A 58,082-nucleotide genomic window follows, 5' to 3' on the forward strand; every position below is an offset into this window, starting at 1 on the left:
GTGGTTGGCCCAAATCACAGGGTTAGTGATAACCAATATCTACCACATACTGAACCTTCACTGTGTGCCTGGCACTGTGGTAAGCATTTTACATGAACTGACTCAATTTAATCCTCTCAACAATCCTCTGTCATTGGCTTTATTTATTTATGTATTTTTAATATTTATTTATTTATTTGGCTGCATCAGGTCTTAATCGCGGGATCTTCCGTTGCGGCGTACAGGCTCTTTGTTGCGGCACTGCAGTGCGCGGGCTTCTCTCTAGTTGTGGCACGTGGGCTCCAGAGCGTTGTAGACTTAGTTGCCCCACAGCATGTGGGATCTTAGTTCCCCAACTAGGGATCGAACCCACGTCCCCTTCATTGGAAGGCAGATTCTCAACCACTGGACCACCAGGGAAATCCCTGTCATTGGCTTTATAGTCTCATCTTGTTTTCAAATCAGGAAACTAAGGCCCCAAATGGTGAAGGGACTTGCCTTTGATGAATCATTTGGTACTTCATCTCAGGAGATACTAGAGGACAGAGAAATGGGGGGGAAAAAAAAACTGTGTTTTTTCTTGCTCTGGTAAATATAGACATAAACAAAGTGATCAGAACCACGGAGGAAAAAAAGAGAGAAAGAGAAGAAAAAAGGTGAATTCCTTGGTGGTTCAGTGGTTAAAACTCGGCACTTTCACTGCTTTGGGCCCAGGTTCAATCCCTGGTTGGGGAACTAAGATCCCTCAAGCCATGCAGCTGCAGCCAAAAAAAAAGAACCATAGAGTCATGGAAGTCTCCCCAGAGGAAGCATCACTGGACATGGGCCTTTAAGCATGTGTAGGAGTTTGCTGTGGGGAATAAAGGTAGAGGAATGAGTCCACCATATGAATAAGGCCTGAGGTGTGATTTGGGCTGTGGCCAAAGACTCCATTCCTCACCATGGACATATGCTCACAAATGTCTGCCCTCAGCAAGAAGGAAGAGAGAGAGGGTATGGCTTGGCCCATCACACACTGAGAGTATGCAGACATTATTACAGAGTGAGGAGCACAAAAAGCACTGGACTAGGAATCTGGCAGTGAGTGTTCACTGGGCTATGAGGCCCGGATGCTGTTCCCAGGCATGGTGCCCTGCCCTCAAAGGCCTAAGAAAAGCTGATGGAGATAGACCTGGGGGTCATTAGCTCCTACCCCAGAAAGGAGAAAGGCCAGCCTTGTCCTCACCTCCAGCTGCAAGGTTCTGACTGGAGGGATCCCCCCTCAGATACCTGGACTATTCAGTGAAAAGAACTTCCAGCAAATTCTAGTTCGAAGTGTCCCTTGTAATATATATGTATTTGCTTCTATGTGCATAGAATATCTCTGGAAGGTTCCAGAAGAAAAAAGTTTACAGATCATGCTTTCTTTAATATACAAAGAACACCTAGAAATCAGTAAGAAAAAGACCAACAATATAACGTAAAAATGACTAAGAATATGAAGAGACTGTTCACTGAAAAGGAAATACAAAGATTTCTGAAACTCAGTAACGATGGCAGCTTCAGGACTTCCCTGGTGGCACAGTAGTTAAGAATCCGCCTGCCAATGCAGGGGACACGGGTTCGAGCCCTGGTCCGGGAAGATCCCACATGCCGCGGAGCAACTAAGCCCGTGGGCCACAGCTACTGAGCCTGCACTCTAGAGCCTGTGAGCCACAACTACTGAACCCACGTGCCACAACTACTGAAGCCCACATGCCTAGAGCCCGTGCTCCGCAACAAGAGAAGCCACCACAATGAGAAGCCCGCGCACCGCAACGAAGAGTAGCCCCCACTCGACACAACTAGAGAAAAGCCCGCGTGCAGCAATGAAGACCCAACGCAGCCAAATATAAATAAATAAATAAATAAATAAATATTAAAAAGAAAAAAAGATGGCAGCCTCATTCAAACTAAGAAAAATGCAAATTACAGCTACACCAAGATTCCACTCTCACCCATCAGCTTGGGAAAGATACAAAATTTGGGTAACACACTGATGGCAAGGCTCTGGGGAAACAGGCCCTTTCATCCCAGGGAGAGTAAATGTGTACAGCCCCGGAGGAGAGCAATGACGATACCCATCAAAATGACAACTGCACGTTTCCTTTGACCTCAGTCCAAATCCAGGTATTTATCTTACAGGTATCAATGCACAGGAGGGAACTGGCTTATGAAAAGGGTTGTTCATAGCAGCGTGTGTGTATGTGTTGGAAACATGTCCATCAATAAGGAGCTGATAAAATAGAACATTCACCCAATGGGCCTTAATGAAGTCGTATAAATGAATGAGGAAGCACTTTATGTACAAATGGGGAAAGATCTACATGAAGTATTGCTCAGTGAAAAAAAAAACAAGTTTCAGAGAAGAGTATAGTTTGTGACTATTTATGTAAAAATACATAAAGGAGAAAGAGCATGCATCCGTCTTTTCTATCTATCCATCATCTATCTATCTATCTATCTATCTATCTATCTATCTATCTATCTATCTATCTACCTATCTATCTTTTTTGACCACGTCAAGTCACGCGGCATGCAGGATCTTAGTTTCCCGACCAGGGATCGAACCTGTGCACCCTGCATTGGGAGCGTGGAGTCTTAACCACTGGACCACCAGGGAAGTCCCTCTATCTATATTATGAGTATCTCTGACCGGCAATATAAGAGGCTGATGATCTGGGGGGGCTTCTCCAGGAGAGGAAATGGGTGGCTGAGGGAAAGTCATGGGAGGGAGACTTTTACTGTACCATCTTTGGTAACTTTTGAATTTTGATCCACGTGAAAATATTTTCCATTCCAAAAACTACATTAAATTAAAAGTTTAAGAGTCCATCTTACAGAAAGGGAAACTCGTGGGTCAACAGAGTTTGCAGGTTCCTCTCCTACAACACCCTGGGTAAAGGAGGGCACGAGGGAAGGAGGGTGTCCTCTCCTTGCTTTCCTGTTTTAATTCTCGCAGCCACCTCCCCATTTTTCAGATGTTGATACTGAGGCTCAGAGCTGTAGAATGACTCCCTGAGGGCACAAGGCTGGGGTGCAGGGGGCAGCCAACATCCAGTTCACATCCATGGCTCCTGGCCCTCCCATTGGCCATCACCACATGATGCCACCCCAGCTGGCCAGCAGGCGTGATGGATTTCTCAGTTAACTCTTCATCCTGAACTTTCTGGTTATTTGACCAAAGTGGACTATTGTTTGCCTGAATTACACTTTATTAAAAAAAAAAAAAAAGGATAAGCTGATTGAATGAGCAGTCATAGGACTGGAATGGCTCAGGCTAGATTTATCAGGGACTTGACTGGACTGGCCCGTTCATTAAATTATTTGGGAGTTTACTTTAAATTTAGCAGCATTTGGATTCATTGGCTTTTTGAACAGGCCTGGGTTTGGAAAGAAATTCAATTAAGTGGTTCTTTGACTAAATTAATGGGATTATTTTTATGATTGAATTACGGCAGTTTCTTTCAAGACTTAATTTGCCTCCTCTCTGAGGCTTTTCGAGACCTTACCAGGGAGTTCTGGGGGAGATGGAGACTCTGACCACTTCCAGTTCACTCTATGCAGCAGCTGCCTCCTCTGGGAACCCCTCTAGGACCCCCCAGCTCCCCCACTTCACAGCAGTCACGCTTCCTTGTTTGGCTCCCTGATTCACGCTGTTGATGGTAAAGGGTTTCCAGAACTGTTTCCCCATCAGGCTCTCAGCTCTTTGGGGACAGAGACCGTGGATTCACCTGGTCCCGGTTCTTGGCACAGGTCTTGGCCCAAAGCAGGAGCTCAGGCCAGGCAGGAATGAATTCAACTGAACTGATCCCAAGTCTTCTGACTCCAAGGCCATGGGAAACAAGCCTCCTCCCACTTAGTTCTTCTGAGAGAAGGGAGGGGGTTTCTAACCAACCCATGTTGGGATTATATCCTGAAGCTCCCACCACTCCACTCCCATTCCAGCCTGCATCTAGCACCCACTAATACAGATCTCTAAAGTGCACCAACCTTTACAGTTTACAAAGAGTTCCCCACCTCCTCTCTTTAATCTCAGAGCAATGCACTGAGAAGTGGGTTCTTCTCCTCCCTTTACAGCTGACATCCCTGGGGCTCAGAGAGGGGCAGGGCCTTGCTTAATATCACACAGCCAGTGGGTAGGGGAATGTCAGGACTCCAGGCTCCTGGAAGGCAGGACTGAGGCCAGGAGTTGTGCAGGGCAGTGGAGAGATTGTAGGGACAGCCCCCTCCTGTACTTGAAGAGTGGAGGGATGAGGGCTGGGGAGGACCACAGAGTCCGTGGCCTGAGCTGTGAGATGGGGCAGCAGAAGGTCAGGGAAGGTTCCACAAAGTCCTGGGGGGTGAGGAGGTGGCTGGCAGCAGTGGGAGGAGGAAATGGATGTGGATTCACCCATTCAATCATCAGCAGACCTGCCGAGGCTGGCCCTGGGCTGGGCCTCAGATGCAGCGAGGGGCTGGCAGGACACTCAGGCCCACCGCTCTCAGGAGGGGCACGGGCTGCCATGAGGAGGCGCAGGGGGGGTCACTGGCCCCCACCTCGCAGGATGAGAAAAGCTCCCGAGGAGGGAGGGCAGCTGGGCCTGGGAGGGTAGTCAGGAAGGTAGTCAGGAGGAGGAGTTTGCCCGGCAGGGAAATGTTAATCATGCTGCCCGAGGCTTAAGCAACGCCCACGTTCTACCTGCTCTCCACAGGCTGACCCGGCCCTCAGGCCAACCTGGGAGCAGGTGCTATTAGCATCCCCAGTTAACAGCTGGAGACCTGTGGTGTTCAGGGCAGTGACTTGCTCAAGGTCACGTGGCAGGTAAGAGGCAGAGCTGGCTTTGAACCCCGGCAGGAAGGCTCCCAAGCCTGGCTCCTGACTGCACCGCACAGCGTCACAGCGCACGGGGTCACCAGGCAGAGGGATGAGCAAACTGAAGGTGAGATGACTTGGGTTTAATCCCCCCTCGTGCACCCACAACTGTGCAACCTTGACTTCTCTGAGCCGCTGCTTCAGATGGGGAAAAAATCCTGCCTTGCAGTTTATGGAGAATAGAGCCCTGTGCCTGGCACACACCAGGTGCTCAGTAAAGTGGGGTCCCTTCCCTCCCTTGCACTCCTGAGAAGGTCAGGGACAGAATCACAGGGGCTTCCCCCCAGACCCTCCCAGGGGCCTAGAAAGACCTTCTTGTCCAGCCCACTGTGTGTACAGAGAGCAGGCCAGAGGTGGGCCCTCTAGAGAAGAAAATTCTTTGAACTTCTTGATGACGATGGAGATGAGAATGATGGCGGTGATATAGAGCCTGATGGCGGTAGTGGCGGTGGTGATGGAACTCTGGCCCCTCCCTGGCATTCCAGCAGGCCAGGGCCAGTTCAGGTAAGTGCTGGTCATAGTTCTGGTGGTGTGTGAGTGTGAGCATCCGGGAAACTCCACTGTGGGCTGATGGCCTTGGCCCTGTCAATGAGGGTGCCCTGCCCTCAGGTCATGGCCCTTGATGACTCCCTCTGCCCCACCTTTACTGCTCTCTGACAGAGCACGTCCCTTGGCATTGACTTCCCAGGAGGCCATGTTTCCTAGAAGGTTGTAACCAAAGTCCAGAGAGGGGAGACCCTTGCCTGAGGTCACACAGCAAATCTCAACAGGGCAGGAACCCAGGGCTCCTGACACCTGACTCTCTACCAGCCCCACTTGCTGAGTTAAGAGGGTGGACGGGAAAGTTGCTTTAAACCAGTCCTTCAGCAGATTCCGCCTGAGCCCCTACTGTGCGCTGCCACCGGGAAGGACCTGGAGTTTGTGGAGGCGGGACCTACAGGAGGCACTCAGAAGAGGAAGCAAGGTCAACCCCGGAGGACACGGAGAAGGCATTCGCAGAGGAAGGGAGAGGGAAGGCACGGGCTGAGGGAGGGAGCGGGCAGGGCCAGGACCTCCAGGAGCAGAGGCTCCTATGGGGCCACTCCTTGAGGTGGGCGCTGGTGCCCACAGGGCGGGTGCAGGGTCTGGTGCAACCCCCGAGGAGTGATGGCAGAGGTCACCTGGGGCCAGGAGCCTTGAGTGCCAGGCCAAAGCCTCTGGATCCTATCCTGTAGACTGTGGGGGTCCGAGGAGGTTTTCAGCAGAGGACAGACCCGAGGGTCTTCTCAGAGGGCTGGGTTGTGTGTGACAGCTGGGGTAGGGGCGGGAGGACCACAGGACACTAAGACTCCCTGAGTTATGATGACCAAGAGGTCTTGGGAGCCTGGAATGTCTCGTTCAGTGTGAGTCTGTGTGGGGAAGGTTGGGGTCCCAGGCCGGGGCGGGAGGTATGGGGATGATGCACAACTGCGAGAAGGGAGTCAGGCGTGTGCAGACTGTGCCCTGCCTGCCTTCCCCCCGCCCCCAGCACTGCCCCACCTCCTTCCTCTTTTTCATTCTGTGCTCCTACTTCAGTGCCTTTGCCTTTTGAGGACACACTCTCCTTCCTCTTCTACAGCTTTGCAGGACTCCCCTTTCCCCTGCTCTGCTTTCCCAATTCCAGCTCAGTTCTTGTTTTTTAAATAAAAATGTAAATTTCATTTTTTTTCTTGGAAGTTTTTTTCAATCAAAAAATTTTTTTCAGTGAAAAATTTTAAGGAATTACCTGGTGGTCCAGTGGTTAGGACTCCACGCTTCCATTGCAGGGGAACCAGTTCGATCCCTGGTCAGGGAACTAAGATCCTGCAAGACGCGTGGCCAAAAAAAAAAAAAAAAAAAGAAAATATTTTTAATGAAAATTGTGTGTGTTTTAAATTGTGGTAAAATCTATATGACTTAAAGTTACCATTTTAGCCATTTTTAAGCGTACAGTTCTGTGCTATTAAGTACATTCACATTGCTGCGTAACCATCACCACCATCGGGGGCAACCACCAGTCTACTTTCTGTCTCTGTGAACCTGACTCCTTCAGGTACCGCATACGAATGGAGCCGTAAACCTGTTTCTTAAAGCTCAGAGGACAGGCCACCTCCTCTGAGAAGTCTCCCGGACTCCCGGGCAGAGAATTCATGTGATAGGCTTCAAGCCTCTGCCCGCCTTCCCCACCCCAGCAGGGGAGGCCTCCAGAGGGGCTTCTCACCCAGCCTCCTGCTTCCATGGAGTGGGCTTCACTCGGATCAGGAGGAAATTCTTTGAACTTCTTTGGAGTCGTTGATGACGGTAATGGTGGTGATGTTGATGACGATGATGGTGGTGATGTTGATGACGATGATGGTGGTGATGTTGACAGTGACAGCCACGATGAAGAGGGCGGGCAATCTTTGGCCCTTCTGCTGACATACTTCTCTGACCAGGGCAGTCCCGGAGGCCAAGAGTGTGTCTATTACCATCCTGTGCCAAGGCTGGGCACTGCCTGGACCTGAGTACTGGGTGGCAGGGGAGGACCGCAACTCTGTCACCCTCGTGACATCAGCCCCTCATCCTCTGGCCCTGCCACTCCCACCATGGCCCATGGTGCTGATCCTGGTTGTCCTTGGCTGTGCCTTTCCCTCTCTCCTTAACCTGGGCGGGGGTGTCCTGGAAGCCTGGCCCATGATGCTCTCCCCCACCACTGGCACTGATTGGAACACGCTAGCCCAGTCGGCTGGAAGGCTCTTCTTAGTACATTTTTTTCTTTCTTCTTTTTTTTGGCCACACCGCGCAGCTTGTGGTATCTTAGTTCCCTGACCAGGGATTAAACCCGTGCCCCCTGCAATGGAAGCACGGAGTCCTAACCACTGGACTGCCAGGGAATTCCCATCCTTAGTACTTTTTTGTGTTATGAGTGGGTAGGGCTGGGGAAACGAAGGCACAGGGAGGTGCCCTGACTTGCCCAGGCCACCCTAGAAACCTACTCCCCTTGCTGGTCTCTGGGCTCTGGGACCACACGGAGAAGCAGCCTGCAGGGCCCCTGTGCAGGAGATAGGTCAGACCCTAGGCTCTGTGCCAGGTGTGGGAGCCACCGGACCTGGCTTCAAATCCCAGTCTGCTCACTCCTTTTGGTGGCCATGGCTCAATCCTCATCTGTAAGTGGAATGTATGATGGGCTGCTTCTCAGAGCAGCTGGGGCACTCCGTGAGGCAAGCATGCCAGGTCCAGGCCAGGCTCGAGGCAGAGTCTCAGCAAATATCCCCTCTGCCCTCCTTTCCTGTTCTGAGGTATGTAGTGGGCAGCTCAGTGGTATAGACAGCCTGCAGAGAGGGAGGCTCAAGTCCTGGCCCCACCTCTGACCCACTCTGAACGTCAGTATCTTCATCTGCCTCTCCTAGATGCTGTGTTGTGCACGTGTGATGGGCCACGCACAGGGGCTGCGAAGGCCACCCCCAGCTTTGTTCTCCTTGAGGGAGATGGAAGGGGCTGTGTTAGGCTGGCCCTGAGGCAACGTGGGAAGAGGGCCAAGTGGGAAGCAGGTCCTGGCCCTCAGGGTCTGCCAGGGCCCACGTGGCAGACACTCCAGCGGTTGTGAAGGGGGCTATTCCCTGAGTCCAGGACCTCCCATGGGGCCTGTGGAGCCTCTCCCTTCTCCTGCTGTGTGCACAGAGTGAGCTGCCAATTCCTGTTCCGTTTAAGTTTCCAAGTCAAGGTAAGGGGTGGGGGTGGGATTGCTAAGTCCTTAAACCTCCAGGGAGGCAGTGGAGGGCGCACTGGGCAGAGACAGAGGCTCGGCGTTGCCCTGTCCTCCTGTGAGAGCACCGGCAAATCCCCTCCCCTTTGGGGACTCGGGTTCCCCCGTTCCTCCACAGGCAGGGAGCTGGGCTTGGAGTCAGGTGTGACCTCAGGGGACTCACCTCCTTCTCCTGGCTCCTTTTCCCCACCTGGGTATGAGAGGTTTCGGTCAGACCAAGGCAGGACCTTGCTTTGTGAGCAGGGACACCTGGCACAAAAGCCACTCTCCATTTGTTACTAAGTCTTGCTCCGGGATTGCCAGGGTCAAAAAGGCCCTTGCAGACTGCCGTGTCCACTTGATAGATGGGGAAAGTGAGGCTGCGGGGATGAGGCGACCTGCCTGGGCCCTAGCGGGGAGTCAACGCCAGGCCAGCCCCAGGCCCAGGTCCCCCCGTTTCCCGGATGCTTTTCCTCCCGCAGCGTCCTGGGCTGCCTCCCAGGGGTAGAACTCGGACGGCGGGCGGCGCGGAGGGCGCGCGCCTGCTGCCCCCATGTGGCCGCCGCGGGCGCTGCAGGCCGGGCCCGGGTCACGCGGGGCGGGGGTGCTCCTTGGTGCCAAGCCCGGGGCCGACGCGAGGGGCACGGGCAGAGAGAAGACGGGCCCTGACTACCCAAAACTCTCAGGACTGAGACTGCGACCCCTAGAAGTGCCCTGAATGCGTTCACTTACAATTGGGAAACTAGGGATGATTCTGGGAGGCTATGTCACTTGAACAGGTGGCCCTGAGTGTTGGTGATCGCTCTGCCTTGGAGGGGTGCCAGGCCCAGTAACAAGCACCTAGTAAGCGTGGCAGGTAATAAACACTCCTTCCCTTTCCCTTTCTGGCTGGAACAGTCAGGAAGGCTACCTGAAGGAGGCAGGCCTTGAAGGTAAGGGCTGATTCAGAGAGATCCAGAGTGAGCTGCTTGGCTCCTCTATCACCTGGGGTCCCTGTGCACGAGACCAAGGGATGCTGTAGTCACAGCTGCTCTCCCAGGCCCCAGAGCACCCAAAAGTCCAGCTTGGAGAGATCTCCTCCTGAGAGAGGGGAGAGATAACAAAGCCCCCTTCCCACGCTCAATTCATTCCTATTGGCCCCGAGCCCAGCCAGCCTATGTTGGAAAAATCTCCCTGTTCTCATTGTCTCTGCTCCAGGCAAGGCTTGTCCTCTGGAAGGAAACAAGCATTTATTGAAGAGCCTGCTCTGCTCTCATCATTTCTCTTGACCCACAGCATCACTGCCCTGAGAGCCAGGTACCATTACTAGCTGATACAGCTGGGGATATGGAGGCTCAGGGAGTAAGGGTCTTGCTGAAAAGGCCACTGGACTGCAGAGCTGGGAGCTAGCCACTGGGCAGTGCTGCCTTTGCGAACGGCTCCCCCTCTTGTGTGAGCTCCTGGGGACAGGGCTATGCCTGGCCTGAGTCCAGCAGGCTCTTAGTGAATTTTGAGTGAGTGAACAAAGGCATGAATGAATGACAGTTTGGTCTGTGAATGATCCAGAGACATCACCTTAAGACTCCAAGACGCTGTGGATCTGAAAGGTCAGAGAGAATCAGCTGGGAATGTGCAGAGTCGCTTCCAAAAGGACACAAAGGAACTGGTACTGGTGGTTGCCTCTGGGCATGGGGGTGGAGAATGAGGAGAGAAGGAGATTTACTTTTCTGTTTGAATGTTTATCTTATATATCATAACGTGCATATATCATAATGTGTTATAATTATAATACATTATGTGCATGTTTAATAAATGAATTCAGAAGTAAATAATCACCTGGGGAGCTCCTTAAACATGTGGACTCCTGGGCTGCAGCTCCAGAGGGTGGAAGCAGTGGGTTTGGGGGTGGTGGGGGACTAGGATAAGTTCCCCAGGTGATTCTGTTACAGGTGGCCCTGGGCCACACTACAGAAACAAAATCACCAGCTGGGTCCTCTTCCCACTGGCCACCAGCTGGGTTAATTTGCATGGTCTTTTGCATATATTTGCATGACGTCTCTGGTTCCAAACGAAGCCTGTGTCAGCCTTTATCCTGAGGGAAGCCTCTTCCTGCCCCACCACATCCCCCATCATTGCCCCCATCCCCAGACCTGGACAGCCTGGACAAGCCCCTTCCTCCTCATCCCCTATCCACCAGCTAAATGTGTCATTCTTTTACCCCATCTCCACATTCTCCCAGTTCCCCAAGGCTGGCACACACATGTCACCTCCCCCAGCTGAGTCAGCTGAGTCTGCTCCCCATCCCACACTCTCTACCCCCTCCTCTGAACTCCAAAATACTTGAACCTCTCTCACGTGCATCTCTGTGCACTGAGCACACACGGTGGGCCCAGGGCTGAGCCAGGCCCTTCACTCATCTCATCCCACCCAGTCCTCCAGAGACCCCCGTGAGAGCAGACCCCATTAGGCCCATTTTACAGATGAGAAAACTGAGCCTTAGGGAAATCACATAACTTACCAGAAAGTGACAGCTCTTTCCATTCCACAGACCTGCCTCCTAAAATGCCCTTTTGGCATATTCACTCTTCTCATGCTAATTGCATTTGGGTTTTGTCTTGCTTGGTTGCTCTAATTGGATCTTTAAAATTACCCGGGTCATACACACTTACTGTAAAATCATGCAAACAATCAAGAAATATTTGAATAAAATATGAACCGCCCCCCCCAGGCATGACACTCTCTAGGAAGAGCTGCTGTGAACAGTCTGGGGTCTCCTTCTGACCTCTTATGCATTTACATACAGATGTGATATAGGCAAATATATAGGCATAGCATTTTTATTGTTAACATGTACATGCAAAAAATATACAATTCAAAGGAAAACAATGCAGACATCCATGTACTCACCATCCATAAAGATTGCCAGCATCTTAGAAGCACACCTTTGTGCCCCTCCGCAGCTGCACCCTCCTTCCTCTTCTGACTTTCCTTATAGGTTGGTCACATATATGTACTCTTAAATAACAAATTTAGGAGGAGAACTGTTAAATTATTGTGTGTGCAACATGTTCAACTCTATTAGGCAAGGCTAAACTATTTTCCAAGGAGATTGAACCAATTTTTACTCCCACCCAGAGGGAAGGAGAGTCCCCACTGAGCCATATCCTTGCCAAATGTGGAACTGTTCAACTTTGTGATTTTTACCAAGCTAGTGGGAGTAAAATTCCAACTCACTGTGGCTTTAATTTACTTTTCCTGTTTACTAATGATATTTAATATCTTCTTGTTTATGTCTTCCATATCCTTAGCAATTCTTTTATCTTCTTGATATATGGGCAATTGAAAGAGTTGTGATAAAATCTCTGATTATGATCATGGATTTGTTTATGTCTCCTTGTTTTGCTTTGTATGTTTTGAAGTTGTGTTATCAGATGCATAAGAGTTTAGAATTGTTATATCTTCCTGGAGTTACATATTCCTTGTTTCTAATAATGCTTTTGTCTTGAAGCTTAGTTTGTCTGTTTAAATAATGATAAATCTTTTGATTTTGATCTTTTCCAAGGTAAAGAAGGACTATTCTTCTTATCTGGGTCAAATCACTTCTGAACTACCAGTTGGCCATAGTGAGAAGTGACTTGACTTCTTATTTTGAAAATATTTGTATTATGGAAACCTTTCAACATATACAAAAGTACAGAATTGTATAAAATGACCTCCCATGTAACCATCAACCAGCTTAGACATATACCAAATCAACATGTTTATCCCCACCAGCTCCCCCATCCCATATTATTTTAAAGCAAATCCCGTATGTCATATAAATTATTCCTTAAATATTTGAATATGTATCTCTAAGAGGAAAGGACTTAAAAAAAAACCCAAGTCCCATTATCATCCTGTGACAATAATTTCCTAACATCATCAAAGATCTGTTTGTTTGTTTATTTGTTTGTTTCAGTCAGGATCTAAATAAGGCCTGTGAGAGCGTGTAGTTGGTCAATGTCTCCTACGTCTCATTCAATCTATAGGTTCCTACCCTAACTCTTTTATTTTCCTTGCAATTTGTTTGTTGAAGAAACCAGACCATTTGTCCTTTATATAAAAATATTTTGTTTGATGAGATTATGTAGATAATGTTCTTTAGCAATATATATTGGCCATATTTCCTCTCAGAACATATAAGTCAATTTTGGGTTTTTAGCTGGTATTCAGAACGCCATAGTTACTTTTTTTTTTTTCTTAATTAGACGTATTTTAGCAGCAAGCTTTTTTTAAAAAATAAATAAATTTATTTATTTATGGCTGCGTTAGGTCTTCGTTGCTGTGCACGGGCTTTCTCTAGTTGTGGCGAGCGGGGGCTACTCTTCGTTGCGGTGCACAGGCTTCTCATTGCGGTGGCCTCTCTTGTTGTGGAGCACAGGCTCTAGGCACGCAGCCTTCAGTAGTTGCAGCATGCGGGCTCAGTAGTTGTGGCGCACAGGCTTAGTTGCTCCGCGGCATGTAGGATCTTCCCGGACCAGGGCTCGGACCCGTGTCCCCTGCATTGGCAGGTGGATTCTTAACCACTGTACCACCAGGGAAGTCCCATAGTTAATATTTTTTTTTAAAATGTCTTATCTCCTCTACTTACCTACTATGAGCATTGGATGTGCGAATTCACTCAACAAACATTTAATGAGCACCTACTATGTGTCAGGCCCTATGCCAGATCCTGAGAAATATAATAGTGAACAAGCCAAAAACATTTCTGGAGCTTCAACTCAAACTTTGGTGGTCTGCAGAATCCCTGAAGAGACCCTGTTAAAATGCAGGTCCCAGGGTCCCATCCCAGACAGGCTGTCAGGGGTCTTGGGTGGGGCCCAGGAATGGGCACCTTTGGTCAAGTGCTGTCCTGTGGAAATCTGAGCCACAAATACAAGCCACATTTGTCAATTTCGATTTTCTAGTACTAATTACATAACAAGGTGAAAAGAAACAGGTGAAAAGTCCCTTACAGAAAATTTTAATTATATATTTTAATACATAAAATAAAATTTATTTAATATTAAATAAAATATTTTAATTACATATTTTATTTAACCCAATTTATCTGAAGTATAATTTTTAACATGTAATCAATCATAAAAAATTATAAGTGAGATATTTTGTATTCTTTTTTTAAGTACTAAGCCCTCGAAATCGGTTGTGTGTTTTACATTTACAGCACTTCTCAACTCCGACCAGCCACGAGTCAAGTGCTCGCTGTGGGTCGTGGCTACTACACCTGACAGCGCAGCCGGTGACCTGGTCTGGACGCCCGGGGGCCACAGCAGGAGCAACGCTGGACTGGATAATGTCTGTGAAGAGCACTTAGCAGATTCTGGTGTCCCAAACAAAATATGGGGACAAAGACACCTGGGCCCAAATCCCGCCTCCAACCTTCTGCCCTTTCCTTGGAAGTGGCTTCACCTCCAGAGCTTGAATCTCCGCGCCTAGAACGGGCGAATTGTCCTGCCTCGAGGTAGTGGAGGAGCATCTAATGAGACGGTGTGAGGCGCCCTCTGGGTGTCTGTGGCAAGGAGGCGTGAAGGATGCGGAGAGGTTTGGATACCGAGAGAGGGCGGAGCAGGGCTCAAGCCTCAGAGACCCTGTGAGCGGTGGGCGGGGGCTTCCCAACACCGCAGGGACCGGAATGAGGGGACACGTCCGCCGGGTGCACTCAGCCTGCAGCCCCCGAGGCCACCACGGGGCGGCGCTGTGGGACAGGGACCCCGGGGATCGCGCCGGGACCCCCGGGGCTGGCATGCGGCCCGAGAATTTTTAGTAACCACTTGCCTGGCGTGGATTTCCCCCGGGAGGGGAGGATGGGATCATTCTGGTTCCCTCTGCGGCAGGAGGGGAAACTGAGGCGAGGAACGGTTTTTCCCCCCCTCACTTTTAAAAATTCAACCAACAGCTGATGTGATGGAAGGAACTCAGGCTTCAGAGTCCCGGTGAGGTCGCGGCTCTGACCAGCTGAGGAACCTTGACTCGTAGGCAATTCAAGCTCCCAGGCTGGTTTTCACACCTGTAAAATGGGGATACCAGTACCTCCCAGGGCAGGAGCAGGACCACAGCTGATGATGGCTAGAAAGGGGCTTTGCCAACTGTCTGGTGCGGAGCCAGGGTCAACACCTGCACAAGGATTGAAAGGTGCACTTTGAAGGATGGGGATAAAAATAACAACTGCCATGAGCTAAGTGATTAATCTCCTTTACACTCTCATAACAGCCCATGAGGTTGGTGGTACTATTGCACCCATGTTCCAGATGAGAAAACTGAGTCTCAGAGACGTGGTGCGGTTTGCCTGAGGTCACATAGCCCAGCAGAGCCTGTCCCCGACTCCCGGGTTCTGTGCTCGCGTCTGACCAGACGTTAGCTGAGGCTGGAGAGGGTGGACCTCTTCTTGCCCAGCGTTTGTCTTTCATCTCTGTTTCCTGGTTTCCTTCCTCCCTTCTCCTTCCTTCCTTCTCAGCCTCTCTGGCCTCCCCCTCCATCTCCCCCCAGGTTGCCAGTCTCCCCATTAAAACAAGGAGCCTCTCCATGCCCATGACTCATGCCTGCCAATCAGAGTGGTCCATGCCCCTGGCCTCAGTGGTGGGCTCAGGGCATGTGCCTCAAGCCTGGCCAGTGGATTCTGGGAGGGTTGGAACTGTTGGAAGAGGGCCTGTCTCCTTTTGCCTGCCTAGAAGCTGAGCAGTTGTGAGCCTGGGCTTCTGGAAATGTGACTTCACTTTTACCCCAGAGGAGCTGACTGACCTGTGGGCTCATGCACTGGGATGCAGCTGAAGCATCTCCAGTCTTCCGCCTGCCCCACCCTGCCCCCACCTCCCACCCATCTCCACCCCTCTCCCACCACCAACTCACCAGACCTAGGATCTGAGAGTCGAAGGGCCCCAAGATGTGGGTCCCCCAACCCCCTACTTCCACCGGGAAAGTTCTCAGCGCCACATTGACAGGTGAGGCAGGTGTGCCAAGCGAGGAGGTTTGTCCAAAGATGCACAGCTGGTGAGCAGTGGGCCCACCGGCTAGAATCCCATCAAGGCATTCATTCCATTCCACATCTAGCAAACCTCTTGAACCCCTGCCCAGAGGCCAGCTATGAGGGTGTGGGGTGTGGCTCTGGAGACAGACCCACCCCCACCCAACCCTGGGCTCAAATCTCACTCAATAGTGATCTTGGGCAAATTATTGCACTTCTCTATGCCTGTCTCTTATCTGTAAAACAAGGGAAACAGTGAAGTCCCCTTGTGTCTCCAGAAACCCCAAACATTCTGCCCATTGTAGCAGTCCCTTCTTTCACGGGACCATGCTTTGCTCATGCCATCCCTCTACTTAGATTCCTTCCAGAGTGACCATAGAGTGGTTAAAAGCATGGACTCTGGGCCCAGGCAGTCTGGCTTCCAATCCCATCTGCAGATGAGAAGGGAAAGGGAACCACAGGTGTAAAGGCACTGAGGTAGGAAACTGTGTAGCACCGGGGAGAGGGTTCTGTGGGGCTGAATGAGTAAGCTGTATGGCTGCACTGCTGATCTAGCACCCTGTCTCCCTCCTCTGCCCCCTTGAGAATTTCTGCTCTCCCTGGGATAGGGTTTCGGAAACAGGGACTGGCTTGAAGGCTCCTGGGACCTCATTTGAATAATACAGTGGAGAACTGGGGGGTCCCGATTCGCATGATGGCCCTCTGGGAGAAATAGTGTCCCAGAGGCAGGAGAGGCCCAAGGTCACAGCTTGGCAATGCCTGGCAGGATGGGGGAGGGGGGAGGGGGTTTGCTGCAGGCCCTCAGCAGCCAAACACCCTCGCACGGAGCTCTGGGCCTCTCCACGGAGGAGCTGGAAGCTGAAATAGGACTCTATTTTGGGGGCCTGAGGCGAGCTGGAGTCACTTCCCTGCCAGATGGGAGAGGTTGCCTCAGTCTCTTCGAGGCCAGGCTCTCCGCCCTGCAGGAGTGGCAAGGTGTGGGCCTTGATAGTGCATTCGTCATCTCCCTCTGTCCTCCCAGCTGCCCTGCGAGGGGTAGCTGGGGCTTTCCCCATTTCACAGAAGAACAGACAGGTTCAGAGAGGCCAAGTCGCTTGTGCAAGATCACTCAGCAGCAAGTGGCAAAGCCAGGATTCAGCCGGGGCCTGGATGACGCCCTAGCCTGTGCGCTAACCACAGCGGCGTACCTGAGCGTGACCTCAACAAGCAGAAGGTGAAGCCGTTTCCTGAGCACCTACTGTGTCCCGGCCCCTCTCACACACTAGCTCAGTGAGCCCAAGCCGCGCCCTGGCAGGAAGCCATCATCACCCCCATTTCACAGACAGGACTGAGGAGAAGGGTCAGGCTTGGGATGCCCTGGCCTTAGCTGGGCATCTGAGTTACTGCACGACCACGGGCAGATCCCTTCTCCTTTGCTGGCCTCAGTCTCCCCGTCTGTAATTCGAGGAGGTGGGCTCAAGTCTGTGACGTGTCTCCCAGGGAGGCTGACAGAGAGCTGGGGGCGGGGAGGTGGCCAGGATGACAGAGGGAGTTTTTCAAGCCTACCTTCCCCTGCCCGCTGCTTCCTGCAAACTCATTTTCCAGATCTTCAAGTCAGGCCCACCTGTCTCCAAGGGAAGAGAAGGAATTTGCATTTCCTGAGCGCAGACCAGGCCTGACGCTGTGTAGCGGGATCCACATGCACGATGCCATCTAGTCCACACGCTGTGGCCCCTGTGGAAGTTGGACAGTTGTTATTGGGTGGTTCTTACAGCTGAAGCCCAGAGAGGGGAAGCAAATCGCTCAGGACAACCCAGAGAGGAAGGGGCACCACTGGCCCCTCGCCAAGGCTGCGGGCTCCTAGCCCTTCCCTTTCTGCTGTGTCCTTCCTGATGCCACCAAGAGCCAGGGCCTTCCTCAGCCACAGGCCGTGCTCCCAGCCCCCAGCCTGGGTTCTGGGCCGCCAGGGGACGGCAAGGCCATTTGTGGGCCCCCTCGTCACCCACGCCTTCCCTGCAGAGACTGGACTAGAAATAGCCCTGTCCATCCTCGCCACGGTTCCCACCTTGCCCGCTCGCCGTGCTCACCTGTGCGTGTCCTCCCTCCTCGCACCTGTCAGCGAGCAGACAGGAGCCAAGCTGCCCCTCCCACTTCCCGTCAGTCATCTGTCCCGCCACGCCCCCCTGCTGAGGCTCCTCTGGCAGCACCCCCGCTTCTGCTTGTCTCGTCGCTGAGCCCAGAAAACTGCCCCATCTGTTCCTGCTGCCCCATCCAGCTTCTTTCAGAGGCCCCAGAAGCAGCTTAAAGGCTTCATGGAGGCCGGACCCCATCAGGGCTGCCGACCTGCCGGCCACTCCAGCCCACTGGCCGCCATATGCAGCTTCCCGAAGGCCTCTCCCGTCACTCGCTCCTCTGCTGCAAGACCCCCCAGGTCTCCCCACTGCCTGCAAGAAAAGGCTCCTCAGTCTGCTGGACTCACTTCCTCACCTGGCCCAACCCCCCAAGAGTAGCTGTCCTCCCCCCGACACGCGCCCGCCTCCCCCACCTCGCTCTCCTATCAGCCAACCTCCGCTGCGGCTCAGGGTCTAAAACACCAACAACTGTAAGGCCAGAAAGCCCTGGCAGAGCCCTGAGCTGCTCTATGACCTTGGGTAATTCACGTGGCCTCGCTGAGCCTCCTCATCTGTAAAATGGGGATAATAATAGAACCCTCCATTCCGTCCCCACGCCCTGAACCCTCTCCTACCTCCACGGACCTGCCCTCAGCCCCCCGGTCCAGGTGTTGGCAGGGAGGCCCAGGAGGAGGAGAGGAAGGAAGGGCTTAGACAGGCCTGGAAGGAGCTGAGAAGGAGAGGACAGCAAGCTGAGCCTTGGCTCTGCCTGGCAGGGAAGGTCCCAGAAGCACGAGGCACAGGTGCTGTCCTCCAGACCCTCATTCCAAGGGGCCACATCCCAGAAGGAGGCAATCCTAGTGACAGGTCGGGGGTCAGGAGCCTGATTCTGGATTGAGCTCTGCACCTGCCTCTTTGTATGATGTCTCAAACCCCCTCCCTGGGCCTGTTTTCCCCCATCCATGGGTACCAGGAGTCCCCTCTTGGCCTCCTTCCCACTGTGGGCACTGTGAGAGCTGACACCAGCCAGCCGGGGCTCTGGCCTACCTGCCCTGTTGCCATGGCACCTGCAGCGCAGTGGACAGCTATGGCGACTGTAACCAAGGAGCCCTGGCTGCTGTCCCAAGCTTGAGCATGGAGTGTTGGGAATTGCCCACGGTCCCATTTGGCATTGGCAGCAGGGCCAAGGCCAGAGGGCTCAGGACTCCCAGCTCTCTCCCAGCACCACAGCCCAAGGTTGAACGGCTGTGGGCCCAGGCCCCAGCTACATCTTTGCCTGTTTGGTTCAGTGCTGAATCCCCTCTGCTAGACCAGGCTCCTCCTTGCGCGTAGTAGGTGCTCAACAAATATTTGTTCCATGAAGGAATGAATGAATGACACAGAAGGCCTTTGAAATCTGTAACGGGTGGGGCTGATGTGTGAGCTGATGGCCAGGACCTGGGCAAATGCCTCTGGTTGGGATCCCAGAGGGCTTGTGTAGGGATACTGTATCAGGTTTGAGGCAGTGAACAGAGTAAGTGGGGGGCCCTGGAGGTTGCCAGTGATTGCGGGAGGGGACAAAGATAGGCTTGGGCGTCGACCCAATTTTGCCAAGTGCCAATTCTGTCCTTCCCCACGGCCTCCCTGAGACCTTCAGATGTTCTGAAAGACACAGGAACGTATGTGCCAGGTCCCTGGAGGTCATTAAGTCCAGTGTCTAACTTTGAAGATGAAGGAAATGAGTTTCAGAAAACTGAAGAGATTATCCAGGATCACATAGTAACTCAGAACCCAAACTCCTTCTCTAGCCTTCCAGTCCTCATGTACTGTGATCTGAGTGACCTGTCAGTTTTCCCTTTTTGCATGGCTGCCAGGAAGCTCAGGGGTCAGTTTTCAAACTGTGTCTCATATGGTAAACCCATCAAAATCCGGACTGGAAGACAACTCACATTTATTATCATTATTTTTAATTAATTATTTATTTATTTAAATTAGTTTATTTATGTATTTATTTTTGGCTGTGTTGGGTCTTTGTTGCTGCACGCGGGCTTTCTCTAGCTGCAGAGAGCGGGAGCTACTCTTCCTTGTGGTGCGCGGGCTTCTCATTGTGGTGGCTTCTCTTGTTGTGGAGCACGGGCTCTAGGTGCACGGGCGTCAGTAGTTGTGGCACGCAGGCTCAGTAGTTGTGGCACATGGGCTTAGTTGCTCCGCGGCATGTGGGATCTTCCCAGACCAGGGCTCGAACCCGTGTCCCCTGCATTGGCAGGCAGATTCTTAACCACTGCGCCACCAGGGAAGTCCTCACATTTATTTGGATCCAGTAATATGCCCAAGACCATGCTGTGACCAGTCACGTATGAGATCTCATTTAACCCAAACAACAAGCATGTGACACAGATATGAATGGCCCTTCCTAACAGATGAGGAAACAGGTTCCTAGACATAAATGAACTTGCCCAAAGTCACAAAGCTAGTAACTGGTAGTGGCAGAATTCACACCTAGGACCCCCTGGCTCTCATACTCATGATCTTTCCTCTACAAATATTGACATAAATGCCATTGCTCTTGGCTCCGTGCCCTGGTACCAGCGCTGTGCCCATTGCCGGCCGGTCTTCCTTGTCTGCGCTCACCCTCTCCACAGGGAGCCCCTGGAAGAGCTGTGGAGGGGGAGCTTGGTTTTGAAACTTCTCCGCTTTCTAATCCTGGGAACCCAGCTGTACACCGTCCTTGTGCAAAGGTTCAGATGCTGGGGGTTGCATTTTTAGAGAGTCTGACAAACACAGTCCAGAATTCTGTTAGTACTTAGCCTGAGCAGATAGCCACAAGAAGAAAAAAAGTTAAAAAAAAAAAAAAGGCACGAAGATGTTGATCACAGCACTGTGTATCTTGGAGAAATGCTGAGATTCATCTGGATACAGGAGGGGAAGGATTAAGCCAACAGAGCTCATCAGAGGGCTGGCTTCATGGGAGGGACCCAAGCTCGGTTCAGGGCTCTGTGGTCTCTGTCTTGAAGTTCTTAATTTTTTCTTTGAACTTGTAAGTTTTATGAGTGAAGTCCAGTGGGATGAAGTGGCATGCACATGAGCAGAGGAGGTAATCTGAAGAAAGGAAAAAGTTTTATTTTTAGTGCCTTTAATGGCACAGTGTTCCCGACTTGTGAACAAGGGACACACATGTTCATTTTGCAGTGGACCCCACAAAGTGTGTCGTTGGTGCGGTGAAAAGGGCACGGGGCTGGGGTCCAGGAGAGTGGAGTTCAAGGTTATTCCCCTCTGGGCCTCAGTTTCCCCACCTGTAAATGAGGGGTTGGCCCGCTGACCTCTATGATTTTATGAACATTATATTGAACATTATGAACATTCTATTGTCATTAAAAATGGAAAATGAAGTTAGGCCTCCGCACTTTCACTGCTGAGGGCGTGGGTTCAATCCCTGGTCAAGGAACTAAGATCCTGCAAGCACGCGGCACGGCCCAAACAAACAAATAAATAAATAAAACAGCCAGTATCCTCAGCTACCCCCCTCCCCCCACCAGGGGTTTGCTCAGTAGTGCTGGGCCACAGGACCCTCTATAAAAATAAAAATAAAAAATGGAAAATGTGTAGAACCCATCAATACCAAAAGAAAATCAGTACTCAGAAAAAGCTACAGTGAGAAAAACCAGATCCAGGAAGAAGGGGCTGGGATCATAGCCACGGGATCTAACTAAATTAGCCTAACAAAGATAAGGCGAGAATTCGAGGAGGTGAAACAGCTGAGTTGAATGCCTTCTAGGTTCTTTTCTATTTTTCCTTACGCAATTTGCCTTCATAAGGAAAATGCGTTTTTTCAGAAGCTGGGGAGGAGGAAGCAAAGATGAACCTAGACGAATTAGACCCGAGTGGTGGGGTTTTAGACGGGATGAGGGCAGGTTGTCAGCTGGGTGAGCCCTCACCTCTCTCTCCCTTTCTCTCATCAGATGTCCCGGGGCTGTGACTGAAGGAGGGTAGAGAGGGGACAGGGCAGGGCCTCCGCTTCCTGGCCCCTCAGGGGAGATGGGGTGGAGTCAGGAAGGGCTCGGCGACTCCTCCAAGGCCCCTTCCGTGACTCCAAGCTAGTGATATATATCGAAGGTTCTTACACCCCCAGATTCAGCGATCCCCCCATCTCAGTGCCGCCAGGAGCCGGGAGTGAAGTGAGAGATCAGAGGAGCTGCCTGCCAGGGAGCAGGGGAGGGGAAGGCAGGTGGGAGGGCTGTGAAGGGGAGCAGGTGGGAGAAGGAAGGTGAGTCAGCGCGGAGCGGAACAGCAGAGCTTTGCAGCCTTGGAGCCTCCCTGCAGCTGCGTGCTCGCCTCTGGGCTCTGGGCTCGCACCCCTGTGGCCCCCGCCCCCTGTGCCCACCCCCAGTGCCCTCCGCTTTGACACCCCAGAAAGTCTTTGCTTCGGGCGCTTGGCAAAACTTGCCGATCCTGTGTCCTACTCGCATGTAAACAGAGAGATGAGCCCTCCTTAAGGAGCCACTGTTACAAGTGTCTGAGCAAAGTGGCAAATTGGTGACAAGGAAGGTGTCCGGGAGGGACCTTGAAGTGCCTCCACATCACTCTGGATGGGAGGCCCTCTTAAGGTGGCCCCTTCCTCTCTTGTCCTTATGGATGGAGGGCTGGGCAGCCTCTAAGATGTGCTCCAGGTCGAAGGTGCTGTATCCAAGGGTGCCTGAGTCTGAGATCTTCTTTAGCTACCGCTGGCAGCCCAGGGCACCAGGGCGTCACTGAGATGAAGCAGGCAGGAGAGGATGAGATAGACGAGGTCCTCCCAGGGGTCTGCAGGGCTGGATGGGGTGGGGGGTGAGACCCTGGGGTGCTCCCACCTGGGGCTCTTCTGAGAGCGTGGGCAGGTGAGCGGCTGCACTTTTGTCTTGCTGAGTGGCCCCTGTAGGCCCTTCGAGGCCCCCAAAGGTCACAGGTGCACTCTGGGAAATCTGGGTGGGGGCAAAGGAGGAAAAGAGGCAGCCCCTCCCCCCTCTCTTAGCCCCTGCCTCAGGGAGGACGGGAGTGAAGGAGCACCCAGCCCCGGGGCTTCTGACACCTTGGTTCAGGCCAACCCCTTTGTTCTCTGGGCCTCAGTTTCCTCTCTGAGACCAAACCCTTGTCCCACCTACCTTGAAAGGTGTTATGCAAATAAGAGACATTGTAATGAGTTGTTGGGGACTTGGACCCCTTTCTCCAGGAAAGAGGCCTCAGGTTCTCCTATTAAACTGTTAAGGCATGTGGAATACACCATGATTTACCCAAATGGCCAAATGTTGCCTGATGAAATGTGGTCATTCACAAGCAGCCAACAGCACTTCACAGCAGGTGAGCCTGCCTCCTGGTTCCCTGTGTTTCCTGAGAGAGCTGGCACCTTTGCGTAGAAGATTCCTGGGAGCAGGGAGGGTGCCCTCTGCTTCCTCATACTCTGAATGTTGGGTACACAGTTGGCCTGTAAAATAGACTTAGAGTTGGAAGGAACCCTCAAACTCGAAGGTTCTGTGATAGATGAGCAATTATGGCCACAATTCCACCTGGTGTGTACACCCTTTGCAATGGGACTTGACCATGCTCCCAAGGGGTGGAGTCGATTTCCCTCCCCTTGAATCGTGACCGGGATTAGACAATAAAATGCAATGGAAGTGACGTTATACAAGTTCAAGGCTAGGCTCCAGAGACTTTGCAGCTTCTGCCTTCACCCTCTTAGGCGCCAGGAAGGGATCTGGTATAGCCAACTGGAGGAAGAGAGGCCACTGGAGGAGAACCGGGGCCCCCCGTGCCCCCCCCACCCCCGGGCCAACAGTGAGACCTACTGCCCAACACGTGAGTGAGGCCCTCATGGATCTGACAGCCTAGCTGATCTCCCTGCTGAGCAGGGCTGCTGGAGTGAGCCCAGAGAAACCAGATGAAGAGCCACCCAGCCCTCCTACAGCACCGCAGAAAGAATAAACCATTGTTGTCTAAGTTGAGGGTGGCCTGTCACACAGCACAGGCTAACTGAAGCCCAGGGCAGGGAAGGGACTCACCCACGGTCCCACAGTGAGGCAGAGACCAGGTCCGACTATGACCAGGTTTCCCGGCTGCCCCCTAGAGCCCTTCCCACCGCGGTGTCCTGCAGCCAAGTTAATCAGCCCAGCCTGGTGGGGGTGGGTATGTGGGGTGTAAACCAAGCAGGCTCTTCCCACTTCTCCCTGAGTCATAAAGGGTTGGCTGACGTCCACACAGGCTTCCCCTGCCCAGCATCACTTAGGAAGAAGGTATGGTTCATCCCATTCTAAAGATAGTGAAACTGAGACCAAGAGCTGATGGGCAACTTGCTGACAGCCACACAGCTTGTTAACAGCAAAGCTCTGACTCAAACCCACTCAAACCTCTTAGGGCCACTTAGGATCCTTCCCACTGGCTCCCAGGAAGGAGACCAGCAGGTGATAAAGTTCCCTCCAAGGGTCAGTCTCTCAGACAGGAGCACAGACACATACACAATACACACAAACCTACCACACACACACACAAACACATACCATACACACACACAATACACACATATGTACCACACACAGACACGCATCATGTTGGTCTCTCTCTCTCTCTCTCTCCCTGTTTCCCTCTGTCTCTTCTTCCCAACCCTCCATCTTCAACCAGCCTACCCCTAATGGACCATATACTTTATTAAAAATATGTAGTTACAAACTCCACTGTCAACCTGGGCTGGGCCTGCAGGCCCAGAGGGACCACAGGGAGGGATGGCCCTTATCCTGCTCCTTGAGGTCCCACTTCTGCACCCAAACCCAGCACCATCCAGGGGCCAAGAGAGCTGGCTCCGCGGGTCTCAAGGGACCAGCCAGCTGCGCAGGGGAAGGTTGGGCTTGATGGGTGCGGAGTGGGAGGGGTGCACAGGGAGGGGCTGCACCTCCTCATCCTGCAGGTACAAATGGCAGAAGGTGGATGTGGTGCCTCCATCTCTCCATTTATAGATATTTACAAAAGAAAGTCATGAGCAACAGACCACAGTCATGCAAAAGAAACGCACACCCCTCCCACCCCCTCAAACTAACCACCGGCCCCCCCCGGAACCCCAAGATGCCCACCCCCCGACAGTCCAGCCGCCTTTCCCAAGGTTCTGAGAGCAAAGGGGGAATGTCCTTGAAGGGTCGGTGGGGAAAGGGTGGTGGGTCTGGGGTTCCTGAGCCGCCAGTGGGTAGGTGCTGGAGAACCCAGGCTGACCAGACCGAGGGTATCCTGGCCCTTTCCCAGGCCTGGGTTCTGGAGTCAGTAGGAAGGGGTCTCCCGGTCTCTGAAGCCCCCAGCTCTCTCCAGAAGGTCCGTGGAGCCAGGGTGAGCCACTCTGTCCTGAGTGCGGTGGAGGTGTCCTGGCAGCGCGCCCCCGGAAGAGGCTCTGGTGGGAAGCGAGAGGGCGGGCCTGGAGGTCAGATGGCGGACTCCCTGCGGTAGGAGATGTTGTCCAGCGGGAGGGTGGCTTGCATGCGCTCCAGATCCAGGTGGCTGCCAAACTCCAGCATCCGGATGATGCCCGCCTCCTCCTTGGAGCCTGCCTCCAGGCCCAGGCCCGCGGCCACGGCGGCAGCGGCCGCGGCCTCCTCCTCCATCTCCTCTTCCTCCTGGCTCATGAGGGCCAGCTCGTTCTCGTAGCAGAAGGCACTGGGCGGGGGCGGCGGAGCGGGCAGCACGGTGATCTTGCTCTCCTGCAGCTCCCGGGCGGAGCAGCAGGGCGTGCCGGCCACCTCGTAGGTCTTGTGGAAGCGCGAGTAGTCCACCTTGTAGTGGCTCTTCTCCTCAAAGACCACGGGCTCGAAGCGGTGGCCCCATAGGATCTCGCTGGCCAGGTAGGAGCTGCGGGCCTGGGTGGTCATGGCAGTGGCCTCCACCATGCCCTCCAGGATGACCACGATCTCAAAGTCCTCCGACTCCAGCTCCTCCTTGCCCATGCCGTAGAGCGGGCTGTCCTCGTCGATCTCGTGGACGATGATGATGGGCGACACCAGGAAGATGCGGTCCAGGCCGATGTCGTAGCCCACGTTGAGGTCCCGCTGGTCCAGCGGCAGGTACTCGCCCTCCTGGGTCATGTAGGGCTTGATGAGCTGGGCCCGCACGTGGGCCTCCACGATGTGGCTCTTGCGCAGGTTGCCCACGCGCCACATCAGGCAGAGCTTGCCGTCGCGCACCGAGATGACCGCGTGGTGGCTGAACAGCAGCGTCTGCGCCCGCTTCTTGGGCCGCGCCATCTTGGCCATGATGGTGCCAATCATGAAGGAGTCGATGACGCAGCCCACGATGGACTGGACCACCACGGCGATGACCGCCAGCGGGCACTCCTCCGTCACGCAGCGGAACCCGTAGCCGATGGTCGTCTGCGTCTCCACTGAGAACAGGAAGGCACCCAGGAAGCCGTTCACGTGCATGATGCAGGGCTTGGGGGCCGCCGGGGCCGCCCCGCCGCCTCCCACCACCGGGGCCCCCGCCGCGGCCCCCGCCGGGCCGGCCTCCAGGTCACCGTGGAAGAAGGCGATGCACCAGAAGAGGAGGCCAAAAAAGAGCCAGGAGACAAGGAAGGCCGCGGAAAAGATCATCAGCATGTAGCGCCAGCGTGTGTCCACGCAGGTGGTGAAGATGTCCGCCATGTAGCGCTGCGACTTGTTGCTCAGGTTGGCGAAGTAGACGTTGCATTGGCCGTTCTTCTTGACGAAGCGGTTGCGGCGTTTCCGCCGGGGCACGTGGGCCTGCCCGTTGCGGCTGTGCCCGTGCATGTCCTGAAGCCGGCGTGGTCACCTGGGAAGACGCAGGGCCTGCGGGGGAGAAGCAGACACGTGAGACGCTGGGGAGCGAGTGGCTGCCGTGGGAGCGGCTCGCCAAGGGCCCCGGGAGCCCAGGTTCCAGGGCTGCAGGGAACCCACCCAGTGATGCTCAGAAAGGGCAGAGCCTGGACTGGGACCCAAGGCTTCCTCCACCACGTGGGCAGAATGTTAAGGTGGTTCTGACGACAGGGGGGGAGTGCCTCCGTGGCTGGCCCAGCTCCGGGATCGGGGTCTGCCAGACCAGAAGCTGAGGCCGCCGGGATCCAGGTCCGAGTCCCAGCCCCTCACGCTGCCCCTCCTCCCCCACCAAAACCTCCTGTGCCTGCTCTTCCGGGGGCTTCCTGATGCCCATCTCGGCACCACCCTCCCACCGTTTGTCCCACGTGCCCTGAGCAGAGGGAGTTGTGAATGCTCTGGGCCCCGCTCACCTCCCTGGGTTCAGCCTCTGCCCTTCTGGGTCTCTCGGGGGCCGGACATTCTCCTGCGCGGTCCAGTTCGGCAGCCACTGGCCACCTGTGGCTCTTACATTTAATTAAAATTAAATAAAACGTTAGCTTCAGTTCCCCGGCTGCACTCGCCACATTTCAAGGGCTCCGTAGCCACATGTGGCTAATGGCCACCATACTGGACAGAGCAGATACAGGACATTTCCATCACTGCAGAAATTTCTACTGGGCAGCGCTGGTACCCACAGCCCAACGTCAGTTCCTGTCCTGTCCCCAAACTTGTTGGGAGCAGTGGTGGGTGAAGACTCCAATGTGGTGGTCAGGACGGAGGTAAGGGGAGCCCTGATTTTTGGCTCCCGTGTAGGCATCCCTATTTTCATATCATAGGTGAGGAAACGGGGGCTCAGAGAGGGAAACCGGCCTGTCTAAGGCCACACAGCTGGTAAGTGGGTCCAAGTCCAGGCGTGTCTAACTCTTCCGTCCCCAGGTGCTGTCAGTACTGCTGAGTTCGCGGTGTGAAGACCTGGGGTGGCGGAGGCAGACACACCACTACCTAGCTATGTAAATTCAGGCAACTCATTTCACCTCTCTGAGCCTCAGTTTCCTCAGTTGTAAAACGGGGATCAAAACCCTACCTCACAGGACCCGAGGAGACAGTAGGCGCTCAGTTAAAGCCAGTTGCCCTCTTGCCTTCTTTCCCGCTTCCTAGAGCAGGAGGAAGCTGGTGAGAGGCAGGATTTGCCTGTCAGCATCCCCAGCTGTTTCGGTGGAGGCGGCCTCTCACCCTCCCGGGTGGCGGGCGTGCCAGTTGGGCCCAAGGAGGGCAGGCCTTCCCCTCACCCTCCCCTCCACTGGGGCCCCAGGAGAGAGATGGTGCCGCCCAGGGCCCCGGCGGATGGTAGGGCCGGGGCTGGGCCCGGGCCCGGGTTCCTAGTAACGTTTTGGCCCAGAATTATATAAGGCTGGAAGTTTCCATTTTCTGTTCTATTCTTCTTCCTGATCTAATTGTGCATCTGTGGCAATGTTTATACACTTCCCCGGTTCAGGACAACTTGGTTGCCGCAGCAACCGGTGCGCGCCAACGCTGTAATTTAGAGATCAACAGCTTCAGAGCCTGCCTCTTCCCGGGAGAAACCCCCTCTCTCAGCCCAGGGAGAGTGAGCCCTGCCCCCATCTCCTCCCCTGCGGTCACCCCACCCTGACTCTGGGTTCTCCTCCCTTCCCCCCTTAAAAGGAGCTCCCTGGATCCCACAGTCCTGGATTGAAGTCGCAGATCCACCATGTAACTTGGGCAAGTTACGTGACTGCTCTGCACCTCAGTTTCCTCATCTGGAAAATGGGCCCAGTGAGACCCATCAGTCTAAAGACCTAACAGGTAATGTGGGTGTGCAGGGCTGGCCCTTAAGAGGTCATGATTTTAACTGGGCATCCCAGACCCTCTCTGCTACCTCCCCTAGAGTCCCAACAGCCAGGGCTCCAGGTGGGTAGCCCTGAGGGCACCGGGGGCCAGGGGCACCTTCTAGGCTATAAATGGCTTTCAGGGAGGTCTTCCTTCGCTAAATACATCCCTCTCTGCTTTGTCTCACCATCTCGAATGCATCCATTAGCACCACGGAAAGAACCAGAACCCGTAGGAAGGGTTTCAGGATCACTGATTTCAAGACCCTCATTTTACATCTGAGGCCAAGGAAGCTCAGAGCTGAAATGAACTTGCTAAGGGTCCCAGAGCAGGTGTGCCAGCCCTGAGCAATCACCTCACTTCCACGCCTGGAAGGTCAAGGAGGTGCTCCTGGGAAAAGGAGCTTCCTCTCCGGAGGGGGTTGGGGTAGGACTTCGGGTTAGGGAAGAGAGGGCACCAGCCCAGCCCTGGCAGGCCCTGGACCCACCAGCCTCAGGTTTGCAGGATAGAGGCAGAGGGGACAGAGTGTAGCAACCTGGGCCTTTGGTGGATGAGGACGGTGAGGCCCAGAGAGGGTAAGGGCCCTGTCCAAGGCCAAACAGGAGCCCAGGGTGCTGCGGGGCCCTCGATCTCTGCCCAAAGGAACTGGTCCTGACCTTGGGGGTTCATCTGGTGCTGCAGGAGAGAGTTCTTCACGGGGCTCCCCTCACCAGCACTGCCCACTGTTTCCCATCCCTGAGTGGAAGTGACAGGAGGCTCAGCCAAGCCCCAGGACGAGACTCTGTACGTCCCTAACCCCTACACTCGCACCTTCCACTTCAACACTGCCCCCAGCCCCTGCCCTTCCGTCACCCCAGTTCCCCCTCCCCAGCACCCACATGTAGCCCGGGGGGGGGCACAGCTCATCTCCCGGCCCCACGCCTCCTCTCCCGGTCACAGCAACCGTTCCCCGAGCCCCTGCCCTGGGCCAGGCCCGGGGCCACCACCTCTGTGCCCGCTAGCTCGGGCGGTGCTCAGAAACGTCCACTCCTGGGCCTTTGGGAAAGCTGCCCGCCAGCACAGGTGCTGCCACCAGGTCCAACACCCTCCACCACGGGCAGCCCGTGTGTGGGGCGTCCCCCTGAAGACCCTGGGCTGGTGAGGGCCCAGCCCCTCGTCCTCAGTGACCTGCCCAGATACACCACCACTCCATCCATCACCACAGCCCCTGCAGGAGCGGGAGGCTCAGCTGCCGGCACCACACGAGGATGACCACAAAGTGAGGAGTACGGAGCTCGGCGCGCGCTCGCGGGTCACAACCGCCAGGAGACGGCCAGCTTTTCTGTCCCTTGTTTGTCACACGGGGCTTCCTGGCGAAGGCACAAGGACCCAAGGGAAAAGTGTGAAAGAGAAAGGGACACAGATCATGGGAAAGAGGCGACAGGCATTGATAATTGGGTACCATCCTCCTCCGAATATAGATGTTTTATTAAAAGAGAGAGAAAGAGAGAGCAAGGGTGCCCTAGCTGTTCAGGTGCCTGTACCATGGCTACAATTAAGCATACTTTTCTGGAAAAAGGGAGCTGGTCTAACCCACTTGCACCAAAAGTGCCCTGTGAGCACACACTGAGGAACAGGGTTTCTATGGTGGGGGCCCGGGGGGCCGGGCGCTCTGGCTGCCTTGCTGGGTGACCTGGAACAAGTCCCTCCCCTTCCCAGCCAGGCTCTCCCTCCTTTATTCTAAGAGTGCAGCCTGCAACATCTTTCATGGTGAACGTTCTTTCTTTTTGGGAAATAATGGGGATGGGAGATGCCGGCTGCTTTTTGAAATGTAATGTCTTTTCTTAGCCAAGTGAAGAATCGACAATGCTGTGCAAGTTACCAACTTTTTTTTTTGGTTTTTAATTTTGCTGTGCTGTGAACATCTGGATCCTGGACAACTAGGGAAACTGAGGCTGAGAGCAGGGCTGTGGCACGTGAGTCAGCAGCTGGCGATGGACACCTGAGCCTCAGGGAGAGAGTGAAGGTGACCAGCATGGCTGTCAGCTCACTGGCACCATCTCTATCCTGCTCCTTCCTGAGGAGTCAGGGAGGGCTGGACCCTGCCTGCCAGGGGGTCCGGAGAGGCAGGAGGACCACCCCACACCTGTGTCCTCTTAGGCTTTCCCTATGATATGATGACACCAAATGCCCCCTCCTTGCCCACAGCTCCCTTTGCCGAAAAAAAGCCAATAAAGTGGTGGCAGCCTCAGAGGTTCCTGCAGCCTGGGAAGGCTGTGCAGGCGAATCTCCCCACGAGCACCCCCCGCCACTTGTGGGAGTCACGGTGGCGTCTGCAGGTGCGTCACGCAGGCCCTCTGGCCCCAGACAGCAGCAGCAGCGTGTCCTGAGGCCCAGGCGGGCTGGCCTGGCCGCACTCAGCCCCTAGACAGCGGGAGGGAGGGAGGGGGCAGAAGCCCACACGTAGGGAGTGCTTAGCCCCCTGCAGGCCTTCAAGCACCCCTCTGATGTTGGGTGGGACAGCAGGGGAGGTGGAGGGACTTGCCTGAGGTCACACAGCTCAGAGTGGGGCCCAGCTGAACCCGTCATCCCTCTCGGTGGCCGCCCTCAGAGAGGGAACACTCTGGAAGTGCCAGCTCTATGCCAGGTGCTGTCTGGTCCCCCTTGCTGAAACATCACTACAACTCTTTGTTAATTTAACAAGTATTTATTAAGCACCTACCACAGCAACAAGCAGGGTTATTATTTCTCTTCCCAGCTGAAGAATCACAGGCTGGGGGTGGGGGTGGGGGAGTAGGGCCGGGGATGGGGTCACACAGCAGATGTGGCAAAACTGGGATTCCGACTCAGGTCTGGGCGGGTCCAGATCCTGGCTCACCCTGGTCCCCAGCCTCTGGCCTTCCATTCACCTCCCACGATGCCCTGTTCAACCCGGACCCCCTCATGCCTCTCCCCAGCTCTCCAGCCTCAGCCCGAGCCCCTCTCTTCTCTGAAGCCTCCCGTGGCTGCGCTGCCAGCCGCCAGCCCTGCTTCCTCGCAGCCCCTTGACCCTCACTCGGCTTCTTTTCAACTTTATGAAAATAATGTGCTGGTTAAAGCCTCACATTTGGGGCTTTAACCAACACCTTAGGCTCTCAGGCTCAGCTCTGTCAACCTCCTAGCACGTCCTCTGTGGACCTCGGTTCCCTCACCTGCAAAATGGAGATGACGCTAACGGTACCTACGTCACCTACGTAACAGAAACATCAGCGGAGGGTTCAACAGGGCATTGCAGGCAAGACGCAACGAATGAGACGAGATGAAGGTGATGATGATGATGAAGATGACGATGTAAGAACACTGGCCTGGGAGACCAGGAAACCTGGCTCCAAGTCCTGGCTCCACCACTACCTGCTCCAGCCAGGGGCTCCTTCTTTCCATCTGTAAAATGGGGGACCGTAATTGCTCTCTGGCCAGAGAGCTGGGAAGATGTAATGAAGCAAGAGCCCAGGACAGAGTCTGAAATAAGGCGGGTGATCTGGTGGGTGTTCTTGAGTCTGATGAGCCCCACTCACCCCTGAGTCCCTCTCGGGCCTGAGGGGAGTCTGCCTCTTCTACCAGAGGGCGCACCCACGGGGAAATGGGGGCAGTGCAGGGCCGGGGGGTGGGGGGAAGAGAAGATTTCCCTGGGGGAAGTGGAAGGAGTTAACACCACTGCCCCATTTCCCAGCCTTGTGAGGAGCACAGGGCCTGCCCCCAACCCCAGCTCTGACTGAGGCCTCTCAGGCCTGGACTACCTGCTTTGGCGGGGAGCGTCCTTTCATCTCACACACACGGGGATTTGGAGGAGGGAAAGGACTTAAGGGCAGGCAGCTGTGCTCCTCAAAGAGTAAGAGGCGGCTAAGGATGGATCTAGCCATGGGGGTGTCCCGTCCTGCCCACGGTCCTCTGCAGGCCCCTGTCCTGCTCCTCAGACCCTGGGAGGTCTGATTACCTTCTCTCGATGAATCTCCAGAGCCCAAATCTTCCCCCTCCCAGGGCAGTGGCTCTGACTCTGGAGTCTCTGTACCACTTTCCAACTGTGTGACCTTGGGCAAGTTAGTTAACCTCTCTGGTCCCTGCACGCCTCATCCTTAGGTGGCGCTAAGAGTATTCCTTACCTCATAAGATTATTCTGAGAGGTAAATGGGATAATGCACAGGTGCCCAGCACAGAGTAAGTGGTTGGTCAGTGGTACAAATCACTTCAGAGGCTGAACAGTCCTTCCCTCGATCCCCTCCCCTGGATTTCAGATGTCATGCCCCGGAGCCTACCCTGCACCCATCATGCGGCCCCGTCCAACTTTTCTTCCAACACCAGCACTAGGGAGCAGGTGAGTAAGAGCAGTGGCCTCAGACTCTCACAGAGCTGGGCCGGAAGTGGGCTCAGTCCCGTCTGGCTCCAGCAGGATCCTTGACCTCTAAGCTTCAGTGCCTTCATTTACAAAGGAACACAGTAACGCCTACCTTGCAGGGTGGTGTCGTGAGGACCAGAAGCAGATTGTCAACCATCATAAAAGTGCAGGCCAAACCGTGGGGGCTCAACAGACTCTCTTCCTCCCCCTCACCTTCTTTTGTACCCCGAAATCCCACTGCACGCGTAGCCCCTCCCCCACTGGCCAGCAGTGTGACATTGCGAAATCCACACGGAGCATTCAGTATGCACTTGCTCTGTGCGGGCACTGTTCTGAGTGCTTTACGCTGATCATTTCCTGCCATCCTCATCATGACCTCAGAGGAAGTTTCTGTTTTCATCCCTACTTTATTTATTTAAAAAAATTTTTTGGCTGCACCATGTGGCTTGCAGGATCTTAGATCCCTGACCAGGGATTGAACCTGTGCCCCCTGCTGTGGAATTGCGAGTCCTAACCACTGGACCGCCAGGGAATGCCCCATCCCTACTTTAGAAGTAAGAAAACCAAGGCCCAGAGAGGTTCGGCAACTTGACGAAGGTCACACAGCTTGTAAGTAGTAGAGCCAGGATTTGGAACCAAGCAGTTTGATGCCAGAGCACATTCATTAGACACTCTGCTCTCCTGCCTCAGAGAAACACTGTCGTATCAAAAGTTTCTTCCACTTAGTAAACATTTATCACGCCTGCCCTCCTTTGTGCCAGGTTCTGTCCAGCAGGTCCTACTGGGAAAGGAGAAACTGGGTCATAGGGCAAGTTGGAGCCAGGAACTGGGTCCCTGATTTGAGGTCCAGCCAGAGCCTAGACACACAGGTGACTCTGGGCTCCAGAGGGGCTCTGAGCAGTGTGGGGTAACTGGCTCGTTCCTCCAGCTCTACACCGCACCTCCCAACCACTCAGCCAGCCAGTGAACAGGTTTAGAAAGCAAATTCCCCACAATGTCCAGACGGACCTTCCAGTCATGGCCAAATGGCAGGAGCTGGTGGCTGGAGGACGGAAGGGCCACTGCTCCAACCTGCAGGTATGCCCTGTGCTGCATTGCTGACGCCTGGCCCCTGCCCTGATAGATGGAGGGCTCCCTGCCCCGAAAGGAGCCTCTTCTATTGGCCAGACAGTCCCACCAAAGAGGCCCCCCAGACACCTTTGCCCTCTCCCTACAGGGATTTGAAGGCAAGAGCGGATCCCCGAAGGCTTCTCTTCCAGAACAACCTCTGCTCCCTCGCTGGTGGTGCGATTCAATCCCCCACTGCCTTGCTGTGGCTTCTAGGGACCTGCTCTGCTGCATGCTCACTCCTTATAGGCACTCACTCAGTTACTAGTGCACACTTGCTGCAGGTCAGGCACAGGCTGTGGACTCACGCAACTTATGCATCGGTTGGGGAGAGATGCTATACACATAACAAGCACTTGCACAGGCGGCAGCCACAAGCTGTGGTGAGCTGCTTGAAGGAAAATTATGGTGTGATGTGAGAGAGAAGACAAGGGGCCGTAGTTTGATGGGGGTCCCCGAAGGCCTCTTTGAGAAAATGACATTTAAACTGAGACCTGAGTAGTAGGTGGGAGCCAAGACAATCGGGAGAATTGTGTATCTGTGTGAAAGGGGGGTGTAGAACATTCCAGAAAGAGAATCTGCAGCAAGGCCAGATAGCAGGACTGAAGTGAGCAAGAGGGAGAGTCACCCAGGATGAGGCCCCAGAGGTGAGGGGTGGGCAGGGTTTCAGAATTCATCCTCATTGCTATGGGAAACGGGCAGGTGGTGAGGTTTTGCCTGGTTTGATCTTTTAAACTTTCATGTGACATCTTTAAGACAAATAGGAATAAGCTGTAATATAATAAACCCTTGTGTATTCACCACCAGGCTTCAAAAATAAAACATCCTCCATATGGCCCCAGTGGCACCCCTGCCCTTGTCTGGCCTCAGAGGCCTCTGCTGTCTGATCATGGGGCACACACTGGAATGAGATGTTAGGATGCTTTGTGGGGCACAGTGGAAGCTGGAGGCCAGCGAGAGGGCTACCACTGCTGCCCAGGCGGCTGATGACGGTGGCTTGGAGCTGACAGGGTGGTGGCAGTGTTGCTCAAGAGAAGTAAAGAGACTGGGGACACATTCTGGACAAAGAGCCCCCAGGTGTGGCGATGGGCTGAGTAGGGGGTTGGGAAGAGGGGTGTCAGGAATAGGTAATGGTGAGATGCTGAAAGAGGACCAGTTCCTAGTGTGCAGTGGCCTTGGAATGTCCACGTCGGGAAGTCCACGGCATGTCAGCCCCCGAGATCCGGACAGAGTTAGACTCATTCGATCGTGCACACCTGGATGAGGCTGTAAGTTGTAAGAGTGGATGAGATCGCCCAGGCAGGGATGCTGGATGAGAAGAGAAGAGGGTCTCAGACCCAGCCCCGAGCATCTCCTGCACGCGGAGGAGAACCTGCCTCAGCAGATGGAGGCCAAGGGGCAGAGGGAGAGGAGCAGCAGGACAGCGGGGCCCCTGAAGCTGGGAGAAGAGGGAGTTTTAGCAGAGTAGCCCAGTTGGCCCTGACCAGCCCAGACCACCTAGGCCAGTGGCGCCACCTCCTTTTCCCCATTAGGATGCTCTCTCTCCCTGGCCAAAAAGGGTGAAGACTCCTCATGGGCAGAGGAAAAGGCAAGGTGCTGGGCGGGGTTGGGGGTGGGCAGGGGGCAGGAACAGAGGCGACTTCAGCACAGCCCACAGCTGCCCTCCCCAGCCAGGGGTGGGTGTGATCACTGCCAGCCCCTCCCCCCATTGCCTCATCCTTGGCTTCTCAGCAAACAAGACTCCGGGAGCTAGAGCTGCTGGCCTGGGAAGAGGGTCTCCCAGAGTCTGGGGAGTGGGGGCTGATGCCCCCTCACTCACACAGGATTCCCTGCATTCTCTGCTGGGCTCACAGGCCGAACCTAAGAAGAGGTGTGGGGAGGAGGGGGAGTGGGTCGGGGGGTCAGAGCCAAGTGCCAGGGCTAATTCAGCCAAGGCCATCCCGGGCAGCTTCGGAGAGCCATGGGATTGCCCGTGACACCTGTGTGGGCTCCTGGGCCTGCAGACACTCACGCACTCGAGGAGCCAGGCGCCTGGTTTGCCCAGCCCAGACTGGAAGCAGCCCAAACACGATGGCACACCATGAAGCCAGGAAAAAAGGAGGGGGAGCCCGGCAAGAAGCGGTGTAGGTCTTCAAGATGTGTTTTTAAGTGAAAGAAGGTAACCGTGACGAACACTGAGCACAGTATCTACCATTTGTATAAAAAAGGAGAGAAAAGAAATTTATAGATACACATGTTTGCTTTTCTGTGCTTGTCTATGGATGGAGACCCAGGAAACTGGTGACACTGGCTGCCTCCGGGGAGGGGAAGCAGGTGCCTGGGGGAGGGGTGGGAGGAAGAATTCTCACTGTATTCCCGTTTGTGTCTTTTTAATTTTAGAACCATATGAATGTATTACCTACAAAAAAAAAAAGACACATAGAAAGTTTTAAAACTAGTGTGTACCTATGTGTATTTTCTGAGAAGGGTCATAGCATTCATAAGGTCCTCAAAAGTGACTGTGATCCCAGAAAGCCTGAGAACAAACACTTCACTTTGGTACTGAGCGGCCATGGAAAAATGTCTTAACCTCTCTGAATTGCATCCATAAAAAGGGGAGGAACAACACCCACTTCATAGGCATGTTGCCAAGATGAACAGTGACAGTGGAGGGTAAGGGGTTATCAACTGTAAAACCCTTTGTGAAGGGGATGACTTACCATCACCTCCAGTCCTCTCCGCAGCCCCCTCCAGGGCTCCTCTGAGCCCACGGTCCTCCCAGCAGTTCTGATGGAGGCCGCTGGCTCACCCTTGCCTCCCTCCTCGAGTCCTCCAGGCCTGAGGGCCCCTCTGCAGGTTGCCCCTCTCCCAGCCTCTCTATTCAGAACCCATGCCGTGTCCAGGCTCAGCCTTGACTAAAAATACCACCCGGCCCCAATCGCCCTCCAGAAACAAGCAGATTTGGCTCCTGCTCGTGTCTGCTGAGCGTCTAAGAGGCATCACAAACCCAGCATAGCCAAGATGGAAGGATCGCCCCTCCCCTGCCTTCCCCATCTCCGTCTGCGACCTCCCGGGGGCGCCGCTCAGGCATCACACCTGGGCATCATCCTTCAACCCTCCCCGAACCCAAGAGTCATCATAATGGTAGGATAACTAACATTTAGTGTTTACTCTGGGCCAAGCCCTGGCCACTCCTTTGACCCTCACGACACCCTGGAGGTGGGCACTGTTATTTTCATCCCCACCGGGAGTTCAGGAGCTTCCCCAAGCAGGTGAACCGCAGGAAGGGGACCTGGACGCGGGCCCCACGCCCAGTCCAGCCAGCCTGCAGCGCCCGCCCTGCCGCAAGCCACGTCATTGCCGACAACTGCACGGGGTCCTCCCTGAGCCTCCCTGCCTCCACTCCCCATGCAGTCTGTCTCCACACGGGCTGAGGACCCACGTCACTCCTCAGCGTGGAGCTCTCGGCTTCCCACAGTGCCGTCCTGCCCTTCAGTCTCCCCTCTCCACTCCCACCCCGACCCCTGACCCACGACCACTCGGGCCTTTCTTCTTGTCCCTCTGGGTCTGTACATTGGCTGCCCTTTCTGGATAAAATCCTCCAAGACTCCACTGCTCACACCTTCCTACCATTCAGATCTTGACTCAAAGGCTGCCTCCTCCAAGAGGCCCCCCAGGCATTCTCCGTCTGCATCCTGATCTTCCTCACAGCATTTATCCAATCCAAACTGATTTCACCCACAATCTCCGCAAGTGCCGGGACCTCAGCTCTCTGCTTCACCCCTGAACCCCAGTGCCTGGCACAACGCAGACACTTAATAAACATCCGACGACTAACAAAGAGATGAGATAATTTCAGCCTGTCATAATTCCCGTGAAGGACCTAAGCAAGGGTGATGTGACAGAACGTGACCAGGGAGGAGCTATTTTTGTCACCAGAGTTAGGGAGAACCTCTCAGTGGAGGTGGCCTCTGAGTGGAGACCAGAAGGAGATCTTCTGTGGTGCTGGAGTGGGGCAGGACGTCCAGGGCCGCGGGCCTCGGCCTCACACTCCTACGGAGCACTGGCTTCTCGGCAGGTGTCCCCAGGTGTCCTCCTAGCGGGGCGCCCAGGGTCCTAGGCCCATAAAAGAAGCTCCAAGGACAGGAGGAGGCAGTGCCGGGGCAGGGCCAGCAGGAGAGGGCGCAGCAGGCAGGCCTCGGAAGGGCCAGACAGCGGTAGGAACACTCCTGCTCATCCACAGCCGTGAGGGACTGTCGCTATCAGAATGCCTACTACGCGCAGGCAAAGAGCTACGTGCTCACACATCATCTCTGACCATCTGCCAGCCGGCTCCTGAGGCCAGAGACTCGCAGACTCCATTCATTCATTCATTCATTCATTCATCACCCTAAAAATATGCTGAGCTGGACAGGCAGCTGCTCTCCTGCCTAGTATGTGTCCAACACAGCCCAGTGCCTTCCCTTGGAGGGCACGCCATAAGTCATTGTGGAATGAATGAACACTTATTGAGCACCTGCTGTGTGCTGGGAGAGGAGAAATGAGTAAGACACCACCCTGCTTTGCTGAGCTCCGCATGTAAGTATGTGAGGACGAGGACGGAGGAAAGGATCCTTGCGGCCAGAGGGCTTGGAGAGAAGGTCACCAGAAAGACAGGCGGCAAACAGAGAGCCCAAAGACAAAGCAGGCTGCGCGGGGCAGAGAGCGGGACCTAGGCCCCGGGTGGGGGGGGGGGTTGACCAGGAGGCTCGGGGGGCTGGAGCTAAGTGGGCTGCTGGGCAAAGGAAGGAAGGTCTGAGGACAGAATAGCAGCATCCTGCAATTCTCAGCACTTATATTCTTAGGAACCAAGCACCCTGGAAAAAAGGAATCTGGACACTCAAGCCTCTCTCAGTGTTGCCTCCAGGATTTCTATACAGGGCAGTAAATTTCAGACTTTCTGACCAAGACCCAGAGTAAAAACATATTGTAGGACTTCCCTGGTGGTGCAGTGGTTAAGAATCCGCCTGCCAGTGCAGGGGACATGGGTCCGAGCCCTGGCCTGGGAAGATCCCACATGCCGCGGAGCAACTAAGCCCGTGCACTACAACTACTGAGCCTGCGCTCTAGAGCCTGCGTGCCACAACTACTGAGCCCGCGAGCCACAACTACTGAGCCCACGCACCTAGAGCCCGTGCTCCACGACAAGAGAAGCCACCGCAATGAGAAGCCAGTGCACTGCAACGAAGAGTAACCCCCGCTCACTGCAACCAGGGAAAGCCCGCATACAGCAATGAAGACCCAACGCAGCCAAGAATAAATACATAAATAAATTAATCTATATATTAAAAAAACATATTTTAAATTGCTACTCATCATACGATACAGTCCATATATTTTAAGAGATGAAACAAGAGCATCACAAAATAATACCCTCATTACATACAAGTGCTTGAAATTTTCTTTTTTTTTTTAATTAATTTATTTTATTTTATTTATTTTTGGCTGCATTGGGTCTTCGTTGCTGCATGCGGGCCTTTCTCTAATTGCGGCGAGTGGGGGCTACTCTTCGTTGCGGTGCGCGGGCTTATTGTTGTGGCTTCTCTTGTTGCGGAGCACGGGCTCTAGGTGCACTGGCTTCAGTAGCTGTGGCACGGGGGCTCAGTAGTTGTGGCTCGCGGGCTCTAGAGCACGGGCTCAGTAGTCGTGGCACATGGGCTTAGTTGCTCCATGGCATGTGGGATCTTCCCGGACCAGGGCTTGAACCCGTGTCTCCTGCAGGAGGATTCTTTTTTTTATTAATTTTATTTTTATGGCTGTGTTGGGTCTTCGTTTCTGCACGAGGGCTTTCTCTAGTTGCGGCGAGCGGGGACCACTCTTCATCGCGGTGCGCGGGCCTCTCACTATCACGGCCTCTCTTGTTGCGGAGCACAGGCTCCAGATGCGCAGGCTCAGTAGTTGTAGCTCACGGGCCCAGCTGCTCCACGGCATGTGGGATCTTCCCGGACCAGGGCTCGAACCCGTGTCCCCTGCATTAGCAGGCAGATTCTCAACCACTGCGCCACCAGGGAAGCCCTGCAGGAGGATTCTTAACCACTGCGTCACCACGGAAGCCTGAAATTTTCTTTTTTATTTCATTAAAAAAAAAAAAAAAAAAAGCATAAGTAGTGGACTCAACTAACTCAATTTCACAACCACTAATGGGTCAGGACCTGCATGCAATTTGAAAAGCACTGACCTTCGGGGTGCTTAGGAGCTGTGAATGGGTTGAGATGGGATCTAGGGCTTATCTTGAAGCTGCAACTGACCATTCTCGGATCATGGGCTTTGGGGGCACACACTGTGCAGAGAGTTGTTGGAAGTCAAGGGGGAATATTTGGAACAGTCTGTTAGACCCTTAGGGTCACAGGACCTCTGCACTGCGGTCCAAACAACAGGGACTCCGGGTTCTGGGTCCAATCCCTTCCCTGGCCCTGTATTAGAACCCGCTGCTATCCCCCTAACAGATGCCATTCAGCAGCTGATTGCCCACCTCCCATGACAGGGAGCTCACCCCCTCCTCAGGCAGCTCCCTAGAGTGTGGGGAGTGAGGCTCTGCCATGCCATGAATGCAGCTGGTGACTGTAAGTCCTTCCCATGGCTGCCTGTCTGTTCTCTCTGTCCCCTGGCCTGTCATCTCAGGGACCCGGGCCAGCTCCAGCACGAGGCCATGGCCTGCTCTCTGCCCCACTTGGTTCCCTCTCCTCCCTGTGGCCCAGCTCCTGCCCCATGTCTAGGGGGTGGCCCTGGAGCCCAGCCAGAGAGAGGCTCTTTCCAAGGTCAGGTGGCCTCAGGATCTGCAGCTGCACAGCCTGGCGCTGGTGCTCAGCCAGGCCTGCCCCCACCCAAGCAGGTCTGGAGGGCTCAGCATGGAGGTCAGGTGCTGACACTCAACACAGCCAGAGGAGAAGTGTCTGAAGGTGATGACCGGGGACCTGGAAGTCTGCCAAGAGTGGCCACTGAGGGGTCAGGACACACAGAAGCTCATGTCTACAACAGGCCATGTTATACTCCCAGGCTCAAGAGATCTTCCCAGCAACCCGCAGATGCAGAGGCACAAGCTCACCCTAAGGGTCAGGGGATGGAGGCTCAGAGAGGTGAAAAGGCTGCCTAAGGTCACACAGCCAACTCAGGGGTGGAGTTGGACTTGAACCCAGATATTCTATTTCTCATCCACAGGCCTCAGCAGGGACTACTGAGGCCAGAGGAAAGAAGCCTTGGGGGAGCAGGGGAAAGCTGCCCTCCCTCTGGTAGGGGAACAGGCTAGATTCCTCAGGCCCCAGAGTGCAGAGCCAAGGCCAAAGTGGGAGGCAGGTATCAATTAGCAGAACCTTCTAGACACGAGTGAGCTGCCCTGGGAGATGGTGAGCTCCCCCTCAAAAGGGTGTGAGGGGCTCTGATGCCCATGTGTCAGAGTGACTGCAGCCCCTCTGCCCCTGGTTCATGTCACCCACAGCCAGGGCCCCTCTAGCTCTGTGCCTGCCACCTCCCCTGTATGGCCTCATGGAGTTCTCCCATTGCTGACCCCTATTCCATCTGTCCCTAGGCTGAGTGGCACCTTAACTCTTCGGGGGGGGGGTGCGGCGGGCTAGACTTCTCAGGCCTACAATGGGAGAGGGGAGGCTCCTTCAGGGAGTTTGGGGTGGGGGTCGGAGAGGAGCTGTAGGGTGGTGGTGGGGAAAAGACTTCGCTGGGGTGTCCCAGAGGCCAGTAAAACTTGGTGCCAATTCTGCCACCAAGGCGAGGTTGGGCAAACTCCCTTCCCCAGGCCTCAATCTCCCCATCAGTAAAATGGGATCAGCCCCTCACTGTGCATGTACCCCCTCCTCCCCAGCCTAGCTAAGGTCCCCTCCCATCCTTGCTGCCCAGGTGGAGCTGGGATGGGCTCCGAGAACAGGTGGGGCAGCAAAAGGAAGAAGCCAGGCACTTCCCCCACCATCACCACAGGTAGCCCCTGTTTCACAGAGGAGCAAAGCGAGGTTCCCAGGGGGACGGTGACCTGGTTAATGTCACTTGGGACAAGTGAGTGATCCAATCCCAGGCCTGCCTTCCTCGCTCAGCTGCCCCCACTGTGACAAGGGGCTGCTGCCCTTGCCCCTCTCTCCAACCTAGGGGTTTTCCCAGGAGATCAGCTCATCCCCTGCATAGATACAAGGAGTGTCTGAGGGAGACAGAGGTGTCGGCAGCCCTGGGAGAGGGGAGGCAAAGGAATCAGAAGGAGGCCTGAGCTCTGGTCCAGCCCCAGCTCTGTCACCATCACTGTGTGACCTTGGGCAAATCACTGTGGTCTCTGGGCTCCATTGCTCCATCTCCCAGCAGAGTGCTAGAGAAAAAGCAGACACAGGAGCAGACCAGCACTGCAGGGTAAAGGTGGGGAGAGTGGCCTCCTTCATCCGAGACCAGGGGCTGTTTCTGCACAGCTGCACCTACGCCCCACCGCATCTCCCCCCTGCCCTTCTGAAGCCCCCCCCACCCCCCACCCAGGCCCACCCAAGCAGGCCTAGACCCAAGCTGCCGGCTGATAGGTCACCATGGCAACGCCAACTCCCTACACAGCACCAGCTGGGGTCTGGACCACCAAGGACCACCTTCCTTGGTAGCCCCTCTCCTTGAGCTGCCAACGCTCCTCATGGGCACCTCCCCCTGCTTATAGGCCAGATGTTCCGGCATCTGGCAGTAGGGCTGGTCAACGACTGACCAGGTAGCCACAGGCAGGAGTGGGGGAACTGGCGCAGGGAGAGGAAGGGGAGCCGCAGGCTGGACGGGATGCACCCTCCCTCCCTCAGAGGCCAAATGGAGGGTCGCAGAATGGCTAGAACTGGGACTGGGTGCATTCCCAGCGGGACAAACAACATGTGGCTCTTTCTACCCGTTGGACCTGGGGCAAACTCTTGCTTCTCATTGAGCCTCAGTTTTCTCACCTGAAAAGTGGGAGTGATGGCCTTCAGAGGGTGGCGGGGAGGTTTAAGTGAGACCATGAATATAAAGTCCAGCGTAGAGCCTGGTACATTGGACCTTGTCCCCTTCCTGCAGCTGGACCTCTGGGAAAACCTTTGTCACCCCAGCGGCCAAGCAATAGCATCATCTATCCGAGCAGTTCGCGTGTATGAGATGTGAGTGAGTGGATGTGAGTGTGTGCAAGTGTGTGAGAGAAAGCGTGTGTGATAGTGGGCCAGAGAGTGTGCGAGTTGGAGGGGGTGTGTGTGTTGGGAGGAGGTGAGGCAGGGGGATGCATGGGCCGGGGGCCACGGGGGCTGCACCCCAGCATTCCTCCCACCCATTTGCCTGGCCCGTGTGTCCTGAAAATGAACAGGGGTCTTAGAACCAGGTGAAACCAAACCCATCAGTTCAAATTGAGTCCAGTCACTTTCCATTTGTGTCCAGCTGGTCCCTCCCCCTCGCTGAACCTCAGTTTCCCCTTCTGTGAACAGAGGGACCCACCGATGCCCCAAGTCAGGTCCAACACAGGGACCAGACGGCGGGCCGCAGGGGCAGAACTGGCCCCGGCCTTTGGGAATGGGGGGCTGAGACCCGGAGCAAACTGGAGCGTGAGCTCCCCTGTCCCCCCCCGGCTGCACCCCACCCACCACCCCGTCAGGCCCGTGTGCGCGCCTGCAGGAGCGCGCGTGTGTGACTCAAGGTCTATTCATAGCTGAGCTCCACCAGCTGCAGCGTCACAAGCAGAGGGGCCTCAGCCCATATTATTATTTCAATTACCATCTGAATTAAAAGTTTGAGCAGCGATCAGCCCACGTAGCGAGGAGAAGAGGGAGCAGGAGAAAAATAAGGATGAAAAGGAGAAGAAGGGCTGTGCTCGGAGATCCCCCCACACCCCAAGGAGGACTGAGTCGCTGAGGAGGCTTAAAGGTTATGCCAACCCCCAGGATTCCTGCCCGCCCTTCTCCCAGGGCCCAGGGTCCTCATGGGAATGGGAGGAGCACTTTGAGAGACAGCCCAACGGCAGCTACTTTGTAGAAATAGATCATTTAGTCCAGATTCTTGACCACGCGGATGGGCGTACTAAGCTCAGAGAGGGTGAGGAACTGACCTAAGGTCACACAGGGAGCCACACCCAAGGCTGCTGGCTCCAAGACCCTCTCTTGCCAGACAGGTCCCATCTACAGTTTCTCCTGACCTCACAGGCTGTATGACACTGACATCTGTGGATGGTCCTGGGGCAGGACCAGGGAGGACAGAGGCGCACATGCTATCCCTGCTGGCTTCTCTTCCTGCTCCCTTCTCCCTGTTCACAAGGCTGGCTCCCTTACCCACGGCCCTAGCTTAGAGCCAGCACTCTCAGCCCTCTGCCAAACCACCCAGCAGTCTGCAACCCCAGTCCCAGACCTCACTCCACCATCAGCCCAAAGGCCCCTCCTTGCCCACTGGTGCAGGGGACAGAGCCCTGGCTCATATCTAACTCTCTAGTCAGCGTTGGGCAGGCCATTCTCTGTCTCTGAGCCTCAGTCGTCCCCTTTGTAAAATGAGTTCTCCCCTTGGGCGCATGTCTATTTCTATGTCTTCAGAACAGAGCCCCCATGGGATCTCTGAGGGGGTGTCATGCTGTGGGGCGACGCACCACCTCCTGCCAAGCCCCAGCCCAGGGGAGGGACGACGTTTTCCACTCTTTCCTCAAGGAAGTCCCAGGGACAGCCCCAGAGAATCAGACTGGCCCGGACTCAGACCCAGGCTCCTCCACTTCCCTGCTGTGCGACCTTGGACAAATCACAGAGACTCTCTGAGCCGTGGCCCCCCCATCTATAACACGGGGACCTCAATTCGACATTGTGGGGTTGCTGGGAGGGTTAAATGAGAAGGAATTTACAAAAGCTCCTAGTCCAATGCCTGGCACGACGACGTGAGTTTCCTTACTGGGAAGCCGGTAAGTGATGAGTGCTGCTTCCCAGCTCCTCCTGGGGGTTTCAAAGACTCTTGAGATTTTGAAGGTGGGGATGTTATTCAACCTCACCCATAAAGCAGGAGTCACCAGGTCAGATCGCTGGCAGGTACTCAGTTGGTTCTGCTTGAATAGCTCCGGGAATAAGGAGCTCACTATTTCACAAAACATCCACAGATGCACCTCCAGCTCTGGGAATCTTCTAGAAGGGGCCATAATCTTCCATCTTAATCCCAAATCCAGCCTGTCCCTGACTGGGACTGCCTGAAACTGGCTTGAAAATGAGCCTGAAAGAGAGCTCTTCAAATAGACCAAGTGAGGGATGGGAATAATGGCCAGGGACGGTGAGGACGGGGCAGCCAGGGGGCAGGAAGGGAACAGGGAGGGGGCCAAAGTGAGAACTGGGCCCTCAAAGCTCCTGGGTCCTGTCCGGGCTGGCCACAGTCTTCCACAGGAGGTGTGTGTATCTGCCTGTCTCTCTGTCTACTTCCAGGCAGGGCTGGGAGCCAGGAGCCCTGGGTTCAGGGCCCAGCTCTGCTTCTTCCACCCCCAAACCATCAGCGTGACCTTGGCGGGGGGGTCCACTTCCCTCCCTGGGCTTCGGTTTCCACTTTTGTAAAATAAGGGCATCAGACCAGTGATTTAAGTGCCAAGCCTTCTGTCTGAACTGAAACACTCTCCTGCGAATGGCTGCATCGGCCTGCCCCCCCACCTCCAGCCCAGCGTGCCAGGAGCCGTGGGGCCCCTGAGTGCCTGGTTTCATGCCAGAGACCCTGTCTCTTCCCCCATCCCCCTCTTTCGTGTCTAGTACCTCTTTCACATCTAGGGCTTTTGAGGGTTCTATCACCCCATTTTACAGGTGAGGAGATGGAGGCATAAGGAGGTAAAGTCACTTGCTCAAGGTCACAGAGAGCCATTCAAAATTCAGGACTCCTCCTCTGTGCCCAGGAGAGCAGCAGGACTCAAGGGCATCTTTCTTCAGGAGAGTCATCAAGATCTTGAATGGCCAACTGTTCTCGATACAGATGTAGACTCTGCACGGGGTGAGGGTGAGGGGGCTGCCCAAGGTCACACAGCAGAGCAATGACAGATTGGGGTCCTGAACCCAGGCTCCCTGCCTCCCAGGCCTCACCTAGCCAGGGGGACAGCAACATGGCCTGACCTCCTGCCTTGCCCTGGGATCTCCGAGATTAGAGCCCTTGTTCTGCCTCGAGGCCCTGCCTGGCTGCGCCCGGAAGCCCCCAACACCTGGGACTGAGGGGGAAGAGTGAGCAGGAAGACAGGAAAGAAAGTTGAGGGTTGGCCGCTTGCCCCCCAGCCCTCTGTCCCTCCCTCTCCTTCTCTCCTCGTGCAAGGGGAGCGGTGGTGATGTAATGCACTCGGCTTTGGTCCCGATGCCAATCTCAGAAGAGAGACGACAGATTGCGTGAGCCAAATTTGGCATCCTAGGGGGAGAGGCATGAAAAGTGGAGATGTGGAGGAGAGGAGCGAGGAGCCTGGGGAGGTGCAGGAGAAGGCCCCCTGCCCAGTAGACCCCGAAATGCCTCCCTCCTTCAACGCCGGCCCCCACCTCCTCCCTAGCCCACATGGCCTCGGGGCCTCCCCTCCTCACTCTGAGAGGCCGGCCTGGCTGCTGCTGGGACCCTCCAGGCCTGGTGCTGCCAGTCCTGCCCCCCCAGCACACCGCTCCAGCTCCATTTCCCACCGCCGCTAGTCTCCTGGTTACCATGTTGCTGGTTGTCATGTCGCTTACATGTCCTCGTGACTCAGTGGTCCCCGCAGAGGGGCCCCCTCCTCCTCACACCCCCCTCAGCACACGCCCCCGCCTCCCCCAGATCCACATTAAGAACCAGCCCGCCCTGTAAGCCTACACTGTTCCTCCTCCCCTTCCCTCTTAGATCCTAAGCTAAGAAATTTTTTCACGGCATCTCCTAAAGCTACTTTATTCTCTGCTCCGCAAATGTCTGTTAAGAACCTACTATGCTCCAGGCTTGTGTCAGCTGCTTCCAGAGGCCTGACTTAGTCTGTAAACCACTTGGCAACCCAATGAAGTCAGTACCGTCATCCCCACTCTCCAGTTGAAGAAACTGAGGCTCAGAGAGGTCAGGCCAGCTGCCCAAGGTCACCCAGCAGAAATTCAAGGCCAGCTTTGTCTGCTCCCAGTCACCCCAACACTTTTTATGGGAGAGGAGCTTCTCTTTCGAGGGTAACCCAAAGGTTCCTGAGGAATAGCTCCCAAGCCCCAGCTCCCCACCTCTAATTCTGGATACTCCCCTTCTTGGTCAGCCTTATTTCAGGCCATATTCCCCTCTACCCATTAGCTGGTCATCTTTCCAAAGGTAAAACGAGTCCTTACTCCCATGTGTTCAGCGCTTCCCCAGCCTGAACAGCCCTCAGCTCATATGAGCCCAGGCGCCCCCTCCTCCCCTTGGAGGTCAGTGGGACAGGGAATAGTGTCCTCATTCCACAGATATGGAAGTTGAGGGTCAGGGAGGAGAGTGACTTGTCCACCGTGCTGGGTCCTCAGCTAGCTGAGCTGATTTCTAGAAGCCTAAATGGAGGATATACAAGGCCTACTGCCCACTGTGGAAAACCCCAGAAAGAGCCCATCCTCCCAGTGGAGAACAGAGTAGAATATTCTAGGTTCAGCCTTCCAGACTCCCATTTGGCTATGGGTCAGCTCAACGGCCAGCAGCCTTTGCTCCTGCCATGTTGCACCTCAGCCCTTATCCCACTCACCATCTTCGAGGTTTTGTTCCCCTCATCCCAGGCCAAGCCAGGACCACCGTTTGGCTCTCAGGTCCCCCAAATCCTGCCAACAGCTCCAAAAAGCCCCAAAGCCCTGGAGGTCACAAGACTGGATGTGGGGGAGAAGCAGAACAGACATTTTCCACACACACACACACACACACACACACACACACACACACACACACACACACACACACACACGGGTCTGGCTCCTCTCTGGGAGGCCCTTAGGCCTCCCTCCCTCAGCTCCCCGTTCTCTCAACCTGCTTCTTGATATCTTACTTCTCTTGAGGCCCTCACCTGCCAACTCAGCCAGGCCACCCTCCACCTGTCTCTCCCCTCCCCCACCCTCTCCCCATCCCAGAGCTTAGGCTCTGGGGGCAAAAGTGTCATGTAGATTCTGGTCGGGGGACACTGCGCACCGGCACGGTTGCAGGGAAGTTTCCCTACTCCAGGGCTCTCTTTCCCTGGGGTTCTCCGTCTGGGGAGGGAAAAGCTGTCTTGCCTCTCTCCACAGCCTGTTTCCACCACTGTGAAATGTGAACTGCCTTCTTCTCTGGATACCTGTCCACCAACCCTAGGGTCTTGGGGTCCAAAGTAGGTGCTCAAAACATGAGAAGTGGGATTTTGTTGTCAGGGCCATTTGCAAACAGGCTGCAGTTGGGGAGGTAGAAAGGAGACACAAGTCACTTGCCTTGAAACTCCTCCAACCCAGTGTGACAGCTGGGGGTGGGTAGAGGCAGGGAAAGGTCACGGCCGGGGCAGGAGATCAAGGCCCCTTTCACTCACCTCTACCCCCCTTCCTGGCAGAAACCCAGATCTCAACGCTCCCGACGACGGACAGAGGACAGAGCTCACCAGGTCCCGGGGAGTCGCCTGACCGCGCTGAATGCACGCCTGGCCGCGGGAACCCGGGTCAGGGATAAGGTGCTGAGCGGGCGGGGACCGAGCCGCCAGGCCCTGGGACACACAGACACGCACGCGGCCGGACAGACGGACGGACAGCGCCAGCGGCGAGCGCGGGCCCGGCTTACCGCGGGGCGCAGGGTCCGACGAGTCTCCGGGAGGCGGCCAGCGGGCGCTACATCCCAGGCGCAGTCGGGCGGGCGGCGTCCCGGGCGGGGAGAAGGGTGTCCCGGCGCCCCCTCCCCGCGAACTCGGCGGGCCGGCCCCGCCCCCCTCCCCGGCTGCCTGTAGGTCTGTCCGTCGGTCCCCGGGTCTCGCGGCCTCCGGGCCGTCCCGCGCCGCTCCCCGCGGGCCGCCCAACTTTCAGCGCTGCCCCGCGCCGCGCCCTCGGCGCCGCCTCGGCTTCAGCATCGTCGGGCCCCGGGCCGGGGCTCAGAGCGCGGGGGTCCGGGGACCCATGGCGCTGGCGCCCCCCGCCCCCGCCGCAGGCGCCTTCCCTCCGCCGCCCCCACTGTTCTCTCGCTGTCACTCTGCGCTGTCCCCCGCCCTGCGCTCCGCTCCCTGCCCCGCTGCGCTCGCCTCTGGCCCCGAGACCCTCGCGGCCGGCCAGCCCCGGCTCTGCCTCCACCTCCCCCGCCGCGCCCTCGGCTCTCTGTTTCTCCCGGTCTCTCCTGCCCCCTCGGTCTCTCGGTCTCTCCCTGCCGGTCCTTGTCTTCGTCTCCGTCGCCTTCCCAGTCTGTCCCCTGCCTTCCTCTACCCCTGCCCTGTCTCTCCCCTGCGTGTCTCTGTCTCGCTCCGGTCCCTGCCTCTGTCTCTCCCTCCCACTCTCGGTGCGGCCCCCGCGGTCTCGGACCCAGGCCCCCGCCTCTGCCGCGTCCCCGGCTTGCCCGGGAGCCCGAGCTCCCGCCGCCCGCGGCGCGCCGAGAACTCCCAACTCGCGGCACGCCGCCCGGCTTTGCGAGACTTTCGCCCCTCCTCACACGTGACCCGCGCCCCACTGCGGAGGCCGCGCGCCCCCACCCCCAGCCCTGGAGCCCCGGGCGGCCCGCGGGGCCCGGCCCTGCCCCTTCTCCTCAGCCTAGCCAGGCATGACACCCCCTCCCACCCGCCGGCCGCGCGGGCTGAGCACGGGCTGAGCACGGGCTGGGGGCCGCGTGGTCCGCTCCTGCCCGAGATCCTGCCCGGGTTTTCTTCCTCACTCCAGGAGCACTCCTCCCAGAACCCATTCCGAGGGTGCGCTCCCGGGTTTTCTCGCCCCCCAGGGGCAGGTGGAGAGGGTTCCTCCGTGCTGGGAAGGGAGTGGGTGGGAGAGGGTCGGTACTGGGTTCGGTAGCGCCGGGCCACTCCTCTCTATGGTCCCCTTCCCCTCCTGAAGAACGGGCAGTTAAGGACCCTACACACCCCGCTCCGGGAGACGGAGGTGTGGCCCTGTTGGAATGACCCTCACAATCAGCTAGGTAGCACCGCCCCGTTTTACAGACTGGGAGACTGAGTACCAGAAAGGGTCACAGGCTTGCCCAAGGTCACCCAGAGGTGGCAGAGGCGGGTCAAACACCAGTCTCTCTCTGCGTCCCCATTACCCCAAAGTGTCTTTATAAGGGAGGATCGCGCCCTTTTCCTTCTCGCCCTGAGTGCGCTCAGGTCTGGGCCCACACTCTGGACTGCAGGGAGAGGACCCCAGCGCCTCAGCCCCTGGTGAGCCAGCCACTTCCGTGGCCATCCTGGCACCTCACTCCAACCCTCCGAGGACGCAGGAGGTTGGAGGATGCAGGGTAGGAGGATGAGAGAATGCCTGCAGTTAGACAACCAGAAGGACTTACCTGGGAGCCTGGCCATCTCTGACTGGCCCTAGTTAAGAGAGGGAGACTGAGGCATCCCAAAGCTGGATTGAGAATTTATTGAATATAAAATCTTCTCCTGCTCTGCCTTCAAGCTGATCCTCTGCAGTTGCATCAGGCACAGGAACCACAGCACATGAACCACCATGACGGTGTCCAATCCCCGCAGACCCCCCCTCACCTGAAAGGATCCAGTCCCAACTCCTCAGCGTGATGTACAGTCAGGCCCCACCTTATCCCACACCCCACGTACCCACACATACATCCTGATTCCTATAGATTCCAGAACACACCAGATGCTTCCACACCTCTCTGCCTTTGCACGTGCTGTTCTTCCTGCCTGAAATGCTCTTCCTCCTCCTCTGCTCTGAGAATTCCTGCTGTTCCCCAGTCCAGCCTCCACGCCACCTCCCCTAGGAAGCCCTCCTGCTGCCCTCACCTACTCATTCACTCATCCAGCACCGGGCACAAGTTTGGTTCTTGTTAAGTAGGCTTGGGAGTCAGGCCAACCTGGGCTCAACAGCACATGGAGCTTCATGACCTTGAGCAAATTTTCTATTTAACCTGTCTATAAAATGAGGACCCTCACTGTCCCTCCCCTCACAGGTGCAGATCAAGTGAGGTGGATGCACAAGAAATGCACAGCTCATAGTCGGTGCTCGATAAATGTGACCATCCCTTCTTGGTCCTCCCTTCAACGCTGTGCAGAGCCGCACAGCACGTATCCCATTCCATGCCCTGCTTCCTCATTACCCTGCTGTGCCCTCACGGGGCGGCAACCAGGACTCATGTTCCATGGGATGAGTCTTTGGTGTGTGAATGGGTGGGGGAGCTCAAGCAATCTGAACGCTGGGTCAGTGGCCATGTGTGCCTGGTACTTATCATACCTTTCCATGAATTGAAAGTGGGAGGATGCAGGTGAGGCAAATGGCCTGTGGTCTCTTCACCTGGCCAGAGGCCTGGCCTGGTGGCTGCCCTGGGAGTGTGGGGTACAGGGGAAGGAGGAGGGGCAGGAAGAAGGGGGAGATGGAGACAAGTGTGTCTTTAGACCTAGAGCATCTGTTCCCGTGGGATCAAACCCAATGTTACGTCCCTGGGCACCAGTTTAAGGAAAGAATGGGGGCTCAGGAGCAGTGAGTTCAGGGAAAGAGGAGGAGGAGGCCTGGTGGCTGTGACGTCACAGGGGTTGAGAGGAAGCATCTGGTGATGGTCCCCTTGCTAGGCCTGGGGCTGCAGCCTGCAGCCCTCATTGCTCATCTCCTGTAAGGAGAGTCCTGTGGAGGCTGAGGGTGGGCCGGAAGGAAGTGGGGAGAGGCAGAAAGGACAGCTCCAGGCAGGGAGAGCTTCGTGGACCCCCGAAAAAAGAGTCTCTTCTCTACTATCCACCCCTGTGTGACTCTGGGCAGCTCACCTGTCCTCTTTGGGCCTCGGTTTCCTCATATGTAAAGTGGGGAGGACAATATCCACTTTAAGGGGATGTTCTGAGGATGATTAAAGACTAAAGGAAGAATTTTGTTTAAGTAGCTTCTAGCCATGTGCAGGGCAGGGGTGGGGAGGGGGGCGGGGAGGCAGGGGAGACAGGTGTGCAGAGGCTGCACGGGTGTGGGCGGTAGGCTTGGGAGTCAGAACCTGGGTGACCCTGGGCAAGTTGCTTGTCCTCACTGGACCTCAGAGGCCTCATCTGTAATGGGACAGTCTGGACTGGGGCCCCAAAGGGCAAATAGACTTTGTCATCATCTAACGCAGAAGCCCCCCCCGGATGGAGGGCAGAGAACAAGCATCTCTTGAGTGACTGTCATCAGCCAGCACTGCTCTAGACCTTCACGAGCATTGTCTCATTTAATCCTCACAAGAGCTCTATGACACTGCACTTGTTACCGACGGGGAAACTGAGGCATGTGGCATGGCCCGGATGGCCAGGAACAACTCTCTGCAAGGGTGAGACCTGCTCTGAAGTTTGATGGGAAATGACAGTAGAAACCTTCGTCCATCTGTGCATTTTGCCAAAGCTTCCTGCCCATTCTCCATTCTCTCATTTGACCCTCATAACAACTCGCTGAGTTTCACAGGTAAGAAACCTGGAGGAAAAAAAAAAAAAAAAACCTGGAGAGAGGAAGACGCTTTCCTGGGGTCACTGAGGGACTAGGCAAGTATCTGAGCCATGATTTGAACCTGCTCCTAGTTTCTGGGGAAAGGTCATCCCAGGCCAGCAGAGCACCCGCTAACTGGCTCACTCTGGCAGCCCAGCCAGGCCTCCCTGGTCCCACAGGGACCCGGAGAGCTTGTGCAGAGGGCTGGGAGGGCTGGAGGGGAAGGGGACTTGGGCCAGGCAGGTGGGACAGCTGGGGAGGGGAGGGAAAAGTCCACCTCAAAATGCCAGAGCCGAAAGAGAAAAACAAATACCGTATGCTAACACATATATATGGAATCTAAAAAAAAAAATGGTTCTGAAGAACCTAGGGGCAGGACAGGAATAAAGTAGAGAATGGACTTGAGGACATGGGGAGGGGGAAGGGTAAGCTGGGACGAAGTGAGAGAGTGACATGGACATGTATACACTACCAAATGTAAAATAGCTAGTGGGAAGCAGCCGCACAGCACAGGGAGATCAGCTCGGTGCTTTGTGACCACCTAGAGGGGTGGGATAGGGAGGGTGAGAGGGAGATGCAAGAGGGAGGGGATACGGGGATATATGATACATATAGCTGATTCACTTTGTTATACAGCAGAAACTAACACACCATTGTAAAGCAATAATACTCCAATAAAGATATTAAAAAAATAAATTAAAATGAAAATTAAAAAACAAAACAAAACAAAACAAAATGCCAGAGCCACAGAGTCCAGAGGTTATTGGCCCAGAGAGCTCCTTAAAGTCAGACAAACCCATTCTACAGATGAGGCAAACTGAGACAGCCCAGCTGCTTAGATTAGAAATCACACCAGGACACAGCTGGCCTGCCTCAGAGCTCTAAAGTCCCAGCAGCCCTGAGGGGTGAGGACCGGAGGTGGGGAAAGGGGAACTGGGGGTCCAGAGGACCCATCTTAGCAAGCTGAGCCCTGGGGACAGAGGACTGTAGGGGTCTCTCCCGCCCTCCACTCCCACCCTCGCCTACCCCCCAGCGCTCAGTAGTCACCAGGGTGGAATATTTTAGCACCTATAGAAAAACCGCCACAGACGGCCGTGGCAGCTGTTGCTAAGGAGACGCTCCCAAAATAGCCCCCCTCCGCCAACCTTTCCCGCTGCTGCTCCTGCTGTGGGGAGGGGAAGAGGCCAGGCGGAGAAGGGGTGGCACACGAGCCCTGGCCCCAGGTTCACCCACCCACCCTTGCCCCTGGTGCCCACACTGGCCAAAGACCCAGGCAAGCTAAAGACCTGGGCAGCCACAGGTCTGCGGAGGGGGCAAGAGTGACCTGAAGCATGTCTGTGGCCGAGGCCACAGTCCTTAGCTAGGGGAAGGTCACCCAGATGAGGGGAGATGGGAGAGAAAAGAGTTCCTGCACCCAGGACCCCCAGCACACTCCCACACATGCACAATCACAGACCTCACAGTTTTACACACCCACTTGTGCACACAAGTACAAACTCACAAATGTCCACCTAAATATGCATATACAGCATCAAAGACACAAATAGATGCATGGGTAAACACATATGCCACAAATATACAACATACACCTGCAAGCACATACCACACAGCCAAAAATACACACTTTTACATACACACACTCAAATACACATCCCAAGTACACACACACACACCCCAACATATGCATGCCGGGCACATGTGTACACACACACACACATACACACACAGACACCAGTGTAGATATAGCCTCACAGCACATGAATACACAACTGTCCAAACATGCCCAGCATGTGGCATTCAAAGGGCACTGAGTAGCGTTAGTCCTGGGCTCTGTCCAGGGAACGTGTTCTGGGACCTTCTATGATCCAGCCAGAGGGTGGAAAATAAGGAGGATGGGTGGAGGGTGATGTATCTGTGAACCCCTCTAACTGGGTGGTCTGGGGACCAAAGGGTCCCTGGTGCCTGTGGGAGACCTGCCCTGAGCCCATTCCTTAGGAAGCAGAAAATGGGGGCAGGGAACTCTCACCTACCGACTGGAAACCTCCCGGCATGGAGAGCCCGGAGCCCCAGGTTCACTGTGCAGCTGGTTGTCACCGAGGATGCATTTGGGGCTGGGGTTATGATGAGGACCAGAAGGCAGTAGGTTAGCGATGGTGGTGGTCCCTGACACGTAAAAAGGCCTTTACAGTTTATAAGCCACGTTTACACTCGTTGTTTCACATACTTGGTAACAACTACTCTGAGATATTGGTGGTATTGTCCCCATCCCTGAGACCCAGACAGGAGAGGGGACTTGAAGACCACAGAGCACTAGCAGAGCTGGAACCAGACCCCAAGGAGATGCCAGCACACAGCCCTATGTGCCTCCCACTTGACTGCGTGCGAGACACAAGCTGGAAAGCAGGCCACCAGGGTGCGGAGCTTGGCTTTGCCCCTGATTTGCCCTACGGTACTGGGGAGTAGCCAAGCCCTCCATCTCCCCACCTGGAAAGCCGAGAGTGAATCCCTAGAGGTGTATTCAAACAGCAGTTTATGGCCACAGTCAGGGCTGGGAGTGGAGTTTCCCAGATGCCCTCGGAATGCCAGCGCAAGGACAAAGGGCGCGGAGTCGCTCCCCTCCGCACTTGGCCAGCCGCCGTCTCGCTCCAGCCTCGCTCCGTGGCTCCGGTTCAGGAATCCGGGCTCCGGGTCTTCGGTGGCGCCTCGGCATTCCGGAGACTCGGCGAGCGGCTTGCGGTTGCCTTGGGAACCTCGCCCCGGTCCCTGCGCGAGGTGCGCGATTCTCCGCGCAGGGCGCTGTGCCTGCGCCGGACGCTGGGAGATTGGACTTTGGAGTCTCAGAAAGACAGCTGTCGCCAGTGGCGAGGTGTCGCCAGGGCATCGCGGCAAGGGTTGGTTTGTTTTTCTTTTTCTTTTAATTGAGGTGTAACTAACAAACAGTAATACACCTTAAGAGTACAGCTCAGTGAGTTTTTACGTATGTATAAAACTCATGTAATCACTACTCGGATCCAGATACAGAACACTTCCAGCGCCCAAGAAGGCTTCCTCGGACCGAGAGGTTACAAATAATTCTCTTCTGCGCTTCTCCGGGAATAAACCGGCGAGGGAGTGATTGCCTTCTGAGGACACGGAATTTCCGTGTTTTCTCCCGGCTCTGCTTTGCCTCGTTGGGCCTCAGTGTCCTGTAAAGGGGAGCAAGGGACTGGCATTTGTTGCGTGGTTTACTCCTTGCAAAGCGCTTTAGAAACCTAGCAAACTTTGACCCTGATAGCTACCCGCTGAAGTCAGTACTTGGTTTACCCTCAAGTTACCGATGAGAACACTAGGACTTGGAGAGGTTAAATAAATTGCCCGAATTCGGACAGCTCGTACGTAGTGGAGCTTGAGCCTCGAACAAATGTCTCTCTAACCTTGATGTTCATCCTTCTCCCCTCTCCTTTTTTTTTTTTCCTTTCTTTTTTTGGCTGCGCAGCGCTGGGAGGCCCCGACCAGGGAGTGGTATCACACACATCTCTGCACCTTTGCGCATGTAGTTGCTTCTGCTTGGGACTCTACTCTCTTCCCCCAGGCTCTGTCCTTGAGACAAGCTCCTACTCATCCTTCAGTGCCCGGCTCTGGCATCCTCTGAAGCCTTCCTAACTGCAGTTCTCCCTCGTGACTCCCCCCAGCCCAGGGTAATTACTCTCTCCTCTGCGCCATATCCAATGCATGCACAGGCACCCGCCCTCCCACGGTGCCCCAAGGGCTTCTTAAGTGTGCACCTACAATCAACCTGCAAGGCGCCTGGCACACAGCTGGTCTTCAATAAATGTGCTTGGGACTGAAAGTGGAAGAGAGGTTTTGGAACCTTGGTTTCCCGCCGGGTAAAAATGGGGCGCATACTAGGCCCTACCGTGTGTCACTCAAAACGTATTGAGCGGGAGTGGGGAGGGGGAAGCTTCCAGAACACCTGAGGCGGAACCACAGGAAGGTTGCCCTCAGCCCACCCCCATTCTATTAGGGAATAGACTCGTCCACGCCTCGGGGGCGGGGTGGGGGGGCGGGCGGTGGGACCTCGGTCTCGGGGCTGCCTGGGAAGAGTTCATTCCTTCCACGGGGGGAGCGTCCACTTGCTGCCGAGACCAGAAAAAGCCAAAGCGGCCCCCAGGAACCCGAAGGGAGTCCCGGGAGCCCGGGCCAATAGCTCCCACCTCCTTCCAGGGCCCTGCCCGGCCAGAGGCATTTGATTAAGTGGTGGGGTGTCCTCAGGATCGTGATTTTCACTTTACATCCACACTTCCCTTCCCCACAGAACTTGAGGCAGTTAGCAGGATATTCAAAAGAGCGGTGAAATATAACAAAGGGCTAGGACCAGGAAGGAAAAAAAGACTATACATATATTTTTTCTTCCTATAATTGAGCAACTCCCCCGTTCACTCTCCCATAAATCTGACTTTGAACAAACAATTTGCTTTCTTTTTTTTTTTAAACTTTTGGGTTTATTTATTTATTTATTTATTTATGACTGTGTTGGGTCTTCGTTTCTGTGCGAGGGCTTTCTCTAGTTGCGGCAAGCGGGGGCCACTCTTCATCGCGGTGCGCGGGCCTCTCATTATCGTGGCCTCTCTTGTTGCGGAGCACAGGCTCCAGACGCGCAGGCTCAGTAATTGTGGCTCACGGGCCCAGCCGCTCCGCGGCATGTGGGATCTTCCCAGACCAGGGCTCGAACCCGTGTTCCCTGCATTGGCAGGCAGACTCTCAACCACTGCGCCACGAGGGAAGCCCCCAGTTTGCTTTTTTAATGAGGGAAAAAGAATCCTTGCCCTTTGAACTGAAGGAAATTTCCCCCTTAGCCTCCCCTCAATTGCATTCCTACAGCAGACAAATTTCGACTGTCAGGAAACTGAGGCTGAGCAGTGAGGGACTTGCCTGGAACCACCCAGCATCTGGGAAAGATAGGTCCGACAGTGCAGGTGGCTGGAGTGCCGGCCTGCGCTAGAGCCGGGGGAGTAAAATGAGTAGGGGATTTTTCCCTGCTGTTTGTTGGGAGCTTTGAAAAATGCTCCACCTTGAAGATGGAGTAGGTGTGAAAAAGGCAGGGCTGATTACTAAGGACAGAGTGGTAGAACCTTGGGGAGAAGGAGGTCTATGCGACCTGTGGGTGCAAGAGACAAGTTTGAGCCTCAGTTTGCTTATCTGCAAAATTGGGGTGATGAGTTTTCTGTCCTGAGACATAGGGAGTATCAGTTTCATAGGGAGACTGGGAAGACTAGATGTAAGGAGGACTGAGTAACAAGTCAGCGATACTTCTCTCTTCATTATCCCCATCAACAGACGGGAAAGCTGAGGCCCAAGGAGGAGACAAGGCAGGCTCAAGGCCACTGTGGCAGGCCCAGGACAAGATCTTGAGTTCTTCCCCCTCCACCACCATGGTGGTCACTCCTCAGACCTCCCCTGGCCTGGGCCAGTTCCCCTGTGGTCCCCCTGGAGAAACAGAGGGAAGAGGAGGATTCTAGCCTTGTTCCATCCCCTGCTGGCAGTTGGAGCTGCTTCTCAAGAGGACAGATGTTTTACCAAATGGCAAATGCACGTGCTTTTCCCTGGCTTGGGGAGGAGGTGGGCGCTGAGAAGGAGATGCCAGCTGGTTGGGCAGAGAGAACTGTAGCCACACCTGAGGGATTTAAATAGCCACCGCCTTCTCTGGGCACTGACTGGAGGGGAGGTATCTGGGCAGGGCCGGTGGGGGGAGCAGGGAACATAGCAGCCCATTCAGAACCTGTCACAGCCCTGGATGAGTGCCTGGCTTTTCCTCCCGGAAGAACTGTGACCACGCACCTCACTTCCCTGAGCCTCGATAAGCTTCTCCTGCAAAGTGAGGATT

General features: G+C 55.2%; 1 protein-coding gene across 2 annotated transcripts; it reads right to left on the bottom strand.

Annotated features, from left to right (window-relative positions):
- Positions 1-24,277: 24,277 nt before the first annotated feature.
- Positions 24,278-49,281, bottom strand: KCNJ4 (potassium inwardly rectifying channel subfamily J member 4). 2 transcript variants are annotated; one of them, XM_082351349.1, is made up of 3 exons: positions 48,420-49,281; positions 26,869-26,961; positions 24,278-26,431 (listed from the first exon to the last, which is right to left on the bottom strand). In XM_082351349.1, the coding sequence occupies exon 3, from the start codon at positions 26,390-26,392 to the stop codon at positions 25,055-25,057; it is 1,338 nt and encodes a 445-aa protein (XP_082207475.1). In that variant the 5' UTR covers positions 26,393-26,431; positions 26,869-26,961; positions 48,420-49,281; the 3' UTR covers positions 24,278-25,054. The 2 variants fall into 2 exon arrangements, with proteins under 2 accessions (XP_082207475.1, XP_082207474.1); XM_082351348.1 differs by lacking the exon at positions 26,869-26,961 and having other exon boundaries at positions 48,420-49,280.
- Positions 49,282-58,082: the final 8,801 nt, after the last annotated feature.

The sequence above is a fragment of the Balaenoptera borealis genome, assembly GCF_965194805.1.
Source record: "Balaenoptera borealis genome assembly, chromosome: 13".
NCBI lineage: Eukaryota > Metazoa > Chordata > Mammalia > Artiodactyla > Balaenopteridae > Balaenoptera > Balaenoptera borealis.

Bases quoted from the DNA above. Each gene is read 5' to 3' on its own strand.
- KCNJ4 (XM_082351349.1), bottom strand. From the start codon at position 26,392: ATGCACGGGCACAGCCGCAACGGGCAGGCCCACGTGCCCCGGCGGAAA.